General features: G+C 45.4%; 2 protein-coding genes across 2 annotated transcripts in view; both read right to left on the bottom strand.

Annotated features, from left to right (window-relative positions):
* Positions 1-10,658: 10,658 nt before the first annotated feature.
* LRIF1 (ligand dependent nuclear receptor interacting factor 1) lies at positions 10,659-37,423 on the bottom strand. Its single transcript, XM_026654357.1, has 4 exons — positions 37,309-37,423; positions 32,813-33,075; positions 17,128-17,406; positions 10,659-11,628 (listed from the first exon to the last, which is right to left on the bottom strand). The coding sequence occupies exons 1-4, from the start codon at positions 37,421-37,423 to the stop codon at positions 11,161-11,163; spliced, it is 1,125 nt and encodes a 374-aa protein (XP_026510142.1). The 3' UTR covers positions 10,659-11,160.
* A 15,262-nt stretch (positions 37,424-52,685) lies between these two features.
* LOC112119203 (cryptochrome-1-like) overlaps positions 52,686-72,089 on the bottom strand; it is a 36,406-nt gene continuing 17,002 nt past the window's right edge. The window contains exons 9-10 of the mRNA XM_024217787.1: positions 67,623-67,733; positions 52,686-52,783 (exon numbers count right to left, since the gene is read on the bottom strand). Coding sequence (XP_024073555.1) covers positions 52,686-52,783; positions 67,623-67,733 — 209 coding nt within the window. The remainder of the gene's footprint in view (positions 52,784-67,622; positions 67,734-72,089) is intronic.

Below are 72,089 nucleotides of genomic sequence, written 5' to 3' on the forward strand. Positions count from 1 at the left end.
CGGAAGGAAGAGCTCTGGATAGGGTACTCACCCGGGATGTGGGTTCAAGTCCAGGTGAACAGGGATCTGCCACCTCTCAGGTGAGTGCTCTAACCACTGGGTGATGCAGTGCTCCCTCACCCTCTCCTATCTTCCACTTTCATTAATTGAAGTAAATCAATAGTAATTGGACCATGGGGGGGCATGGATCAGCATCACCTCACACCCCCCATCAGTACCCGGCCCAGACCAGGGAAGCTTATGATCCAGCCAGCGAACCAAAATCGGGGATGAATCCTGGTCACATGCTGCCTGAGGCACATTGCGCATATGCTAAGAAGAATTGGACCAGAGAAAGTTAGCATGACTCCATACTAGTGCTCAGAGCACTCTCCTGAGATGTGGCAGATTCCTGTTCAAATCCCTTCTCCTCAGGCAGAGGAGGGACTTGAACCAGTGGTTTCCCACATCCCATTGAGTACCCTCCCCACTGGGCTCAAGTTATAAAGGGGGTTCCCCTTTGCCTGAGGCACCTGATCCAACTTTAAATACCATTTCGTTTCCCCTCATGCATGGGATTGTATAAATCCATTACGTGGGCACACAAAGCATCCCTGATTTCCATTGTGTGCATGGATCCAGCAGTCATGACAGGAGCACTGTCTGGTTTTGTTACCGGCTCAGCAGTCCAGTAGTATCTTGATTCTACTCCTCACCAAAAAATGTTCCCCCTTGTTCTCACAGACATTGTGCAGAATACAGCAGGCCACAATAATGCAGACTGCATTGACAACACGCCTCCAAATGGTTTTGCAGGCAGCGCTAACAGGATTTCAATCTGCCAAATGCACATTCTGCCACCATCCTACAGCTACTGAGTGTGCAGCTGAACTTTCTTTTGCCAGCTCCTCTGAAATCAGGATATGATTTCATAAGCCATGGCAACGGGGGGGGGGGGTAAGTGGGTTAGAATAACCATGGGGACAATGACTCCTTTTATTATAGTGTCATGTGGTCAAAATAATGTCCCAGTTTCTCAATGAAGGAGAAGTCCTGATCTCCAGAACATCCAGGCATCATGCACCCTGCCAATACATTCCACGTCAGTGTCCAGGAATCTGCCCTGTGGTTGACCAGGGCCTGCTCCTCCTATGATGGGGTAGCACTCTTTGCAGTTTATGTACTCATGTATTCCTCATGGTAGGCAAACTATAGGCACAAGTCCCATCCGGGGCTCTGGTCCAATTTGGAAAGTCCATTCTCTCAAAGCCAGCAATTATTTCACCAACATTTGTAATGCCCACCATCTTCAAGTTCACCACAGTCCTAATTGCCTCAAGTCTCTGCCACAACCCCCCACCCCCAGTTGTTTTACAGTTACAGTTCTCAGGTCCTCTCACTCCCAGATCCAGTAAATGCAGCCAGCTGAGTGCCTTTGGCAGAGCCCCTTCCTCACCCTTCTGGTCCCAGGCAGGAACTGACATGCTAAAGACCTGCAGCAACTTTTATCTGAGCCTGCTGGGCTCTGATTGGCTGCTTCCATGGGGCCTCACTAGGCCAGCCTGGAGGACCCACTTTCATTGCTCCTTCCTGGGGCAGGATGTAGGAGGACCACAGAGCGTCCAGCGGGGGGGGGGGGGGGGGGGGGGGGGGGCACAAAGGGTCAGGTACACACCATCACATAGGCATAAGCACAAAGTCCCCGTATGTTTAACCTGGGTTAGCTCTACAGGACATAGAAAGCTTGTTTATTATAGAAGCTTCTATTAGATTGTAACTCATTTGTGTATCTATGTTTACCAACTAATTCCTTTCTTTTTCCTACTTAATAAATCTTTAGATAGTTTATTGTAGGATTGGCTACAGGTGGTATCTTTGGTTTAAGATCTAAGGCAGTGTTTTTCAAAGGTCGGGTCATGACCCAGTACTGAGTCGCGGCATGTAAGGCACTGGGTCGCCTTGCTCAGCACTCAGGGACCCTAGCGGCTCTGGTCAGCACCGCCGATCGGAATGTTAAAAGTCCCATCGGTGGTGCTGACCAGCTAAGGCAGGCTAGTGCCTACCTGTTCCAACACCACACTGCGCCCCGGAAGCAGCCAGCAGCCCATCCGGCTCCTTGGCAGAGGGACCACGGGGCTCCACGTGCTGCCCCTGCCTCAAGCACCGGCTCCACATTCCCATTTGTCAGTTCCCGGCCAATGGGAGCTGGGGGGAAGGTGACTGCAGGTGAGAGCCACGCGGAGCCGCTTGCATACCTCTGCCTAGGAGCCGGACCTGCTGCTGGCTGCTTCCGGGGCACAGCACGGTCTGCAGTGCCAGGACAGGTGAGATGCCTGCCTCTGCACCCTGGCAGCACCACTGACTGGGAGCTGCTGGATCTAAGTCTGCGCTGCAACCCCGTGCCACAATCCCCTGTCCCAGCCCTGAGCCTCCCCAAACTCAGAACCTCTTCCTGCACCCCAACCCCCTCATCCCTGGCCCCACCCCAGAGCCTGCACCCACAGCCCAGAACCCTGACCTCCTCCTGCACCCTGAACCCCTCATTCCTGGCCCCACCCTGCAGGCCTCACCCCCGCACCCCAACCCTCTGCCACAGCCCTGAGCCCCTCCCACACCCCAAAGCCCTCATCCCCAGCTCCATTGGGTCACAGGCATCAACAATTTTCTTCAACTGGGTCCCCAGAAAAAAAGTTTGAAAACCACTGCTCTAAGGTGTAATTGACCTAGGGTAAGTGACTGGTGCTTGGGAGTGGGAGTAGCTTGAATATTGCTGTGATTCTTAGTGTAAGGGACCATCTCTCACACTTGTAGGCGCACCTGGGTGGCGAGATAGTCCAAGGGGACTGTCTGTGACTCTGTGGTCAGCCTGTTATAGTGCCTGAGGAGTTTATACTTGATAATTGGTTGGTGAAATCTAAGCATAGAACACAAAGCCAGAGTGGGGTTTGTGCCCGGCTTCCTAACAGTCTGCCTTGAGGTTGGTACAGACGGTCTTGAGTCACTGGAGGCAGCTTTCCAGGAATAATTACTGTGACACTGCACCCCATATTCTTCACAGTGATATTATGATGATAGGATTATGGCATAATTATGATGCATTTTGTACAAGATAAGTCATGTGAAGTGTCATTTAAAAAGTTATGATTTGTTGAATATGGTTATCCTATTTGTATGCCTGTATCATTTTTGTATCTGAAGTTATGAATATTGACTAGGGATCTATATTTCAAATGGGCTTACTCTGGAAAACACCCACAGCCAGCCTTTCAGGTACAACAATGAAAACACCATATGGGGCTGATGGCCCATCAGCAAAGACAATGGACTGTGGAATAGCTTAACCTTCCTGTGGACGTTTTGGCCAGCCGGTAAGCAAAGGCTGCTATACCACTGCAAGGGCATGTGACCAGACCACATGTTTCTAGACTCCATCTTGGGATGTCAGTACCATATGCTAAAGCTATATAAGGCAGGGGAGTGACATCTTCTGTTGTTCTTCACTCCCCACACAACAAGACTCCTGGAAACATCTGAGGAACAAAGACTGAACTGGGGGTGAGTGCTGGATCCAGGCTAAAGGGATTTCTAGTCTGTGTATGAAAAACCTGGGGATTCCAAGCTGTAAAGCAAGTGCAGCTTGTATCTTAAGAATCTACAAGTCTGCCCATATCACCAGTTCGGGTGAGAATCTGCTATTCATATCCAATCTATCTAGTATATTAAGCTTAGGTTGCATTTTTGTTTATTTGCTAGGTAATCTGCTTTGAGCTGTTTTCTGTCACTTGTAATCATTTAAAATCTATCTGTTATAGTTAATACGTTTATTTTATGTTTTAATCTAAACCAGTGAGTTTGAAGTGAAGTGTGTGGGAATCTTAGCTCGGAGGGGTTATTTCATTTCCTCTCCACATTGAGGGGGAGGCTAACTGGGTAATAAATTAATACTGGTTGGGTTTGGACCAGGGCAAGATGGTACATCTCTGGGGTCCTAGGCTGGGAAGCTGGTGGTTATTTTGGCTGTAGCCTCTCTATTGTTGGTTCACATGTGGTGGCTGGTCAGAGAGCCTGCACGTAACTGCAGCTGGGTGTGTCCCTACCTGTGTGGTGGAAGTGTAAGACCGGGAGTGGGTCTGCAGCGTGTCACATTAGCACAGTGTGAGAGGGAGCCCAGGCTGGTGGGTCAGAGGGCTCAGTGGTGCCCAAGTTCCAGGTGGCACCTCGGGGGGGAACCCGTCACAATTAAAAACAGTCCTTGGGCTTCCCCAGTTATGGTCCCCAAAAAGGATGGGATTTTAAGATTTTGTGTTGATTATAGAACGCTTAACACTGTCACAGTTCCTGACGCTTACCCTACATCTGCAACTGACGACATGTTAGACACTTTAGGCAGGGCAAAGATCCTAAGCATCCTGGATTAAACAAGTGGGTATTGCCAAATCCTCTTAGATAGGGGCATGAAGAAACTTAACCGATATGGGAGTTCAGAATGATAGTGGGTTGCCACCTTTCTAATTGCTAGTAAATGGATTTGAGGCCCCTCCCCCTGTACTACCTCTTCCCCCGAGGCCCCGCCCTCATCACTCACTCCCCTCCCCCCCATCACTCGCTGGATTGTCTCTCCCACCTCTTCCCCCCGCAGCTGGGGTCCCGCTCCCTCTATTTTTAGCAGTGTATTATTCTGCAGCCTCTCCACTGCAAGGAAAGGTTCCAGCAGCGTGAAAAGGCAGGGCAGGCAGTGGAGAAAGGCTCTGGCAGCTTCCTGCTGCCGGATCCTTTCCCCGCTGCTCCCCTGTGCCAGAGCCTTTCACTGATGCATGTAGCTACACACCACAGCGTGGCTGCCGCCTGCTTTTCACTGAGGCGTGTAGCTACAGTAGTATGCAGTGTAGGCGTCGCCATAGGTGAAAAAAAATCTATAGGACCCTAACACTTCCACAAAACAATGGGTAACGATTTGCGCCATAACTTTCCAATTGGGAATGCCCTATTTTTAACCTGGGAACCCGGCGGCGTGTTCCATTTGTAACCTCAGAGTATAGAGAAAACATGCAAAGGGAGACTCGGGAATCTAGTCCCAACCTCCTGAGCAGACCTTTTTGTTGCTGTTTTTAAAGGTTGTAGGGCCTCATTCATTTGACAAATAAGTTGTGCATTTGTTGCAACCCTACAATAACAAGTCAAGGGCACTGTTTTCCTGCATGACAGCACGCAGTGCCTCTCATGGTCAGTACACTGAAATTCACCAGTATATGGCTCTCAAGCCTTCCTGTGTCATGGATCCAAACTATAGCTGTTCCTACTGCCATAGGCCAGATAATCTCCTATCTGCCTCAGCAATGTCCCTTTAATGAGAGCACTCACAGCAGGAAAGTTGGCACCTCTCATCCAGAGTGCCCTGAGTGGAGAGAGGGGACAGAGATGAAGAAGGAAGAGGATTCTCTTCCAAAGACTCATGCTGACAAAGTAAGATCAGCAGCATTTCCCAGAAGCTGCTCCTGCTCTGTGGCTAAGTAGAGCATTGAAGTCACCTTTTTGAATGTTCACTGCCATTATCACCCTTGGGAATTCTCCCTCTGTCTCCAAACCAAATAGGGCAGTCAAATTCCTTCTTTCAAAACCTATGAGTCCAGGCCAATAAGCTCTTGCTCATTACACCTTCCTGTGGCCACCACTGGTTAGAAAAAGCCAGTCTTTTGTGTAGGATGGGGCCAGGTGGACATCAGCCATAAAGGAGCTTTACCTTTCCAACAGATCCGGGAGAAATTCCACACTTGCAAACCATTCTGTTTTCTGTTTGTAATGCTGCAAATCCCCTGCATTGACAAAATGCCTGGGAGAGGCATGGAGAAGCATTAACTTGAAGCCCAGACACAGTAAAATCCATGGGTCAAATTCTCTGCTTTCACGGTGTGCGGCAGGGAGCGGGTGGGGTCAAGGAGCCGGTTACAACTCCCTGATTTTCACACTGTCCACTCACTGGACTGCCACCTGGGCATGGCCAGAGCAAAGCATGCTCTGTCTCCTCCTCCTCCTCCACTCCCCACCATCTTCAGGGGGGCTGCAAGGTGTTGTAGGAGCCAGCTGGAGATTCCACCACCCGAGGACAATCCCCAGCAAGGGGGGAGGTGGCCAGTCTCTGTTCCCTTGTGTCACCTGAATGGAGCCCAAAAGAGAACCTGCCCCTGTGAGAAATCTGGCGCTCTCTGCTAAAGTCAGACGGCAAATGGAATGGAGATGGAGAAATGTATCTCTGCTGGCTGGAAACGAACCCAACATGACTTCCCTGGAAAAGAGAAACTCCCCAGCGTTTCCAATGTTCTAGGCACTGCAGCTAGACACAAACTGGGACTTGCCCCTCTCTCTTGATTATAACAATGGTTCTGTTTTTAAAAGACAGACACATTTCCCCTCCTATCCCACCACTCACTGGCCCAATGATCCCTAAACCACCCATCCTCCCGACAGACAGATCCAGCCCGCCCAGGCTTCCCACCAGACGATCCTCAAATGAACAATCCCTCCAGCCTGGGATTCCGGCAGCAATTTCCTGCTGTACAGACTGTCCTAGCCACCACCACCGCTCCGAGGCCTCAAGCAATCAGGAGAGAGCTGCACAAGCCCACACCCCTGGCTTCTATCCCAGAGGGAGGCGCTGAGGCTAGAGGGGAGCTTTTCCCACATTCATTCAGTGCATTGATGGGGTTTCCCCTCCGTCAGAAACTGATCCCTCTGCATTTCCCAGAACAACTTGCACTGTGAGTAGATCTGCCCCTCTCTTTTCCAGGTGGCTTTTCCAGTGCCTGTTTTCCACAGCTAGACCCCGGGGAAACCTTCTCTTTGGATCTTCCTGCTCAATCCAACACGATCTGATTCCCGCAGGCCCCCCGTGGCCAGGATTCTCTTCCTCGCTTTCACTCACCATCCCATCTTCCGCTGTAACAGGAAGAGACTTCAGCCGTAATGAATCCCCTTGCTGCAGGGAAAGGTAGTGTGGAAGGAGGAACAACAAAGGGCCTGTTCTTGGCTGTTTATAAGGCTTTCGACCCAGAGGATGCTGCTCTAGGTTTCAGAATCCCCAGCTGAATGTTCACAGAAGAGGTGAATCAGAGGAGAGTATCCGGCCAGAAATCAGTCAGTACTGGGGGAAGCCAGGAGTGACGTCTTCCATGAGCACATGGCGATTGCCAGTTGCAGCACCAGACAAGAGACCCAGTGGGCAGCAGCAGGAGGTAGCTGTTTCACTCTCCCCTTCCACCTCACGTGCCTATCCCATGCACAGGCCGCCATGAGAATCCTCCACCCCCATGCATGTTTCCCGTGGGAGAGGCTCACCAAGCACATTCCCCTCAGACGTTGTTCTCCCCCTTTTCCATGAACACCCTGTGGGAGACAGCCCCACCTGCTTTCCCCTTGTGAGAGAAGGGGACCCACATGCATGTTTTTCCCCTCCCAGAGAAATGATTCCCCCCCCAAAACATTCACTCTGCTGTGCCTTCCCCATGAAGCACCTACACCTCTTATACACTCCCCCAGACAAGATGCTGAGTCGCAAAGGCATTGCCCTTTATGATTCACCTGCTCCATCTGAGCATCTCATAAATCTATCCCCACACCACACAATCCGATGTGCCAGGGTGTCCCTGAGGCACCCACCTCTTTATGCATGCTCCCCCCATGCCATGCCTGGTCTGACATGCCTGTGTCAGTACACAAAGCCCTTCATATAATGCATAGCCCCTCCATTAAATGCATGCGCCAATGCCCTCTCTCCCATGAGATATCTGCTCCCATACACTCACTCCACCCATGGTGGCTTATGCAACGCTCATCCCCAAATGTAACCTTCCCCTATAATAAACTCACCCGCCTGTGCATACTCTTTTGTTGGACACCTGCTTCCCCTACCCAGGCTTCCCCTATGGGATGTCTGCCCTGTATACACACTCTCCCATTAGATATCTGCCCCCACGTGCACTCCTGTATGAATGTTACAGCATGGAACAACCACTGCTGTATGTGCTTTGCATTCTGGAAACTCTCTCTCCCTACACAGGCTTTCTTCCATGCTAACGAAGTCTGGAAACATACATATTCTAGATTGATGCTCTTTGGGGGCAGAGGGTGCTTGTACAGTACCTCGCACAATTGGGTCCTGCTCCATGACTGGGGCTCCCAGGAAGAAGCTTTAAGCAACACACCACCCCGGCCATAGTAGAGAGCCTGGCGCACTGGACCTGGTGCAAGATCTAAGGCCTGAACCAGACACTGTGAACCAAAATCAGGCCATATATTAAAGCAGATGCTCACAAGTTCACTGCCCAGTACAGGAACTTGGCAAAGCTGTTGCTAGTGTACTAGGCACTAGATATTTACGTACATCGATTTCAAGGCAAGCACAGATACACCCCCAATCTGGTACAAGATAAGATGGTTTGACAAAACAATGAATAGGGATGTTTTGCCCAAGATATCAGGAACAAGAGGTGGTAACAAACAGATGTCATGAAATACGTAAGGTGGTGTATGTTAGTTGTTTGCTTTAGCCTATAAATGTTGGGGTACTTCACCTTCTTAATTCTTTGTTCGGCCGAGGGGGCAGCAGAAAGTCCCACCGTGAACTGAACTGTTCCTTGCCCCAGGGCACTCATGTGTTAGCATATCTGTAACCACGGAGCCATGGCGGTAGAACTGTGTCTTGACGGCAATAAACCTTGCTGAGTGCCTTTGTCACTGAACCATGCCCGTGGGTCTTCTTTATGAGAAACAGCGAGGTCCGCTGAATGTGCGGGCCGCCTTATCTGCTCCAAGAACAGAAGCACTGGACTGCCTGAATGGCATTACTCAGGCAACGACAGTCCAGCCTCAGCACTTAACCACACAGGGTAGTACTACCGAGGTCTGCTGAACCAGCTGTCTGCATAGAGCTGGACAGTACGCTGAAAGAACACAGACCCGCAAGCCAACTGGCAACACCGGCTATTTGAAGGAGAAAGTGCTTGCTGAGGAGAGAGCACATCTAAAATCAATACAATCACCCACTATCTTTGCTTTGAGAGAGGTCATCATTAAATATATTATTTGTTGCTATTTTCTTCTCTATCTGCTTAACTGCAGCAGGATCATGCATAGCTTTCAAACAATGGCAATTTTTTAAATATTTGGAGGTTGGGTAAGAAGATGATCACAAATGGTCTCTTCGGGCTTTATAATTATGAATCTTATAGTCTATTAACATTTTAAGTAAAATTTTCATAAGAGCCTTAGTCCCACTGAAAATCAATGAGATGTAGATGCCTTTAGTCTAAGTCTTGATGACCTTCCTGTTTGAGGTTGATATAATCTTGCTTCCCAGAATCTCATCTTTTTTTTTCCAGTCTCCACTGTAATGGTTGCAAAGAAATCATTGACAACCTGACTAGAAAGAAGCTGATGTAGCGATGTCTGGCTGAGTTTGCAGAGAGACTGAAACAATTGCTCTGGGTAGGGCGCACCATTCTATTCATCCCTCAGCAAGGGATTGGGGTTTAACATTGAGGTCCAAATATGTTAATTTGTCAACATAGGTAACGGCTGATCAAAGTACGTAAAAAAGCAGCAGGATAAACACATGCACGGTCTATGGTGAGCAGCCTCTCATTTAGGTGCCCCAAACAGGTGATGCTTATGAAGTTACCAACACTTTCCCCACAGTCTAGCCTGTGGAGCCAAAAGGGAGGAGCAGGGAAAAAGAGAATAGCAGAACCCTTCCCCAGAGGGAGCTAATTTCAGAGCCCAGGATTGAATCTGAACCCCAAGAAGGGAAAGCCAATCCCAGCAGAGCACATATGAATATGAACATCTTTGGAACATCTGTACAGTCAACTACCTCACTTTGGTGTCTCAACTGGGCAGAGTTTGGCTTGCAGTTTGAGTTTGGAAGTACCACTGCTTTTTTTGCCCCAGTTCAAGCCCGGTCTTGCAGGTTCCCATTCTGAAGTCAGCCTTCTTTTGGCCCATGAGCCCTCACTTCACTTGTATGCTGGACAAGGTTCTTGCTGAAAGCTTGAGCTCACTGTCTCAAGGAGGAAGCTGGAGGTACAATCTTCTAAGAAGCAGGCCCAGGCCTCTGCCATTGATTTCTTATAGGCGTATAGACTAGGCAGGGACTGCGTTGCGTTTAGGATTATATTTTTAATTTAGACACGGCTCTGAGCAGAATATCACAAGACACTGCACCAGCCCAGAAGTAGCTTCAGGATACACTGTGAGTGAGGTTAACCTGAGTCACATTTCCTCCCCTCCTTCCACATGCCCCATTGGGGAAGGGGGTTAGGCAGCAGCAGCAAATTACAATAGTCCTTGTGCTAAATGATTTCCTGAATAATGGGCCAGATTGAAAACTGCAGGCAGTAAGAAAGCAAAGCGTATGCCCTCTCTCAATGTAATCCTGTAAAAGACACTCCAAGACCAAGGTGACAAATGCCCTATATTTCTTATAACAATAACACTAAAAGATCTGCATATGCATTAGTCCCAACAGTAGCCAATGGTATAGTTTGCTATGCCATCTATATCTTGCTCTTTCTTCAGATGTGTACAATGGTCTCTATAAATAAGATCACCCCCTTTTTTGTTGTACAATTTTTATTGTATAAAATCTAATGACCGGATCAAATAATCTTTATTTAAACACTGACCACTAAAGTATTGAAACAATTTAATGTTATAGTTTATTTCCTGTAATTTACAAGTGAGCATGCACTAATAATAATAATAATGATAATAAAAAAATCTACAGTTGAGGTTTGCAATTCACATTTCATTGCCAAAAAACAGGCCTTGAAATTCCAAAGCACAAGAATTTTCTAGCACTAGTACAGAAAGCTCTCACTCTAAAGCTAGAGAATACACCACACTGACAATTCAAATAGCATATCTTCTGCATACTAAATTCTTTGACACACATGGGCTCCCCAAAAGCAGATTACTGGACAATTCAGTTCTTCTGTTCCTTACTCCTGGGGTCTACTCTCCTCTATATACATGCATTTTAGCTCCCATTAATGTCCTGTGAATACCAGGTAATTAGATTATATGTTCATTTTAAACGTTCAGAGGCACTGAACCAAATTAATCTCTTGTTTGAGTCACCGATGTCAAGGGAATCAAAATGAATATGGTCCAGATTACTTGTTAGATTTTTCAGGTCTGCTGCATCTTTTTACGCATCTCTTCCAGTGCTGCTGCTCGTTCTGTTAATAGCCGTTTCAGTCGTTTTATTTTTTCATCCCTGATTGTTTCATCCAAGTCCGGTGGAGTCAAAGGGAAAGCATCGTCTCGAAAGGAACTTTCATTAGTCGAAACATCATCTTCGGAAGAAACTAAATCTGAACAGCATGTGTCTTGAACTTGGTTAGCTTGAACACATGGGTCTTGCTCAGAGTTCCTCCCTAGAGACGATCCGATAGAGCCTGTGGAATTTTTCTGCTGTGATAAGACTGGTGTGGATGAAATACGCTTGTTAAGTATTACAGAACTGGTGCTGTTGTTTTCCACGCTTGGATTTATGGCTGATTTGACCATCATTTTCCTTCTCTTTCCATTTTCTGGCATTGGTGAGAGTTTTGCTTTTCTTTTTTTAGTCAAATCCTGTTCCAGGTCCACAATTATCTGTATATCAAGAAAAACAAAAAAACATATTTACACTAAATTGCATAGCATTTCAATGTTTTATCATCAAGGTAAATTAAGCACATACTAGAACAACTATTTGTTGTAGTTATCTGAGGTTACTGTGCTGAAATAATTTATTAAACGGTTTGATGCAATATGCTCCAAGGTTAAGGTTACCCTTAAGTAAATAAATATTAAAAAGTATGTAAACCTGCAGAATCCTAATTCTGTCCCCACACCAACACCAACAGAACAAGAGGAAACCAAGAGCTGATCCTATCTTCCAACAATGCACACCAACAACTGTGAAAATTGACAAGCCATCTAACTGAACTACATCACTGTTGTTGACTGACTGATTGTTACTTGCAGCAGTTGAAAAGAACCAGGTTATTTTTGCATCCTTGCCATAAATTACTACTGTAAGAACACACATAGGGCTTGTTTACATTTAAAATGCTAAAGTGGCAGTGCTGCTGTAGCACTTCATGTAGACACTACCTGCGCTGACGGGAGAGATTCACCCATTGGTGTAGCAATCCACCTCCCTGAGAGATCATAGCTAGGCTGGCGGAAAAATTCTTTTGTGGATCTAGCGCTGTCTACGCGGGGACTTAGGTTGGCTTAATTATGCTGCTCAGGGGTGTGAATTCACACCCCTGATCAATGCAGCTAAAGCAACCTAATTTTCTAGTGTAGACCAGGCATAAGTCACCAGTTTTTACATTTCCTCAACTGAAGCGACCACAAACAGGACAAACTATGCAGGGTTTAAAATATTCAAGTGTTGTCTTACTGCGACACTTAGCATACACATGTAGCTACTGCATTTGAAACAATTCTTAGAACTACATTAAATTAGTTTAAACTATATAAAATATTGAAAGACAACTGTACAGTGTGCAGCTTTCCTCTCCACTTCTGTTCTAATGTTATTTAAAATTCACTGTTGCTCCTGTGTGTCATTCACTGCTCATCATCCAATATTCGTACCTGAATGGGGAAGGGGTCCTGTGAAATTAATGGTTTGTAATCACATCATTGAAGACTGTATTATAAGGAAGACTCACAAGGGGACAGAGTTCAGGTTTCATGGGTAAACTCGGCTTTGGTGTCTCCTGGATTTCAAGTGCTTCACTGTGATACCTTAATACATTTTTAATGGGATTTCCTATATTTTTTTGAAGAAAGAAAACCCTCCCCAAGCTTCTACTTCCACTGGAGTCAATGGCAAAACTTCCATGGTCCACGATTAAGGACCTCAATGCACATCTTAAGTTATCTATGGAGCTTCGTCAAATGGGTGTGAATAGGCCCACTTATGGACATTTTAACAATTGGGATAAAGCTTTCAGCATCAATGAAAGAAGCAACCAGAATAGTCCTCCCAAATCCAGGGAGAATATATTATTAAATCATCCTGTTGACCTATTCCCGGTAAACCATGATATAAACATACCGACCAAGGTTTCAGCAACTAGATCAGGGGGGAAGGGGGGACAAACCTTTTGGCCTGAGGGCCACATCAGGATTCCGAAACTGTATGGAGGGCTGGGTGTAGTGTATTAAATTGCTCCCCATAGGAATGTGCTACTTACGGTGTACTACTTACGTCTGCCAGTGCTGGTGCTCCGTAAGTAGCACATTCCTACGGGGACCAATTTAATACACTACACCCGGCGGCTCTCGCAGCCCCGCCGCCCAGAGCGCTGATGGCACAGCGAGCTGAGGCTGCGGGGGAGGGGCTGGGGGCGAGCCCCCCCAGCCGGGAGCTCAAGGGCTGGGCAGGACAGTCCCACGGGCCGGATGTGGCCTGCGGGCTGTAGTTTGCCCACCTGTGAACTAGATTAAATACATTATGACATTATATATATTACACACACACACGACAGGCTTCCTCCAAGACAAGACATCTAACAACGTTGGATGTGTGTTGGGAGCTACTTACTCTGCCTAATCAAAGGAAAATTCTTGGCTATCACAGAGATGCCAGCCTTGCTCTGAGACTTTTAAAGATGTTTATGAAAAAAATGAGGGAGGTTGCATGGACCTCTCTCTTCCCCCTCCCCTCCTTTATGGCCAACGAGGAGGCTCCCCCCATTGCACTCGTGTTCCCCATTCCCAAACAAAAAGAAGGGGAGGATCGACCCTAGGAAAGCTGCCCTCCTATCCTGCCTAGGGTCCTTAATTATCTTGGCCAGTCCTGGGCCCAGACCTCCCTGGGCAATGGAGAAGAATGCCCCCTGTGGCTGCAGCTCTAATTGCTGTGTTCAAACCTGAGTGGTGGTGACTAAGTCTCTATCTCTCTCTTTCACACACACACTTATATATGTAAAATGTGCAGGCTTGAAAAATCAGTAGATTGAAGCCTGAATTAGTAATTTAATAATTACATTAAAAAATCCACATGATTACTGAAAATTAGGGAGAGCTGGCATCTGATATTATTAGTATTATATCATGAGAAAGCTTTTGATTGGGTAGAGTGGAACTATTTGGTGTCAGACTTTGAACAATGTGGAGTTGGATACTGCCTTCTTAGATGGATAAAAGGACTCTTACTTCTATGAATCTTAATGTATTGTAGAATTATCAATCAAAATTACTGTACCACTGCAATTATTTCTCAGAAGAAATAAGAATGCCAGAACAACAGGGAAAAGCCAACAAAGCACTAGTTTTCAAAAGGCAAAGTAGTAGCAACTACTACTCCATAGATCTAATTCCTATCCTTAATAAAATAATGGAACAAATACTGACGGGGAAGTTGGTATTAATGAAAGGTGACAGAAGCAAGAGCAAAAAGCAGAACGAGTTTATAAAGAACAGATCTTTCCAGACAAATCTCATTGCTTTTTGTTCTTGTTTTTTAACTAGATGTACAAAATAAGTGACTGAAGGGACAAAGTAGATACATCACATCTGGATTTCAGTCAAGCAGTTTCTGAAGAATTTAAGCATTCATTTAAAATTAAGTTTCTAGCTCTTGTGGTTGCGAAGATATTGTCCTATATGTGAGGAACACAGCCTGATCTTCCCTAATCTGCAGATTGTGTGATGCTTTAGCAAAAGGGGCTAACATGATAATTGGGGGTACAGACAGAGGAACAGCAAGAAGGAGGAGGGAGATGTATATGGCATTGGTAAGGCAACTACTGGAATAGCGTGTCTAGTTCATGGACTCACACTTTAAAAAAAGGAAGTTGAAAACTGGAGAGGATTCACAGAAGAGCAGCAGAATAATGAGAGATGTGGAAAATATGCCTTACAATGACAGACTAAAATAAGCTCAATATATTTTTCTTATTGATGGAAAGGTTAAGAAGCAACTTGATCAGGGTCTACAGTTACCCACACAGGGAGAAAATATTTGATGTTAGAGGGCTCTTTAATCTAGCAAAGGCTTAAAATGATCCAGTTGATGGAAGCTGAAGTCAACAAAGTTCAGACTGGAAACAAGATGCAAATTTTGAACAGTGAGTGTAATTAAACACTGAAACAGATTACCAAGGAATATGGTAAATTCTCCATCACTTGAAATGTTTACATCAAGACCAGAGATAAAACAGTCAAAAGCGCCTACGTGACTTAGAAGCCTAAGTCCTGTTTAATTCAAGTGAAACTAAGGGGCAGATGTACAAAGGAAATGAAGTGCCTAGAGATACAGAAGGTGTCTAATGAGATTTGTAAAAGAGCCTATGGTTAGGTGCCTGACTCCTATCAAAATTAAGCCTTGTCAGCTTATTGGCTGAGCTGTCAGAAGACACGTGAGGCCTTGACTAACCTCGGTTCTACTCTGCCCAGTGGTAAAGCCTCTCAAGAGTCTGTGGCTCTTTATGCTCCTTTGTTTCAGAGCTGTAACACCACTCACGTGGCTTCAGACATGGTTTTTGTTTGAATGAGCAATCAACACATGCCTGCTTTCCTTATAGCCTTGGCAATAAGCAACAATCCTCCTGGTAAAGGCACATGTATTTGGATGTCAGACCAAAAGGCAAGGATTTGAACTGGAGTGAAGTGAGCTGCCCTGAGAACAAACTCCTGATGCATGTGGGCACTGGACACATTGGGCATCCTTGAGATCAGCTAAGGCAAAGAAATCCTCTTAGTCCCTAGCTGCCAGGACAGAGTGGAGAGAGAAACTCCATCTTGAACTTCTGGAAATGGCTGAATGTTCACAAAATGTATCCAAGAGCGGTCTGACTGCTCTGGATTTTGGGGAGAAAGGGAGACCATAATTTAAACTGAGTTGACTCTTTATAGCAACTGGCCTGATGGGAACAGAAAAGAGGCTCCAACACTGATTAGATGATGCAACCTGTTGATGATATGATTTCTTCGATGAGGGATCATGAATGTGAGAAGAGAAAACAGTTGTCAAAGGAAAAAGGGTGGGAAGAAGGAGGGCTGGAATTCTGAGATATTTCCGTCTCCACAAGACAAGAAACACTTATCTAACAGGATTGTGGGCTAACCCTCAAGGAGAGAGACAATTTTCTCACTTAGCCCAGCACCACTGACACCCTACCTACTAAGGAGAGGAGTCTCTTGATTCCAGCTGGATATTCCCCATCCCTGAAAGAACTAGACTTCACTACTGGTCTGCAAGACAAAATATGCTGGTATCTGGGTTTATTGTACTTAATGTGAGACTTCTGGATGTAAACATGTTGTTCTATTCTTTAAAAACAAGGACAATGAATGCATATGTCAAGAATCTGAATGAATGATTTCTTCTCTAAGACCTCACTCAGGGTCAAGTCCGTGAGGTCAAAGAACTTAAAAAAATAACACTAGATTCTTTGAAGATCAGGGCCAGGATACTCAGTCTTGACGAGAAGACTCTTCCTCAGAGGGAATACACGTTCTGACAGCTGTATGACATGGCCTGTTGTAGGCCACTGTTGAAGGTCATCCTGTTCCATGCCAACTTGAGGAGACAAGCAAATGTCTTGTCTGATTTAAGACTTCTGTTAGGTACTGAATGGCTACTCTGGATCATAGGAGACAGAGACCGCAGTAAGCACTCGAGTGGATGCTATGATGATGGCTATTTGAGGGAGAGTTTTACAAGCAAATAATTTCCTCCCACCTCCAGATTTTCACAGACTAAGTTAAAAAATGCCATAAAACTCGTCAAGATAACAGCTCTGCCTGAAGTTCTAGCTGCTTCTTTGACGAGGTTAGTAACAAAAGAGGAACCACCGATGGAGGCTGTGAGAGGTGGTTTGAAGGAATCTGGGAGAAAAGAAGCGTTTTTAGTGAACTGAGTGCCATCTGCATGACAGATGAGTGGCAACCAACTGCCTGTACTTGTGGTAGCTACAGTCTGGAACTAGTGCTGAATCGCTAAGTATGCTATTTCCTCTCCCCTTTCCTTCACATTAATTTCACTTGTGTTAAATTGTAATTTAATTAGCAGTGAAATTCTACTTCTAAAAGTGTAAGCATAGGCTATTGGAGGGTACACATCAAAATACATAAACACTGAGATACCTTTTCCTCTTCACCATGGTCCTGCTGCTTAGCTATTATCGCCGTTTCTTGTGGTAATGCACTCCAAGAATCATTATTCTTTTTAAAGTTATTCCTGGAGCACACACTTGCTTCTGATCCTGCAGGAGGAGTTCCAAAGGGAATTCTATTAAGGTATACTCTCTCCTCTTTAAAGAGACCGAATTTCTTTCTTAATTCCAGGTATTGTTTCCCATGGGGTTCTCTTTTGTGTTTGAGTTCAGTGGCCTTTTCTGATGAGCACACCTTTTCATTTTGAATCTGAAATAATAAGAATACAGTATATAAACAGTGATGCAGCCACTCATCAACACACCTGTGATCATTAAAACATTGACATTCTGGTAAAAAAGTGTTCATTAAACTTTAGATATTGGCTTACTTGGAGAAATTATAATATTATAATATGATCATTTGCCTTTTCATTGCCATGTTCATTTATTTATTTTAAAACAGCATATAAATTCAAGTTATCAAGTCCTGCTAGTATACTAACAAAGTGCTATGAGAGGCAAAGGTAGCCACTTATCCTAAGGTCCCAGAATTACCAAGGAACAGATGATTAATAGGAAATATTTATCACAACAAGATTCTCCTGGATCACAGTGTGTTTGCTGGTGCCTACATTTCAAAGATGACTGATAATTCTAGAAGTTTGGTATTAACAGTCCTCTGTGCATAATTTTGTTGTAACCTGATGCCACTCTTAACCATCAGGGCCTGTCACACAACAAACACCTGTTTGAGCATGCACATGTGGGAGGAGAGAGGAAGAGAGGAAGCAAAACATCTGACACTATCTGGTCTCCACAAAGGCCTCAGGAACTGAGAAAGCTCTGACATAAGGGTATCACAAAGCAGACGACAGAAATAAATTCAGTCCCATTTTGGGTGCAGAGGTACATAATGAACTAAAAAACCCAAAACCAAACCCATAATTTGTAGCAGTGATTTAAAATACGTATAAAATGATAAGAAGTGTGCCTGGCTCATGTGAATGGTTGGGCTGGCAGAGGGGAGGCACGGGCCAAAATGGGACTAGAAACAAAGAAATGAAATAATATTTTAAAATAATGAATTTCTCATCTAGAGATCCTCAGCTTTTCTTAGTCTGCAACCACAAAATGGCCAAATACTCTGACTTGCCACTCACTGTATCCTACAATCCTTTGTGGGTACAGAAGATTGTGGGATTTGGGTCATGGTATTATTTTTTTGTGGGTTAAGGCTAAAAAAAAGTGTCTAGTGGCTGGGAAGGGTTGTTGCCAGTAAAATTGCTACTCTGTCTCCCTCAAAGTTTCTTTCTGCCTCACCCCACCCCACCGCCCAAAGGGAGTGGATCTCTCCCCCTCAGAGCACAACATTTACATATCTGGATTGGATCCCTCCCCAGCTTGGCATAGCATGTGGGGACCAAGCACCTCCTTTTTCCCCACAATGCATTTGGCAAGAAGGAAACAACTCTTGCCTCTAGTTCTCCCTGCTGGCTGATCCTGGAACTGCTCCATGCTGCTAAGCAGAGTTCTTATCTCCACTCAACTAATCAAGAGCCCTGCAACAGAGGGAAATGCTGAGGGCTACAACACTCCCAGGCTGGGGAATAGCCTCATGTTCCCTCCTTTGCTTCTCCTGAAACCCCTTGCAACTTCCTGAGAGTCACAATCCACAAGCTAGAAAACCCTGCAATAAACAGTTAAGAACAAAACCCAGGGCTGTACTACCCAGTTGCCTGTCCCAAAGGGGACAGGTATGATTGGCGTCACATTGCATTGTTCTCTCCTCGTCCTCGGATGCTGTTCTTTTGAATGAGGGACTTAGTGGGACTGTGATGACATAAATAACTTAGCCAAGTATCATACAGCAAATATGACTTTAGTTTAGTATGGTAGCATGTCCCAGGATGACATGGTAATTGCTACTCGGCATCGTCCTGTTATCTTCTCTTCTGTCCTTGCTTCAAAACCCTTTCCTTCTCTCCCCATACCTGATCCATTCTCCTGTCAACGGCTTATTGCTATGTAGGAAGACTGTGACTTCCTCTACCAAAGCATATGGAGATAAGTATAATTTCACCACAGGGCTAGAGAATCAAAGGTTCCCCTACATTTTCATTTTCTATCCTCACGGATTGATTCCAGGAAAAACACTACCAACTCTCACCATATGCACCTGAAGGACATGCTCCACCTGGAGAAGCTTAAAACAGGTGAAGTTTGCTACTGCAAGCAGGGGCGGGAGGGGAGGGAGGTTTGCCCAGGAGCAGACGCTGCATCCTGGGTGCAATGAAAACATGTACAAACCTCACCCCAGCAACCTAAGCTACCCACATGAAGAGGGGATGACCTCAGCGAGGCATGGGGCCACGCTCAGATGAGGTATCACCTGAATAACCACCTGGTGAGGCAAAAAACTGGGCTGGAGCCCTTGACCTCAGACACAGGTCCCATAGTTTAAACCCACTCCCCACCAGAAAGGAACCGCAGGGAAGAGCTCGATAATCTGCTGCTCCCAGGGAAAACAGGGGAATATGAAAAAAGAACGCCCTTGGATGGAATGAGACTACACAGAGGGATGGACAAAAGAGGGGGCCTGTAGGAGGACTCCCCCCAGTTGATGGTCACAGGATGGGTCCAAGGGAAGGCGGTCTGTACCCCTATGTTCACCCCTTTTACAAGACTATGATACATTTTGTACAAAGCATACTGTGTAAGGTATCATTTGAAAACTCATGATTTGCTGATCATTATTGTCCTGGTAAAGTATGTGTGGCAACGCTATATGTAAAGATACAAGATTCCACCATATGATTTTGCCCAGGCCTTGTTCCAGCATGTTCTGGAAGGCAGTCACAAACAAGTTCCTGGCCACACAGACTTTCTGTCCCCTGAACATCAGTGGGAGATGATTCTTGAGCAAGAGAAAGGGCTACAAGAGGGCAGCGCCCCAAATCGTCTCTCCCTTGGTCGCTGCCCACGGCATCATCAACCCCCGAAGAACAAAGGAAGCCGCACTGGACTGGGGGAAGGAGGGAAGGGGAGATCCTGACTTAAAGAGGTTCAGCCAGTCCCTACATCCCTACAGGAAGCCTGCCCCACAGCTAACCCATCTAAGTGTAAGTTGGCTGTGACAGAAGTAACTTATTTTAGGGTATCAGATAAGAGGAGACATTGTGAAACCTGTATTAGACAAAGTCCATGAATAAACTCATGCCCCACGCTACAGACGAGTAGAGATACACGGCGCTTTCTGGGCCTGATGGGATACTATCACCTCAACTCTGCATCAATCACAGCTCCCCATACCCATCTGCTAAAAGGCAAAGACACTAATGCCTGGTGGGTTGAAACCTTGAATACTCTGAAGATGCGACCAAGCCAGGCGCTGGTCCTTGCCAACCCAGACTTCCCCCGGGAGTTTATTTTCTATACAGATGCTTCCGATGTTTGCCTGAGAACGGCACTCTCCCAGGACTCTCCCAGAAGCATACCCAATCTCATATTTAGGCAGGAAATTGTTCCCCAGGGAGAGACTGAATTATTGAGAAGGAAGCTGTGGCTATCAAATGGGCTGCGTACTTCCTCACGTATTACCTGTTGGGTAGTCCCTTTTCTCTAGTCACAGACCATGTCTAGTCACAGCCGTTGCAGTGGCTACCCTCCATGAAGGACTCAACCTCCCAGATTATGCATTGGTATCTAGCACTCCAGCCCTATAGCTTCAGAGTGCAGCACCAAGCAAGGAAAGAGCATGCAAATGCATTTTTTTTCCAGGGAGATGGGACTGGGGAGACTCTTAAGCAAGAAACCTTTCTGGACTTGAAGAGGGGTGGTATGTGATGGGTTACGCCCCCATCCCACTGATGGAAAGGCAGAGCATTCCTACACTCAGGCAGTGCCCATAAGGTATACCCACAGAACATGCTCCATCAGGAAAAGGGGAGCTTAAAAAAGTGACGCTCGTTACTGCGGGGGGAGGAGGGAGTTTGCCCAGGAGGAAAGGCTGCTGGGGACTGGCAGTGAGCTTCAGTAGCAAGGGGAGCCCAGGCCAGGGTAGTGGCTGCCCTTTCCTTTACCCCACACCCCTCTTCTTTGGGGGAAGATTGACACTGGAAGCCTGATATGGGCAAGAGGCCTTTGAAGGCTGCTCTCAGCCAATAACCGGTGGCAAGACCTGGGGAAAGTCAGCATGGACTAGAGATATTTGGACTCAAAAGAGATCCTGGGAGTGAACTGAACTCCTGCCAGAAGTGGTGAAATTGCCTGGGGGGGGGGGCTCCCATAGGGAACCCAGGGGCAAGAAACTATGGCAGAGCTCAGGCTGAGGGTCAGCCAACTACACCCTATGAAAAAGGATATCAGACTATTTTTGGGGTTTATTTTTTGTGTGCATGTTTTTTATATTAAAGTCCTCACTTCTGCTTATGCACTGTGACTTTTTAACCTTACTTTTTACTAAGCTCTTAGGGGAAGAAACTATCAAAGAAAGTCAACCACTGGCCTCTCTACTTGTGTCTTCCTCCCCTCCAGTTGGATATCGTCAGAGGTAAGTCTATGGTTGCCTGGCATCCACTTTTGCACCTGGTAGCCCAGTCCCCTTGGACTTCCAAGGCTTCAGCTGGTTTGCACAAATACCGTTATCTCACACTGCAGTGACTCTGCTGGTTCAGTCTCTGTCTCTTGCAAAGTGAGCACAAAGCAGTTTCAAATAAGCATTCCCCTCTTTGCCAAATGCCCAGAAGAGGCTGGGACTTGGCTGATAGGAAAACAGACTGATGGGACAGGACTCGCTCTTCCTTCCGGAAGGAGAGCGCCTCCTCGGTTCCATCGGAAAGGGAGCACAGCTTGGAATGAGGGGTATGGTTCAGTAGGAGTTTTTAGTTAGTTTGTTCCAGATTAAAAAAGGCAATCATTGGCTAACACGGAAGTAAGCTTCCCTTTCTTTCCTCTTCTCACATTTGTTCATTTGCATAATACAATCTTACTGATTAAAACCTTATTGCTTTTCTTTTTGGTTAATTAAGAAACATTTGGGGGGCGGGGCAGCATGCTTGTTTAGAGAAAAAAGTGATTTGAATGACACTGGCTTCAGTCACATAGAATCAGGATGTAGACGTAATTTGGTACAGATAAACGTGGGCACATTTTGCTGTTGACAGTTACCTTTTGTTCTTCTTCACTGAAAGCATAATGTTGTTTTGACTGAGGAGTAACAGCAGTTGCTGCTTTGGGGGAATGACTCTTCTCTTTGCTGTTACAATGCATGTTTTCATCCATCACCATTTTTTTAACTGGGTTCACTTCATTTGAAATCCCCCCTGTTGCGGACAAAGGCCTGAACTGGTTTGTAGTAATAATATGCTGATTCACACGTGGTGTTGCAAGCAGAGCGGGTGCAGGTTTTAAGTTCTTTCTTAAATCAGGCTGTGGAACAGGCTCTGTATTTACACTTGGCTTTGGATCCTTTTGGGTGAGTGTCATACCTTTATTTTTTGACAACACTAGATTTACCACCTTATTGGTTATCAGCTGAGAGGTGTCCTTTTTAAAAGGAGCATCAGTACCCGGAGAGGCTTGTTGGTCAATTTGGGCTGACAGAACATCAGACCCTCTTTTTGTCAGCAGATACACTTTCCCATTGTACATCACCAGAGCATTATCTTTAATAGGAGTGATTGTCTGGCTTCCACTAGGGCTGTTAGAACAGATTGGTAAAATATTTGCAGAACTTTTTTCTACATTCTTCATATCTGCCAAGGTTTTCAAGATCTTTGAAGCCATGTTATTTGATGACTTCACAGGAACAAGGTAAGGTATTGATGCCTGGGAATTTTCTTGCACAACCCATTTCATCGGAGTCTGCTGGCGCTGTTGGCCATCAGAAGTTCCCACCGGCGGAACAGAACTCTTTACCGTTGTTTGTGCAGTTGTCAGAATTAATGATTCTGATACTTCTGTGACAGGTTTTGGGCAAATGGTTTGCAAGCGCTTGGGAACTACTGTTTTCACTGTATTTACTGGTGACACATAAATAACAGTTGGTGTTTTTGTGGCTTCGGCTGCTCCAGAGGCATTTGTAGCGGCAGCTGCAAGTATTTTCTGCTGTACTGTAGGTGGTAAAGAAGAAGCTGGGACAGATTTCACTTCTGCATGAGCTGGTATCTGTAGGTGATGCCCAGAAGGCAGCACAGGAGATTTCACAGTCACTGGAAGATTTTTTGTGTTGACTAACACATATGCTGTATTACTCTGGTTAGATGAAGTTGACACAGCAACATTTTGCAAAGACAATCTATCAACTGAAACAGAATTACTCTGAACATTAGAAACTGGTTTTGTAGTCAAGCTCTCTTTTTCAGGGATCACGCTAACATTTTCCTGTTTATCCAACGTCCTTGTAAGAATGATCTTTCCAGGATTAGTGGACTTAAAAACAGGTATCTTGACAGATGAAGATGTGGTGCTATTGGCAATCTGTGTCTTAAAAGTAAAATGAACTGGACTTGATACATTCCCTTTAGCAGTATCAGGCACAACTGATGACTGAACCAGTGGCATAAAATTTCCAGAAGATTTAGAGATTGGGAGCAACTTCAGAAGGTTTTTTCCATCCGGCCCAGTCGTCTGAACTACTTGGTACATACAGCCTGCAATGCTTAAAAAACAAAAGAAGAGGAAGAAGAAAAGAGTAGTGTAAATGATCAGAACATAGATATTTTGATTAATTCGCACCAATTATTGTACACATACCATAGTCTTATCTTAGAAGCTGGCTAACTACAGAAAATAACAGATAGTCTTCAGTATTTTCAATGGTAAAACGTATACTTCTCTAGTGATACACATCACTGGGTCAGCTGTTACAGAACTCTGTCACTTAGTTTGTACTCACGCCTAATTATTATATACTAGAGTGGCAGGGAATGACATTCTTCTCAGCTAAAAATCAAAAACCCCAAAATATCTTCCTCCTCTGCCCACAAGGCCCCTCTTTCTGAAGTATAACTTTTCACTCTTCCTGGGAGAAGACATCACACCACCACTCTACTGCTCTTACATTTACCACTCCCCCTCCACATCCCCATCCACCAAAAAACTGGGGCACCGTAGGGGAAAGAGCATGACGCTGAATGTAAAAAGAGAAGATGAGATGTCTGCTCCTCTTTCTATGTTTCATACCTCCAGGACTCTGGAGAGAGGAGAAGCAGGTTGTTAACATTCAGGCAGGGAGGAAAGGTAACTGCTGGCTCCCTGCCTGCACACGTGTCCCTAAGTGGGGAAAGCTACAAAGAAAGACAGACTTGTCTATTTGATAAATTATTCTCTCATTCAGCCAGGTCCACCAGTTCTCACTAGAGGGTATTTACTGCTCCTGCAGCCAGGGGGCTCAGTTTCCCTAGAACACCTGCCTGATCGTAATAACCACCGCATATGTATAGGGGTCTACCAAATTCGCAGCCGTGAAAATTGTGTCACAGACCATGAAATCTGGTCTCCCCCATGAAATCTGGTCTCCGGCCTCCCAGCTGTGAAGGCAGAGCAGAGAGCAGCGGCTGCTGGAGGGGCACCCAGCTCTGAGGGCAGCACCACTGCCAGCAGCAGCACAGAAATAAGGGTGGCACAGTATGGTATTGCCATCCGTATTTCGCTGCTGCTGGCAGCGGCACTGCCTTCAGAGCTGGGCACCCAGCCAGCAGCCACTGCTCTCCAGCCACCCAACTCTTACTCCTGGGGGAATTCTGCGCCAAAAAATTAAAAATTCTGCACACAATATTTGAAAATTCTGAAAAATTCTGCATATTTTATTTGTCAAAATAACACAATATAATCATGCCAGTTAGAATCATTTTGGTAATTTATTTCAAAATATCTGTCAGCAAGTATGTCTGTAACAATACAGACCAAAAAAAAAAAAAAAAAGATTCTTGTGGTGGTGTTTTTTTTAACAAATAAATTCCTTACTAGGCATATTAACACACAACTTTGTGTAATTCATTTAAATTACAATACAGAACTGTATTTTCTGCACCTATCAGAAGCAGTGCAAAGACTTGGTGAAGTCAGGAGTAACGGAGGAGCTGAGGGAGAGGGAAGGAGCCTAGGAGAGAACCTGGAAGGCGTTGGGTGTGGATGGGAGGTTTTTCTTTGGGTGGGTGGGGGGATTGTTAGGGTGTTGGGAAGCCTCCCCCATGCAGACTCTGGCTAACCCCAAGCCTCTCCCATTCAGTCAAGCACGTCTGCCCCTGACCCCGCACCCTGATGGGTCTCCACAGCCCCCCTCCCCCATCCCCAGGCTCAACGCTGTCACCCCACAAGCTCCTGGGCCCATGCTCCTGTCTGTCCCCTCCACTAGCCATTCTGAACCCACCTATGACCCCCCAGCAGCCCTGTGTGCCCCACTCTGTCCTAACCTGATTCTGCAGGCAGGGTGCTGTGATAAACTTCTACTCCTAGGGGAATTCTGCAGCACTGGGCATAGAATTTTATATTTTCCAGCATAAAAACATTTTGCCTAAGAAGTGCTGCAGTTTTGCCTTTTGCTCACAAGAGGCCGCTGTGGCACCAGAGCTGTTCTAGCGCCACAGCGGCCCCTAATGGGCAAAAGGCGGAACTGCAGCCGTTCTTAGGCAAAATGTTTTTTATGCGGGGGAAAAACAAAATTATGCGAGACATGAATTCTGCATGTCCACAGATGCTCAAAATTCCCCCAGGAGTAACTTCTGAAGGCAGCACCACAACTCCCCCTACAAGAGGCTTGCAACCCCGTTTTGGGTTGGGACTCCCAGTATGAGAAACGCTGCAGACAAATCACACATTTTTTGTGGGTTGGTCATGGCATAAATAGCAAATTTTGTGGATGTCTAACACATCCACAAAATTTGCTATTTATGCCATGATCAATCCATGAAAAATATGTCATTTCTCCACAATTTAAGTAAACCCCTACATATACATAGTCTGATCCATTTGGCCTGAGACATTCTGACTCTGGGTCTCAACCCCTCAGACAGCACAAAAAGGCTGGGGGAACTTATAAATAAGTTTATGTAAATGTCAAGAGGGCCGTACGTTATTTAAAAGCTTGACCTCCTTGCATGTGAATGAGACTCGAGGAAACATAATGGCAGACTAATTGCCTGATGGAGATAGAATCAGAGCCATTTTAGACAGGTATTTGGAGTGAGTGTCCAGAAGCACCTTTAACTTATGGAACATGGTGTAGGGAGGATCAGTCCTCAGGCCCGCATCTCAACTAACTCTCGGGGTTCATGTTATGGCTCTGATTAATTCCACCTTCAGAGAGATGAGACAGAAAATAACCTGATAAAGGTGCAAACAGGGGCCCCATTATCATTGTGAGAACACTACTCAAATCCAATGGTAGAAGGGACTCATAAACCAGAGGGAACACATGGAGCAACTGTTTCTGTAACTTGGTTACTGCAGGGTGAATGCAGACTGTCAGCACACTGGAGGGCTGAAAGCCAAGATGGCTGCCATGTGGAACCTGATTGATCTCAATGAGTTTTGACTGTTTCAGTCATAGTTGATAGTCCAAGTCCACAACATGAGGGATTCACTGAACTGGGAAGCAGGTTTTATGGTTCTGATATCAGTTCTGGAAGTTTTGAGAACCAAAACTGTGAAGAAATCCAGCCTGGGGTAATCAACAGCATCTTGGTTCTGTTCCATTTGACTTTGTGCTTCAACAGCATCATGGGGCATGCACAGAAGAACTACTGACCCAGTTAAGATGAAGGGCCTCCATCAGCAATGCTGAGTCCAGCTTGCTCTCAAGAATGTCTGGAAGTATGTAGTATTCTGTTTCTGGTGAATGAGCAATCTAGCTGGGCCTTCCAGCCCTTGTGGAAAAGGATGAGTCTTTGAGGGATCATTCATGCTTCCAATTGTAGTATCTGCTCAAGAGGTCTGCCAATATATTTTCCTTTCCTAGCAAATATAGAGCCACTGGGGTGATCCAATAGTGGATGCTCCACTCCCAGAGTCGGACAACTTCCTGCCACAGCTACAGAGGTCAGGCTCCCCACTGGTGGTTGGTGCAATACATCATCACCATGGTATTGGCTGGATGGTTTTACACTGTAGAGCTTTCCTCACTCTGAAATCTAGAAAGTTAAGCTTTCAGCTCCAGCACTTTGATATGAAACCTCATTTCCAAGGATATTTTATGTTCACTTTGCCACAGTCTAAATGTTGCACTCCAGTACAGCAGGTAGAAATCTCTGCAGCAGCTCCATTTAAATAAATAAATAAAGATTTAACATTTCCCCCAATATATTTTTGTATTGACAACCCATATTTGCAGTGTGGAAGTTGTGAGTGGAAAATGAAGGTTTTATTAGCTGAGTAGGACACAGATGGGAGTTTTGGCACCAGAAGATATGGTAAGTACTTCATCTAAGTGTTTTTGCTTAAATGACCCCAGTGAAACAATTAAGGTGGACACTTAAATAGCTGTCGTCACGTTTCAGACTAAAACATCCTATTGAGATGAATGGGGTCACTTTACACCTCCCAAAGCTATTGTTCATGCAGACTCGGGAAGACAGCATCTGACTCCTGGGTCACACGCAGGTTTGTAACACATGGATCATATTTTGAAGGTTTCTTTCATGACCATGTGGTCTAGAAATTTTCCTCCTTTAAACGTAAAAGCTTAGATTCTGCAGCCAGGAGCAGAATTTGCAGAAAATTCCCTAGCCGTGGAACTGCTAAATACTTGAGGCTCTGCACATCTCCTGTGCAATCCACAGGCACCCCAACCCACTCTCAAAGTGACTATTAATGAAAACAGGAAAGGAGTAAGAATGAACTCCATGATAGGCATGCTCCTCCTTCCTCCACCCCAGCAAGGAGTTATGGCTTTGTTTTTTTGTTTTTAACCATCCAAATGATCACGAACAAAGGAAGAAGCAGATGATAGAGGCATTAATGATAGCAAGTATGCTCTGGACTCTGCATATCTGCTGGTCAGAAAGAAGTGAACAGGTGTTTGCACCATACCCCTAATTATACCCGTGGAACCCTGTGTAAGAGGAAGGCAAAAGGCAAGCTTCACCAACAGATACTGTTTTCTAGACAATACCAAGCTTGTACTGTAGAGGTACACTTGTCTTATGGACAAATCGCTAAGGAGGACTAACAAGATGTAGCATTACAAGACATTGAAAGCTGAACAATGGGGAAGGAAAGGAATTTTCAGTCAGACAGTTTAAAAGTTCTGTTTTGTTTACATCTGTTTAACTCAAACATACATTAAATAATTAGGAGAAAAAGTAGTTTTTGTTAAGATGTGACACTTCTTTTGCTTCAATTAAGGGTTGAAAAAGCTCACCATATACACTGGAGATCACTGATGAGTCTTCTATCAAAACTAGGAAAGACCTGGACTGACATTTCAAATGTTTTTAAAAAATTCAAATTATTTAATTTTTTTTTAAAAAGTCTCAACCTTTCTTTATACATCATAAAGTGGGGGGAGCAGAGAGAGTTAAAAGCCATTTTTCTCCATATTGCAGATCTCTTTTCCTTTAGAGAATATGATTATGAATTATTTTGTATATTTAAATGGAATGATGAGTCACCAGTCAGTCCACTCACATGTGAGTAAATGGGATCTATTTTTTTAAATGAAACTTAACTCTTTTAGTAAAGAATTATCCTCCTATAATTCAAGCAGAGCTTAGCAGCTCTGGCATTGCTAAAGGAACCGGGAAGAGGACCTACCTCCAGCTACTAATTTTAGTTTTATGCTTCTTGGTGACATTGTTGATAAAGAAATCCTTAAAATGAGTTCAACAGTTTCAGATTTTTGAGTTTTGCTACATTTCACTCCCCCCCACCTTTTTTTTTTTAAATAAAATGAAATTTTTATAGAAACTTTCCCTAGTTCTTCAATAAGCCATCCTAATCTCTTACTGCCATTTTACTGTAATTATAGGGTGTCTATTTTCCCCCTGGGGTCATGACTCTTGACAATGCACTACATCTTGAAAATAAGCCAAACCCCTGAATAGAACATGAAGGTGATGAACTTCCAGGAAGAGAAGCAGTGATAAGATGGTTGAAAACATCTCTAGAATGATCCATCCAACTTCTTCAGTATGAAATTTTGGAAGAGAGCCCAGGTGTAAGTGTCCTACCTTTTTTCACCATGTCACGGGTAAAGGAAACTGACATAGGGATGCTACCTTTACTGAACTTAAGAGCCAGGCTTTTTTTTGTTCAGGTGTGACAATACGCATGACAATTTTTCTAAACTTCCTGTTCAGAAATGGGAGTGGTGGGAAGGCAGCAGAAAATGCTTGAACGGTCAAAAGTGACCTGCAAAAGCAGAACAAAATCTGGGTTTGGGCCATTTTTTAATGCTTTTTGTTGTTGTTTTTGATATATAAAGGCAGTCTGAGGATCTCCATATCAAAATAAATAAATATATATATATTTAAAATCCTGATTCTTTCTTACCTTAGAATAAACAGGAATGTCAAATCTGGTGGTCCTAGAGTTCGCCTATTGTGAACTTTCTCAGCCATTAACTGAAGGGGAAGGGTGTTGAATCCTTAAGAACCTGTTCTCCCAAATGTTCATCCAAGCATGTATGTTAATAGGTGTTCTTTCAATAGTTATTTCCCTGTCCTACCCCTGTTTGAACAAAAGTAATGTTCCCCTCAATCAGGGTTAACTAGCATGGCATCTCAACTATAGTCTTACCAGCTCTCTATGCTATTACAAAAGGCAAGTCCTGAATTTCCAGTGTGAAAGACATAAAGAAAAAATATTACATGCATCTCTCTCTGAAGAGGAAAAAATTCAAAACAAGCAAAAGCCAATACCATTTCAGGCCTGCATGATACCTTAAAGAAACAAGAGGACAGAGTCAGTTTCCCTCCTTATCTTTTAGCTACCTATTAGCGTGCCTTTAATCCCAGTCATCAAATTGTTCATTTTGTGATCCTCAGTGTGAATAAATCCACTAGTGGACTGCTGACTCTCTACAAATTTGTGATGACACCATGATTCAGGCCCCATTCTCTTAACATGTTGACTCTGAAACCTAAAGATGACAATCTAATGCATATTGTAAATTGGAAGTGTGTGGACAGAATAAAATAAATTGAATATAAAAAACAAACTCCACAAGGAAATTAATTGCATATTTTTGACACTCAAACCTATAGCTAGAAAAAAAATCAGAAATTGCAGCGGAGGCTACAGGAGCCAGTGATCTTGCTCCAGAATTTAGGTCTGGCTTGTTCTTGAGAACCTCCAGCTTGCTCTAGAGTACACAGGGCTTTGGCTTTAACCAGATGGTTCTGGCAGAAGCATAACAAATCCTTTTCTTCTTCAGGATTGTGAGGGTGAGAATGTCTTCTAACTTTGGGTAAACAAGGCTTGTAGAATTGGTGACTTTTCAAGGAGTTGCTGACTGCCAGAACAAGAATGATTATGTTAACTTCTGAACCAAAGCTGCACCAATCACAGGAATTTCCAGTGATCTTCCTAATCAAACATTAAATGTTAGAGATACACAGAAATAAGAAAGCCTAAGAAGCCATTGCTGCAATTCCATGTCCATTTTAAATCTTGATACTATGCAGCAATCTAATTTCTAAATCTCAGAGGGTGTGAAGAACTTCAGATTTCACAGTCATGATTAAGAACAAGTAGAGTCCAGGTATCATTCAGACTGTAGGGCATTTTCTACAGACTCAAGATTCAATAAGTAAGCTCTGTTTTCACAGCTGGTTGCTTTTCTGGATATTTTGAGGTCTGGAACCAGACAAAGAATGTTCTTTGTGAATAGTTACAACTCTAAAGTGTATTCCAGCTTACCATTTTCCAAACTCATCTGTTTGATAGATTTTGCCTGTTCCATAAGAGTTCCACAGGAAACAACCTGTCCTGATTCACAGAACCTGATTCTGAGCAAGCGAGCTCCTCCTCACTGTTTTCAGTGAAATGGTTGATGCAAGAACAGGCCCTAATGTGTTTTCTCCATTTTTTAAAATGTATTTTAGACATCATGGAGTTTCCTCAGTTGCCTCTTGGGAGAGAGAAAGAAAGACAACAGTGTTGAAGGCTAGAACTGCAATTAGCGGAAAGTAGGTAAACTTTCCTTACTGGAGAGATCAGTGCATCCTAGATCTTTCTGTAACCTGTAGGGTAGGGATTCTGTGACTCAGAAGCTGCATGTCACTCAGTCACAACAGCATTGCAGCTCTCCTTTCATAGAGCTGAATCATTAGGCACTCCTCTAACAAGGAGCTACCTAGAAGACAAACTAGTCCTGGCTTAGTTATTGACAGTGATGAGCTATTTCTAATGACTGTTTAGATTACAATTATTACATTGCACTGATTAGATTCGGCTTGCTCCCTTAAAAAGGTTCCTAACCCATGCCTGCAAAGATACTGACTGACCAAAAAAGGCCCAAGTGGGAACGAATAACTGCCCTTCTCTATATTAGTATCTAGTATGGAGTACAAGACCACTCAATCTCAGAGGTGTGAAAAGGGGAAGTTTTGCTCTGATTCATGCTCCTGTAGGAAACCATCTTTGGCTAACTGAGAGAGATTTATTGCACCTGTAAAGCCACTACCCATTCCCTTCCCTGGGAGCAGCCCTGCAGCCAGTCCTGTCTGCATAAGAAGAGACCCTTCTATACCTTTTATTGGGAGAAACCTGAAAATGGCACAGACCTAATCTGTGTGATGTTCATGGAGGAAGGAGCGAAAGCAGTGCTTGCCCTTTTCCTCACTGATGGCTGCCCCCTTAAGACTTTTGGGGCAGTCTTTATCTAGTTACACTATTGGCTTAGATCCCACTCAGTCTTTCAAGAAAATCGTTGCCTATATACAGAGAAGGTCTTCTGAGACTGATGCACCATGCCAATGATGTCTTTAAGGGACTGACCTAGAGCAGGGAACCATAAACTGGCTCCCCAAATTAGGGAAGTTTTCCTTTGACAAAGCAACTCTGGTCACTAGAAAAAGCTGCCAAATCAAAAGCAAAATGCAATTTTACAGAGGAACAATGTGCTCTTTGTTTAACTATGGAGGCAAGACCAGGTCTTGTGCACACACTCTCTGTTGTTCCTCGGTAGCTGAACAGAGAGAAAACATACCACCTCCCAATCCAGCATTAGGGTAGAGCAGGGAAAGTAGGCTACACGCCCCGCCCCATCCTTCCCTACCCTAATCCGATTCCCATTCCTTTCAGGATCCAGTGCAAATGTCTCCCCCTGTCCTCGTAAGCCTCCATGAGCATAACGATGATTGTTACTTACCCGGCTTCACACTGCGCTTTGAGAGTGCCTGGGAACCCCAAACTCGGTTCACCCCAGTGACAAGCAACAGCCCCCCCCACCCAGTACCTCGGGGTCCTGGTCCCCCTCCGGTGCAGCCCTAGCTCAGTGACAGGCCAGAGCAGCTAGCTGGTGCCAGACCCTGCAGTGGCTGCCGTCCCCAGGCCCAGAGCTCTCTCCGAGCGGGGGCCAGGCTCCGAGGCTCCTCCCCAGCCCCAGCCCAGGGGCAGTGGTGGGGCCGCTCTGCCGAGAGGCTCCAGCCCGCAGCCCCTTCCCCGGGCACTGTCCCGCACTGCCTGCGAGCGGCCCCGCCGGGAACCTCTCGGGGGCGGGGGTCGATACTCACCACTGCGCGGCGCTGCCGGGCCCTTCCTCGGGGCTGTGCGGCGCCCCCAGCGGCGAGCCGGACATGGTGCGCGGAGCGGGCCCGGGAGGCGCCCGGCCGCCCGCGGCGCACGGGGGCGCTGTCCAGGGCACTCCCCAGGCGCGGCGGCTCCTCCGGAGCGGAGCGGCCCCGGCCCCCCGTGCCAGGCGGGTCCAGGGACTCCCCCTGCTGGGCGCGGGCGTCTCCCGTGGGCTCCCTACTGCGAGGCCAGGCGCTGCCCGCGGCTCACGTCACTTCCCCGCTCGGAGGGACAAACTCGGAATGAGGCCGTTAAAACGCACTTCCGGCTGCGGGAGCCTCCCGCACATCCTACTGGTCCCCTCGCAGCAGGGCCCTTTGTTTTCCAGCCAGTCGGAAGCAGCTTCCGTTCAATCTTCAGTCACTTCCGGGTCACGCGGAGGAAAAAATAGGAAAGAGCGGAATTTGCCGCCTGCGGCCTCTCTGCGCAGACGCGATTCAAGATCACTTCCGCTTGGGAAACACTTCCGGTAGGTAGGAACTACTTCCGGTTCCAAAAATGAGAATTAAACAATTGTATGAGCACAGTCCAACATGTGCAGATCAGATTGTGAATCCCCAGCTGCCTCCTGACTCCCCATCACCCCAACTGACACCCATTGCACCCACTAGCCCCCATTGGCACCCCCTCATCCCATCCCCCTCAACAAACCCCCTTCATTCTCCAACCCACATTGGCCCCTTCATTCGCCATGCACCCCCAGTTACCTCTCACTGACCCCCTACTAGGGTTGCCAACCCTTCCGGTTTCACCAGGAGTCTCCCAGAATCAGGCTGTATCTCCTGGGAGATTTTAGGCTGCTAAAAGTCTGGCAGTGCAGCGGGGCTAAGGCAGGCTCCCTACCTGCCCTGACCCTGCGCTGTTCCTGGAAGCGGCTGGGAGGGAGCAGGGGGTCTCCGTGTGCTGTCCCCGCCCCAAGCACTGACTCTGCAGTTCCCATGGGCCGGGAACCGTGGCCAATGGGAGCTGCGGGGGTGGTGCCTCCAGGCAGGGGCAGTGCACGGTGTCCCCTGGCCTCCCCCCGGGGCCACAGAGATATGCCAGCCGCTTCTGGGAGTGGCGCAGAGCCAGGGCAGGTAAGGAGCCTGCCTTAACCCCGCTGTACCACCTGAGATAAGCACCACCTGGCCGGAGCTCACACCCCTCATCCCCTCTCGCACCCCAACCCCCTGCCTCATCCCTGAGCCCGTTCCCAGAGCCAGCACACCAAACCCCCTCTCGCACCCAAACTCCCTTCCAGAGCCTGCACCCCGCACTCCCTCCTGCACCCCAACCCCCTGCCCCAGCCCTGAGACCCCTCCTGCACCCAAACTCCATCTCAGAGCCCGCACCCCCTCCTGCACCCAATCTCCCTCCCAGAGATTGCACCCCACACCCCCTGCCAGTGTTTGACTGTATGTTCTTGTGTGAACCACTGCTTCTGGACCAGGAGAACCAGCACATTGTCTTGGAAACTTGGGATATTGACCCGTTGCTGCAGAACTTCAGAAGGAAGAAGCAGACATTCCTGGAGCTCCATGAGGAGCTGGCCCCAACGCTACAGTGGCAGAACACTCAGTTCTGTAGACCCATATTGGAGCAAAAGAGGGTTGCTATTGCCCTCTGGAAGCTGGCAATGTTGGACAGCTATTGGTCAGTCACAAACCACTTCATTGTAGGGAATTTCACTTTCGGGCTCATGATGATACAGGTTTGCAAAGCTATCAACACTCTCATCTAACCATAGGTGGTTGCCATCACCAAAGTTCCAGAAAGTATAGCTGAGTTCCAGAGAATGGGGTTTACAAACTGCATGGGGGCCATCAATAGCACCTACATTCCCATACTTTGCCCACCGAAAGGAGTGAGTGAATATGTCAATCGAAAAGATTACTATTCACTCGTTCTTCGATCACAAAGGCAGGTTCATGAACGCTGGGGTTTGGATACACAGGAAAGGTTCATGATGCCAGGGCGCTGAGGACATTGAGACTACGGTATATTTAAAAGGGGAGGAAGGGACTTTATTCCCAAAAATGACATGGTTTTGTATGGTGTCTCTGTGCCCATGGTTATTCTGGGAGACCCCACATACCTGCTCCTGCTCTGGCTAATGAAAACCTACCCTGACATCAATGGTACTGAAAAACGTGAAATCAACTACAAACTACAGTTTCAGGATGGTAGTGGTGTGTGCCTTTGGATGGCTGAAGGCTCGTTGGTGATGCATGCATACTCAGTTGGATGCCAATGTGGCCAATTCCGTCCACATTATTGTGGCGTGCTGTGCACTTCATAATATTTGTGAGACTAAAGGCAGCTACTTAAGGACAGAGTGGTCACAGGACAGGACTGGCTTGCAAAGCCTTTACCGACAGCCTGATCCAGTATACTTTCATACTGGTGCTGGATCACAGCAGGCCAAAGAAATCCTGGATGTAATTTGTGCCTACATCTTGGAACAGCGAGCAGGCAGGGGGTGACCTCAGCCTGGTCTCAAACAAAGCACCACACCCCTTCCATTATCATCATCATCATCACTCCCATAACCACATTGGTCATTGGGGCACCATCATTGACAAGCAATCAACCAATTGTCTCCACCCCTGACGATTGTGTGTCAGTGCTTGAGTCTCTGCAAAGTCCATTCCTGTCCACTCTTTTATGTTGTCAATCCATCTCTTCGTCTGTCTAGCTCTTCTTCTCTTCCCCTGTACTATCCCTTGGAGGATGATCTTGGATAGGCCAGATGATCTTGTTACATGGCCGTACCACTTCAGCTTGCGCTTCTTCACGGTCGTCAGGAGGTTTTCATATGACCCAGCGCATTGGGTGATGATGTTACGGACCTCTTCATTAGTGACATGGTCAAAGTAGGAGATGCCCAGGATTTTATGGAAGTATCTCATCTCCGCTACCTGTATTTTCCGTTCAAGTTCTGCTGAAAGGGTCCATGTCTCACACACATACAGAAAAATGGAGATGACCAATGCGTGCAGCAGTTTCAGTTTGGATTCCAGGGAGATGTTCTTGTTCCTCCAAATTGGCTTTAGCTTTGCCACTGTTGCTGTTGTTTGTGCAGTTCTTGCCATAATTTCTGCCTTTGATCCTTCATCTGTGATGATTGCCCCCAAATACTTGAACTGTTTCACTGTCTCCAACTCTTGTCCACTGACAGTGATATGTGAGCTGATCCTGTCATGTTTGTTTGTCATCAGCTTGGTTTTCTCTGCACTGATTTCCATACCATATTTTGTGGAGGTTTCATCCAATCGTTTCACAAGGTTGAAAAGTTTATCTTCGCTACCTGCCAGGCTGTCAATGTCATCAGCGAACCAAAGATTTGAGATTGTTCGCCCCCCCAGTGCTGACTGTGCATATGTGATCTTCTAGGGCATGTGCTCCAAATAGATGTTGAACAGTGTGGGTGAAATAAGGCAGCCTTGTCGGACTCCAACAGTGGTGAACAACCATTCTCCTATTATGCCATTGACAAGAACTGCACTGCTGGCCTTGGCATACAGTTGTTTAATGGTAAAAATAAGCTTATGACCAACATTGTACTTCTTCATGGTTGCCCAGAAAGCTTTGTGCCATACTCTGTCAAACGCCTTCTTGAAGTCAACAACGACTGGTGGTGTAGGTACTTCTCAGATAGAACACGAAGATTGAAAATCTGTTCTGTGGTACTTCTTCCAGCACAAAAGCCAGCCTGTTCTTCAGCGACGATTTTCTCTGCTTGTGGTTTCAATCTGTTCAATATGACTTTCAACATCACTTTGCTGGGATGGCTAATTAAGCTTATGGTCCGGTAATTTTGACACAATTGCAGGTTGCCTTTCTTTGGCAGAGTGATCATTAGTGACTGTGTCCATGTGGAGGGACACTCATCGGTCTGCCAGATATTGTTGCAGATCTTGGTGAGTACATCTATTACTATTTCTCCGAATTTCATTAGTTCGGCTGGGATGTTATCAATACCTGTAGCCTTTCTATTCTTGAGTGACTTCACAGCTGACTCCACTTCTTCCCGCAGTGTTGGAAAGTCATCCTCCTCTGTTGAATCTGGGCTGTCTACGACTCTAGGATCTCCATTTGTCTGGTAATTGTATAGATCAAAGCAGTAATTTGTCCTCCTATTGATGATGTCCTTTTCTTCTGTAAGACTGTTCCCTTCTTTGACTAGAATTGCATTAGCTTTGGTCCATCTTTCCTTCGTCAGATCTTTTACAATCTGGAAGGCTCGTTTGCTATTTTTATTATTGATAACACTCTTCAATTTTAGAGCATTGTTTTTCAACCCATATCTCCTTGGCCACCTTCATTCCTTTCTTGATCTTTCTGTCAATCGCTTTGTATTTATCAGCTCCCTCAGTGCTGTTCTTGTCTCTCTTGAGTTCTCTTCTGATGTCACAGATTTGTAGTATTTCATTTGTGACCCAAGGTTTTGTCTTCTTACGACATTTCCCAAGAATGTCCATTGCTGCCTCATTCATTACAACATTCAAATTGTTGGTCATTGTTTCTATGTCTTCCTCTAGAGCAAGCAGCGGAGCAAATTTTCCGATGATCATTGCTTGGAATGACTCTGCAATGCTTTGGTCTCTAAGTCTTTCAAAGTCAAACTTGATTCTGGTGAACTTTGGCCTAACGATTTTCCTTAGCCGCAGTTTAGCATCACAAAAGTTTAGCATCACAAGGTCCTGATCACTTCCAGTATCAGCACCGGGGAAGCTCCTTGTTTTAGCTCTGTTGATCCCAGAACAAAATCAGTTTTGCACCATGATGTAGTCCAGTGGCTCTCAAACTTTTTTACTGGTGACCCCTTTCACATAGCAAGCCTCTGAGTGCGACCCCCCCCCCTTATAAATTAAGAACACTTTTTTATGTATTTAACACCATTATAAACGCTGGAGGCAAAGTGGGGTGTGGGGTGGAGGTTGACAGCTCACTACCCCTATGTAATAACCTCGTGACCCCCTGAGGGGTCCCGACCCCCAGTTTGAGAACCCCTGATGTAGTCGATCTGACTGTGATGTAAACCATCAGGTGCATGCCATGTTGATCGTCTGGATGCTTTATGTGCTCCTAATGTGTTTGCAAGAACCAGATTGTTATAGCTGGCAAACTCCAAAATTCTCAGTACTCTCTCATTGGTTACCGCATAACAGAAAGGGCCACAATAATCTCGCCAATCTGCCTGTGCGTTAGTACCCACTTTAGCATTCCAATCTCCCTGTACAATCAGGATATCTTTCTTGTGTACCTTATCAATGATGTCTTGGAGCTGATTGTAAAAATTTTCAATTTGCTCATCGTCATAGTCTGTTCTAGGCGCGTAGACTTGTACCAATGGAACAATACACCTGGCACCTCCTAGGAATCTCTGAGGTCGGATGGAAGAAATTTGGAGAGGCATTAACAGAAGAAGGCCATGTACTCTATTACAGTGGAGAGGACAAACGTTAACAGCGTAGGATTTCTTGTGCATAAAGATATCAAGTATTCAGTATTAGGATGCCACCCAATATCCAGGAGACTTATTTCCATCCATCTAAAGGCAGTACCATTCAATATCACACTCCTTCCGGCTGCTGTAATAACACAAGAGGGAACATTCCCGTTCACATGAATTTCAACACACAGTTTAGTTCCCCTCCCACTATCTTTCATTAGCTGGTTATTTAGGTAATGACTCATTACAGGTAATTGGGGCAGGGCCCTGTGACATTGCACTCCATATGATGTTATGAAAATATGCTAATGAATGTGAATATAATGTAACTGGAATATGCTTCATGCAAAAGGCCTCTTGTAAGGTATCATTACAAAGCTTATAATCTACTGTGTTCACCCTGTTTGTATGAATGTATCATTCTTGTATCTGAAACTAGGAATATAAAATATATCTGTGAGGTCCCATTGTAGTTATGCAAAGTGTGGGCATTAATGGTGGTTTAGAATTCTGATGGCTCCCATCAACTAAGACAACTGACTGTAGATGGCTCTGTTTACTTGCAAGCCTTTCTGTGAGTCAAGCCAGGAAGAATGAAGGCTTCGAGTCTCACAGGACATGTGACCATGTCACCTGGTACTGGAATCCATCTTAAACCTGGTGCTTTTCCATTTAGAAGGAGGGATGGGGACCCAAAGAGACAAAAGATTCCCACCTTGTGCCAAAGGTATATAAGAGGGTGCAACAGAACAAAGGAGACTGCAGTCATGAGAAATCCCCTAGCTACCACCTGAGCTGGAACAAGGACTGTACCAGGGGAAAGGATTGGGCCCAGACTAGAAAGGAGTCTAGTCTCTGAAAGAAACTTATTGGAACATCTCTGAGGGTGAGATTTTATCTGTAATCAGTTTCTTAATGTATTAGGCTTAGACTTGCATGTTTTATTTTATTTTGCTTGGTAACTTACTTCGTTCTGTCTGTTATTACTTGGAAGCACTTAAATCCTACTTGTTATACTTAATAAAATCACTTTTTGCTTATTAATTAACCCAGAGCAAATAATTAATATCTGGGGGAGCAAACAGCTGTGCATATCTCTCTATCAGTGTTATAGAGGGTGAACAATTTATGAGTTTACCCTGCATAAGCTTTATACAGGGTAAAATGGATTTATCTGGGTGCTGGAAACAGGAGCACTTCTTAAACTGTTTTCAGTTAAGCCTGCAGCTTTTGGGGGACGTGGTTCACACCTGGGTCTGTGTTTGCAGCAGGCTAGTGCGTCTGGCTCAACAAGACAGGGTACTGAAGTCCCAAGCTGACAGGGAAAACAGGCTCAGAGAGAGTCTCAGCACATTAGGTGGCAATCCCAAGGGGGTTTCTGTGACCCAACCCGTTACAATGGCGTAGTTGAGCAGGATCTGTGCACAGCTCATTGCTTTGAGATACTGGTAGTGATTTTAAGTAAGTTTTAAGTGTGGTGGCTGGAGAACAGACAAAGTGGTTACCGGTTTGTTATTTTCTGTTTGCTTATTTTGGGTAAGGGAAATAGGGACAGAAAAGGAAGCAAAATAAGTAAGAGTGACGATCAAAAGAAGCTAGAACTGCACAAGTTGCAAATTGCCCAGAAAGGCTGAACACTGGGTGCTGGGAAAGTCTCTGTTAACTAAGAAGGCCCTGAGATGAGTGCATCTCAGTTTCAGTGAACTGCAGAGGGGTGTGGCCCAACCTCTGGGTCTGTGCTGAAGCTGACTGGAGTGTCTAACTCAGCAAGACTGGAGTGGAGGGGCACCTGTTCTGGCAGGAGGGGGTTCTCAGTGGTATCCCAGCCGATTGAGTGACAGTCTCAAGGGGAGACAAATGGAAATTGATGCGCAATTTGCCTGGGAAAAGGCTGCCATGGAGGTAGAAGCAGCCAGACAAGGGGCTGCACACCAGCAAACCCTGGACTTAAAAGACAAAGAAATTGAGGCCCAGAGACAAGGACAAATTGAGACCCAGAAGCATGAACTGGCTGTAATGGAGTGGAAGAGGTGCACAGAGACATGAATCCTGGGGGTGAAAGTTGGGGTCCTGGTGACTGCTGCGGTGGGAACAGACCCCAAGGACTCTGTAGCTGGAAGCAAGCCCAACCTGAGTGAAAGGGAGGGGATTTTGCTGGCTAGTGAAGGGTCTGTCATAGTTGGTAGCTGTGAGTCCACATCTGGATCAGGGTCATCTTCCCTTTTGGGGGACACAGGAATGTCTGCCCCAGAGGGGAGTCAAAGAGGAATTTTAGGTATACGGCGTCCGCCATGGACAGTGTCCAAGTCTCTGGCAGTAAGTTCAGTAGGAGGGTGTGACTTTGCACTCCATATGATGTTATGAAAATATGCTAATGAGTGTGAATATAATGCTACTGGAATATGCTTCGTGCAAAAGGTCTCTTGTAAGGTATCATTACAAAGCTTATAATCTACTGAGTGTGTTCATCCTATTTGTATGCATGTATCATTCTTGTATCTGAAACTAGGAATATAAAATATAACTCTGAGGTCCTATTGTAGTTATGCAAAGTGTGGGCCATTAATGGTGGTTTAGAATCTTGATGGCTCCCATCAATTAGGACAATTGACTGTAGATGGCTCTGTTTACTTGCAAGCCTTCCTGTGAATCAGGCTGGGAAGAATGAAGGCTTGGGGTCTCACAGGACATGTGACAATGTCACCTGGTACTGGAATCCATCTTAAACCTGGTGCTTTTCCATTTAGAAGGCGGGATGGGGACCCAAAGAGACAAAATATTCCTGCCTTGTGCCAAAGGTATATAAGAGGGTGCAACAGAACAAAGGAGACTGCAGTCATGAGAAATCCCCTAGCTACCACCTGAGCTGGAACAAGGACTGTACCAGGGGAAAGGATTGGGCTCAGACTAGAAAGGAGTCTAGTCTCTGAAAGAAGCTTACTGGAACATCTCTGAGGATGAGATTTTATCTGTAATCAGTTTCTTAATGTATTAGGCTTAGACTTGTGTGTTTTATTTTATTTTGCTAGGTAACTTACTTCGTTCTGTCTGTTATTACTTGGAAGCACTTAAATCCTACTTGTTATACTTAATAAAATCACTTTTTGCTTATTAATTAACCCAGAGCAAGTAATTAATATTTGGGGGAGCAAACAGCTGTGCATATCTCTCTATCAGTGTTATAGAGGGCGGACAATTTATGAGTTTACCCTGTATAAGCTTTATATGGAGTAAAACGGATTTATTTGGGGTTTGGACCCCATTGGGAGCTGGGTATCTGGATGTTGGAGACAGGAGCACTTCTTAAGCTGTTTTCAGTTAAGCCTGCAGCTTTTGGGGGATGTGGTTCACACCTGGGTCTGTGTTTGCAGCAAGTTAGTGCGTCTGGCTCAACAAGACAGGGTACTGAAGTCCTAAGCTGCCAGGGAAAATGGGCTCAGAGGTAGTCTCAGCACATCAAGTGGCAGTCCCAAGAGGGTTTCTGAGACCCAGCCCGTCACAGGCCCCTCAGCAGGTATGACAACTTTTGGTTTGTGATTGTTCTGCCAAGGATATCTGCCCAGTTAAATTGCATTTATTATTTTTTCATTTTCTGTTAATGTTCACAATTGTTAGGCAGACCAAGTCTAGGGGGAATTATTCAGTGCTAATAGGATCTTGACAACAGTTGAAGGGGTTGGGAGGGACTTTCACAACTGGATTCTGGCAACTGTAGGGTTTGGGGATAAGGGCACTTACTTGCTGTTAACTGTGAGTAACCCCGTGGTTCAAAGCAGTCATGGTTTGCAGGGGTGGTTGGGGGAGGGGGTTGAGGAGAGGTCATTTTAGTGCTGTTCGGTTACTTCAATTTATTTTTCCTGTTTTAAGTGTTGTCAAACTCACAGGGAACTTTATCTACCCTTTTCTTTTTCTTCCCCAATTAATAAATTTATCTGTCATTTCCATGCACGTTGCACTTTCCACATGTCTCCAGTTTACTATGTTCTATTCACATATACCTGGACAGGAGGGAGTTGGGGTGGGTTGGGGGGACAGAAAGGACCTTCAGTTTTCTACCCAGGGGAGTTATGTGACTCACGGTACCGACTGGTGGGGTCTAAAGCAGGGGGCGAGGGGGGGATGACAAAACAATTTACCCTTTCATCACAGCCAGAATGAAGGGTCCACACATAAGTAAACAAAAATAACATTTACTGAAACTAGTGAATGTAGCATAACTCTGAACATATTTTAAAAGCAACCGTGAAAGAAAGCAAAACAGATCAGACTCCCTCAGAACATTCAAACTATAATGTCTATGACCTTGTGTTCTTGGCCTTGAACTCCCGTTCCCTCAGACAAGGCGGGAATGGCTGCAGAAAACAGTCCGGGCAGTGGCATAGCCAGGTTCTACTAGCAGGGGGAACGAACCCATAAAAAAAGGCACCGAAGCAGTGAAGAAAAAAAAAAAGAAAAACCCAAGTCTTGCCACCAAAGACTGGAGGACTTGCCGTTGAAGACCCGGAGCGGCTGAAGGACCCACCGCCGAATTGCCGCCGAAGACCCGGACTGCTGGGGTGAGTGTAAAAATTAAAAAGGCGCCACTTTTGGGGAATGTGCTCAGTGGGGAGCAGCCACTCCCCCACTAGCTACGCTACTGAGTCCAGGGGGACAAACAAGGGCATCTCTTGCATGTGGTTTGGGGGCGGGACACACGATAGCCTTCAGGCACAGTCTCAGTCAGGCTCATTGTTCCCCTCCTACATGGTCACAGGGTTTCTCCTAGTAGGGGCTTTGGATGCCAGTGCAGGGTGCTGTGCCTGGAGTCCTGCAGCCCCTGTCTTGTCACTGGGGGTGGGGTTTGAATCCTCCATCTCAGCAGCACCCTGTGCTGCAGATGCTGGAGGAGGAGTAGATGGCAGATGAGGAGGAGGTGCCAGTTCCCAGACATCGGCAGTGGCTATTGTGGCAGGCCGGACTGAATCCTTTCCACCACTACTTGTACCTGGGACTGCAACAGAGCATGCTTCCAGTCCCTCTGGGCAAGCTCCTGCTCCCTTTACCGAGTGTCCTGCTCCATTATTGACTCCTGCCTCTGGCGAAAATGTTCCTCCCACTGAGCAGCCCATTCCTCCCTTCCTCCCATAAAGTCAAAATGCTTCTGGCTCCTTCTGTTGAGGCCAATGAGCAGGTCCTCAAGTGTCCTCCCTCTGCTCCTACTGTCCCTGGGCTGCTGCTCCTGGCTCCCAGGCAGAATGAGCTCATCCTTCTCAGCCAAAAGGTCCTGCCAAGTCAATCACAAGAGCAGCATTATATTTTTTCTTTCCCTTCAAAGTGGGTAAAAAATCCTCCGACATAACATAACTTTGCTGTTGAAGGCCACAATACAGACACTTTTTGGCATTTCAGGAATGCAGTTGTTTCATTACCCTTATTTCTCAGATAACGTTTGCAGTCCCTCAGAAACGAGCACATGCTTAAAATTTTAGGTAGCATGAAATAATAGTTTTTAAAAAAATGTAATGTCTTTACGTGTGTGATTGGGTCGGTGGGTTGGGGGGTGCATTTATTTTAGGGGCAATGTTAATGGTTCCCACTCTCTTTTTTTAAGTCTGGCCATCAACTAGACAGAAAAAATAGCAGTTCTGAAAGTACCAGACTGGAAAAGGGAGGTGGCTTCCCAGTCCTGTGGTGGGGATCCAACAATCTATGCCAGAGAGATGTTGGTGTTGCTGCTCACCCCTCTAGCTATTGCTGAATGGAGGGGTTTTGGTGAGCTATGAACATGGACCCAGAACATTTGTACTACCATTGGACCTTAAGAACCAGCTAGAATTTCTGCTGCACCCAAAATTTGTGGACATATACCTACAGGACTGGAAGGCAATCCAAACAGAAATACATTATATACTAAGATAGAAGATAGTGCCTGCATGGAGAGGGAGAAGCAAACCACTGCAAATGCTTACCCTTCCCAAGCCAGCCCACACAGTGTCAGGAAATCCAGCCCCTTCGTCTAGTGAAGAGCAGAGAAAGGAACAGGGAAAGAAAGAATCACAAAGCAATTGTACTTTTTCCCCCATGAACTTTCCAATCAAGACTGCAAGCCACACACTTTCCCTGTGCAACCACTGGAGCAGATCCACCCCCTGCACATGTCTTTCTCCTGCCTTGTGAGGCATGGCTCCAAGGAGGGAGACCCCAAACACTGGGGAGCAGAAATGCTTGAAAACATTTGTACTGTGACAGCAGGCCACTGTCACATTCTTTGGAGAAGCACAGATTCCACTTTTCCTTCTTGTATGTAAACAGATAGATTAACAATAGTTTCCCTGGTTGCAAATGCAGGGGGTAGGCTATCTGTTGAAGGCTGAAAGTCAGGAGAGGGTGTGGGAGCTGGCTCTGAGAGAAGCAGAGAGACAGGACTTCTTAGGCACAGAGCTCACTGGAAGAGCAGACTTGGGATTTCTAGGCAAGGAAACTGCCTGCTTCTGTTTGTTTCTATAGCATTCAAACAGGCCTATGTGTGCATTTTTGGTAAATAAACAAGATTGCACCAAGAACAGACCTGACTTATATCACCAATTATTTTCCTACCAGAAACAATCCCACAATACCCCAGACTTTGGCTACCCACTCAGGCCAAAGGGGCTGTGACACTGACAGACCAGGTGCCAGCTCATGTTGAAGCCCCACATCAATTCACTTGTGTATTAGTATAGATCAAAGTAACTGTTAAATGTATAAGTGTGTATTCGGTGTTTAAACTTCATGAAAATGAATGGGTTATTACTAGGGCTGTCGATTAATCGCAGTTAACTCATGTGATTAACTAAAAAAAATTAATAGCAATTAATTGCCGATTTAATCGCACTGTTAAACAATAGAATACCAATTGAAATGTATTAAACATTTTTGGATGTTTTTCTACATTTTCAATTATATTGATTTCAATTACAACACAATACAAAGTGTACAGCGCTCACTTTATATTATTTTTTATTACAAATATTTGCACTGTAAAAATGATAAACAAAAGGAATAGTATTTTTCAATTCACCTCATAAAAGTACTGTAGTGTAATCTCTTTAACCTGAAAGTGCAACTCACAAATGTAGATTTTGTTGTTGTTACATAGCTAAACTCAAAAATAAAACAATATAAAACTTTAGAGTCTACAAGTCAATTCAGTCCTACTTCTTGTTCAGCCAATCGCTAAGACAAACAAGTTTGTTTAGATTTACAGGAGATAATGCTGCCCGCTTCTTATTTACGATGTCACCTGAAAGTGAGAACAGGCGTTCACATGGCACTTTTGTAGCTGGCATTGCAAGGTATTTACGTGCCAGATATGCTAAACATTCGTATGCCCCTTCATGCTTCAACCACCATTCTAGAGGACATGCTTCCATGCTGATGACACTCATTAAAAAAAGAATGTGTTTAGTTGTAAATTTGTAAATTTGTGACTGAACTCCTTGGGGGAGAATTGTATGTCTCCTGCTCTGTTTTACCCACATTCTGCCATATATTTCATGTTATAGCAGTCTCAGATGGTGACCCAGCACATGTTGTTCATTTAAGAACACTTTCACTGCAGATTTGACAAAATGCAAAGAAGGTACCAATGTGAGATTTCTAAAGATAGCTACAGCACTTGACCCAAGGTTTAAGAATCTGAAGTGTCTTCCAACATCTGAGAGGGACGAGGTGTGGAGCATGCTTTCAGAAGTCTTAAAAGAGCAACACTCCGATGTGCTAACTACAGACCTGAACTACCAAAAAAGAAAATCAACCTTTTGCTGGTGGCATCTGACTCGAATAATGAAAATGAACGTGCGTCAGTCCACACTGCTTTGGATCATTATCGAGCAGAACCCCAGTGTCATCAGCATGGACTCATGTCCTCTGGAATGGTGGTTGAAGCATGAAGGGACATATGAATTTTTAGCGCACCTGGCACATAAATATCTTGCAATGCCGGCTACAATAGTGCCATGCGAATGCCTATTCTCACTTTCTGGTGACATCTTAAATGAGAAGCGGGCAGTATTATCTCCTGCAAATATAAACAATCTCGTTTTCAAGCGATTAGCTGAACAAGAAGTAGGACTGAGTGGACTTGTAGGTTCTTAAGTTTTACATTATTTTATTTTTGAATAGTTATTTTTTGTACATAATTCTACATTTGTAAGTTCAACTTTCATGATAAAGAGATTGCTCTACAGTATTTGTATTAGGCGAATTGAAAAATACTATTTCTTTTGTTTTTTACCGTGCAAATATTTGTAATAAAAATAATATAAAGTGAGCACTGTACACTTTGCATTGTGTTGTAATTGAAATCAATATATTTGAAAATGTAGAAAACATCCAAAAATATTTAAATAAATGGTAATCTATTGTTTAAAAGGGCAATTAATTGTGCAATTAATCGCGATTTTTTTAATCACGTGATTAATTGCAATTAATTTTTTTAATTGCTTGACAGCCCTAGAATTTATTACACCTCTACCCCGATATAACGCTGTCCTCAGGAGCCAAAAAATCTTACCGCGTTATAGGTGAAACTGCGTTATATCGAACTTGCTTTGATCCGCCGGAGTGCACAGCTCCGCCCCCCCGGAGCACTGCTTTACCGCATTATATCCTAATTCGTGTTACATCGGGTCACGTTATATCGGGGTAGAGGTATATGTGCACTGTTTTAACTTATATGTATCCTATTATAATGTAATAGCAAACATATACATTGCGTATACCTCTGCAACTAAATAACCCATCAAATGAAAAAGAAGCCTTGTGGAATGGAAATGAAAATCTTTAACAGAAAAGTGTTAATTTCAAAGCAAGTGGCCACTGTGTGTGATGACCGGTGGTCAAAGACTCTAAGTGCATTCCTCACTCATCATCATCAAAGGAAAAGTCCATCTGGGTAGTGACCCTGTCAGCTTGTCTTCTGTGAGAATAAGCTGTAAGAATGGATTCAAGGAAAGATCTTTTATCTCTGGACTCTTACAGGGAAGTGTTCCAGATGCAAAGTGGAGATCCCCAGTGACAATCTGGGTACCCTGAAAAGAATTTTGGGAAACTGGCAGTTTATTACATCATTGCCACCATTTGGAATTACAAATGGTGACTTACCTGTGCATATATTTTACCTGCTTTAACCTCTCAATAACTCATTTCCTTTTCTTAGCTAATAAACCTTTAGTTAGTTTAGTATAGAATTGGCTGCCAGCATTGTCTTTGGTGTAAAAGTTGAATACCAATTGATCTGGGGTAAATGACTGGTCCCTTGGGACTGGTGTGGTGTGATTTTTGGTTTAAGTGACCTTTTATCACAAAGTCCAGTTTGTCTGGGTGGCAAGATAGACTAGAGAGTCTAAAAGGGGACTGTCTGTGACTCTATAGTAAGACTGGTATAGTGATCCAGGAGTTTAAATTTGTCACTGGCTAGGTGAAATCTAATTATAGAACACACCACCAGTTTGGGGTATCTGCCTGTTTTCTGACAGTCTGCCCTGAGGTAGGCACTCGCATTTGTGAGCCACTCCAGACGGCTTGAAGGGGCAACTTTCCCAAGCCTGACTCCCTTTGTTCTTTAATGGATATATTCTAATCCAGTATGCATAGGAATTCAAGGAAAGAATCATAGAATATCAGGGTTGAAAGGGACCTCAGGAGGTCATCTAGTCCAACCTCCTGCTCAAAGCAGGACCGATCCCCAACTAAATCATCCCAGCCAGGGCTTTGTCAAGCCTGACCTTAAAAACCTCTAAGGAAGGAGATTCCACCACCTCACTAGGTAACCCATCCCAGTGCTTCACCGCCCTCCTAGTGAAATTTTTTTCCTAATATCCAATCTAAACCTCCCCCACTGCAACTTGAGACCATTACTCCTTGTTCTGTCATCTGCTACCACTGAGAACAGTCTAGAGCCATCCTCTTTGGAACCCCCTTTCAGGTAGTTGAAAGAAGCTGTCAAATCCCCCCTCATTCTTCTCTTTTGCAGACTAAATAATCCCAGTTCCCTCAGCCTCTCCGCATAAGTCATGTGCTCCAGCCCCCTAATCATTTTTGTTGCCCTCCGCTGGACTCTTTCCAATTTTTCCACATCCTTCTTGTAGTGTGGGGCCCAAAACTGGATACAGTACTCCAGATGAGGCCTCACCAATGTCGAATAGAGGGGAATGATCATGAAAGGCCAAAGTGAGGAGAGGAAGATGGACATTTCTGCCCCTCTGTGCAATCTAAACGAGGGGCAGGTGGGTGGTTAGCCTCATTAATAACGAAAGCTGCTTGATGTGATTTATACATGACAGAAGGGTTTTTGAAAATCTATTTTTTAAAATGAGCCAAAACAAATATTGCCAATCTACCCGGTCAAAGGCCTTCTTTGCATCCAGAGATAACACTAATTAAGGTTTGGACTCTAATTGGGCTGAAAGTACTAGATTTAGTACACACTGGACATTATCTACTCCATGATGTCCAACTATAAGTTCCACTCAACTCTGTGGATAAGTCTTCTCCATGTCAATATAGATTGCAGACAGTCTACTGGAGTGCTGAAATTGTGTCTAACTAAATTCTTTAGTAGTGCTACAGCTGATTATGCAACTTGTAACAGTGACACTTTGTATTATACATGCCAGAACCCTATTTTCAATGTCTTAGAACTATTCCCCCCCCCCCCCCCAAATTCTGCATTTTGAACTCTAGCGGCAAACAATATGAAGGTTGAAGTTTTAAAGTGTAGTCAAATTTGAGTTAACTCCTTGCAAACAAACCCACGAAAGACCAAACTCAGGCCTCATCTAACAGATTGCAATGTCAATGGAAAGATTTATGGCCTGCTTCAATGGTGATGAAACAGTGGTTATCTGCTTGGTTTACTAACAGATGAATGGATTTTCATGTAACTTAAAAAAAATCTTTGTGCTGACACCAAGTATAGAAATTTCCAGGCTCAAAGAAAAAAATTGGAGTGAGTGAGAAGAGCTGTTTGTAACTGGACAAAAGCTGCAACTTCATCTGTAAGACTCACAACCACAAAATCTATTACACAGTGAAAAAACTAAAAGAGAGTGGTGGATCTGTAATCCAAATTAGAATTTGCAGTCCTTTGTCTCCTTCTAGTGGCTGGTTCACATCAGACATTTATAAGTCTGCTAACGTGTCCAGCTAATGGATTACAGATAAAAATTTTCAAAATGGCTAAGTGACTAGGTTCCTAAGTCCTATTTTCAAAAGTGACTTAGGCACTTAGGAGGGTAAGTTTTATTGAAAGTCCCTGGGGCTTAGACTCCTAACTTACTCAGTGATTTTTGAAAATTTTACGCATCATCCTTTAGCTCAAGCTGTGAAGTTTCTACCATTGAAAATCTTGGGTTTAAACCTTATTATCAATCCAAGCAGGGTTAGTTACAAAATGTTGCCCTCTGCAGGGCTTCAACTCCAGTAGACCCCACATGCTCAGGATGAGTGTCACCAGATGGAGGAAGCATGTAACTCACCCTAGGAAAGAAACTGCCTTTGTCTCCCTTCATGGGCTGGTCTAAAAAATACAGGTTTATGAAACTGCTACTGTTTAACAGCTAGTGAATTTATTCCTTTAGCTCAAGCCGTAATGCTTGTGCTTTTAGCAGTGAAGGGCCCAAGTTCAAACCTGTTGTCAGCCTAAGTGGAGTCAGTACAATCTCTTATTAACATTCCTGGGTCATCCTTTATTACATGACGACGTCATTTAGAATTTAAGGGTGAGATCTTCACTCTTGCTCTGGCCCATTTACACCAGGTAAAAGGAGCAGAGCAGAGTAAAAGGGCCCTAAAAGCTTGGATGCAGTTGGGGAAGGAAAAGCAGAAGACAATAAGTAAGATGGCAAGTGTCCAATATAGGCAACTTTGGCCACAATGTAAACACAGACCTCCCCAAAGATAAGCTGCATAGAAAAAAAATAGCAGGAGCTATAATAAATGTTATTCAGCCTGAAAACACAAAGTTGGCTTTTTTGTGTATAAAACAAACAGAACATCACACAATATGGTGAATTATTTTGTATTTAAGGCACTCATCACTTTGGTAGCTGAGTGCGCTTTGCGTGGCTTAAATCCAGTCACTACCATTGCCAAATATGAACAGTCAAACATCACACTCAAGGGAACAGAGAAAGACTGATCAGTTGGCTATGTGCTCAGGGTATCATAACTCTCAATAAGTGGGAAGCCTACACAGCGGGATGTGTAGCCAAGTTTACATTTAATTATTGTTGGCCTTTTGCCGAGCAGTAGCAGATTTCAGGGTCAGGTTCCCCCTGGAGAAGAAATTGGTGATATGGATTTTGTTTATTTACAAAATGTACCCAAGTCCTGTTCCCTTGAACAAGTGGTCACAAACTCTACAAGGGTAACTGCCTCCTGCAGAAACTTCAGCTAAAGCACCACTGCTTTGTGACCAGGAAGCAGATGTCTCGGGTCTCCATTTCTTTTGGAATCTTTGTGCTCAACACATTGTTCCTTGCGCCTGCTTCAGCTTCTGGGCTTTACCTGGGAACCCCCATGTCTAAACCCGCTCACCTAGCACTACATAGCCTCAAAAGGTGAGTGTGGGCATCAACCCTCCTTCTGTGCAACTGCTTTGCAATACAAAGGAACTTCAGAAAGTGTTAAACTGCCCACAAGAGAGTGTTTTAACCCACACAATCCCCTTACTAGCTGATCGGGTGCTTAATATGGTTAATTTAAACTCTTTCTGTGGAGAGTTTCAAGCCTATACATCAATGATTTAATGTATATGAGATCAGCACCTATTGGCACAACAATACATTTCTGGTGGTAATGAATTTAAGAGGTACTGAACTGCTACTAAAGGTCCTATCTTTGGCTATCCCAAGTGTCACCTTTAAGATAGTTAGTTACAGTGCTCTTCATAAGAATAGATCAGAGATGGAAAGGTGCTCTTTTAGGTAGTTAGATTTTAGGCCTAGGCCATATGGGGCTTGTGAGTAATGACTGACACCTTGACTATGACAAGGCAAGATCCACATCCAAGCCCCCGTTTCCACCTGTAGTTGGCAAAGATGTTCTGGACACTAATGCAGTTTGTATGGCTAGGAGCAGTGAGGTGTCTAGTTAAACCCCAAGACTGTGGGGGTTGACCACATCTGAGCAGATGGAGCAGTAACGAATTGCACCAGTGCTTCCTCTCAAAAATACTTTCCCTTGCTAATGAGCAGCACCTCCATCTTCTCCCACATAAGTTTTAGAGACCTGGCTTTCATCCAGGTCCCCTGGCAACTACTGTGTCTGATGAAGAACCGTAGAGCTGAATATCATCCGCATGCCATCTCTTCCCGCAGCAGCTTCATGTAGACTTTGTACAGCAGAGGTGACAGGACTGATCCCCTTCTGGCCTGGGTAGCTATGTGATTTTATTAATTCCTGCCAGGTCCTGCAGATGTACTAGCAACGCCTTGCCATGAGCATTGTCAAAGGCCACTGGATGATCCAGCATTATCACCAGAAATGTCTGACCTCTGTCCATGGCCTGTTGATTGTCATGATTCGTGCCATTTCCGTACTAGGTTCATGGGCTCTTTGGGATGAAGGAACTTGGAGATGCCAGATTGCTGTTGGAGTTGCCCTTCCCACCAGTCCCTCAAGGAGTTGTCCCAGAGACACAGGAGGACACCATGCATGATGGTGGATTGTTCTGTGGACTCTACTTTGCATAAGTCAGAAACTTCAACCATAACAACAACAAAAATCTATTTAAAACAAAACCACCAACCCCCTCCCCAAATAAAACCCCCAACCAGACAATGGGCTACTCTACTTCTCTTTGAAATTTCACAAACATTTCAATTTAAAGTGACTTTTTGCTTGCATTCAATTAAAAAAAAAATCCCATATTTTTGCAGGAACTTACTGTGATGGCCTATAGTGCTGCTATCGAAAACTGGGTTGCAGCCCCAGTTTCACAAGGTATTTAGCACATGTCTAACTTTAAGTACACGGGTAGTCATATGGAAACCAATGGGACTGCATGCGTGCTTAACATTTCCACATGCACATTAATACACGTTGCTGAATCGAGCACTGTGAGCTCACAGGTAGGGTTGGCACACACAACCAAGTGCAGTTTTAGGGCTGGTCTACACAAAGCAGTAATATGAATGCTTGGGGGCGGGGGGAGGAGGGTGATTTTTAAAGTGCACTGCATTGTGCATTAGTTGATCCATGTATTACCTGCCGGTGCACACTAAATGTTCCCAAATGCACTTAAATATAGTACAAGCCATTCATCCAGTACAATCACTAACTGTTCACATGATTCCCCCAACAAGAGTCTGGAACTTCTCTTTGCCATTCTGCAGATCTTGGTTAAGTCCTTACAGAATCTATGTCTGTTCTCTGTTCCTGGCACGTTTTCCTTTCTTTGAATTTTCTTCAGAGCGTTCACGCTTTAGCCCCATTTCCATTGGATCATCCATGTCATCTAGGGAGGGGGAGAAAAAGGAAAAGCATAAAACTACTGCACAAAAGCAGCTTTGTGGGTAGAGCACTGGACAGGGACTCAAGAGACCTGAGTTTTATTTTCAGCTCTGCCACTGACTTGCAGGGGGACCTTGGGCAAGTCACTTCCCCACACCTCCGCAAATTTCAAGTGGCTAAAGCAGGACACAGCACCACTCAGGTTTGGCCTGTCTGCCCCTCCGTAGATGGAGACAGAGGGACAGCTGGACCAAACCTGAGTGGCGCTGCAACCCTATGTGCCAGGTCACAATGCCACATAATTTGGGTCCTAAGGCAAACTGTAATTCCCCCCGGCAGCCTTGAATGCGGTAAATGTTCACTTCAGCTGGTACAGGGAGAATTTGGGGGGTCAAAGCAGGAAAGACCTGGGACTGTTGGGAGGTCTGCTTCCCCCTCTCGGTGCCTTAGTTTCCCCATCTGTAAAATGGGGATAATGATACTGATCTCCTTTGCAAAGTGCTTTGAAATTTACTTAAAGTGCTATATAAGAGCTAGGTATTATTATTATTTCTATGGCTCTATCAGATGTGATGTTCAGTGATGATTGCTGGCAGGTAAAATTACAGAGCACACGTACAAACATCTTAAATTGGCAGGCAATATGAACGATCTGGGAGCCAGGAACTCTATAGTTTCACTGCTGGCTCTGACACTGACAAGCCACTTCTATCTGTAATAGGAATAATAGTACTTGGCTACATCACAGGGTTGATGGGGGGATTAACTGATGAATGTATAGTTCTGACTGTGAGGCGCTAACGGCTAATATGCATTCATCTTGGCATGGTAATGTGCAGGAATGGGAATGATTTGTTCCGTCTGAACATACAAATTAATAAGGAGATGCTTAGAACTATCAATCACTGTATATTTGATTTATGGACTATCTACATTGATCACTGGAGGACACTCAGATCTAATGATACAGTTGTAGCTGTATTTCTGGGTGGGAGTCCCCTTGTGCAGCATAAGACCTGGTCCCATCACTTAAATTCTATTTCAAGGGCTTACGTGGGCCTTGAGTGGTGTTTTGGGTGGCACCGTGGATAATAAAACTTTCTGTGAGTTCAGGCTAATCCAAACTAGTTGGGTTTTCATCTATATTCTACAGAGAAGCAGCACAACCAATGAAGCTGTAATTTCAGGTGGTCATTCAAAGCCCTTTCTCTCCCTACTTTGTCAGCAATGGAATCAAAGATACACCTCCTTTCATTGTATTCACTTTGAAATGCACTCTGACACCCTTAGTTGGAATGAATACTATTCACTCCCACTGAGCTTAATGGGACACGTCTTCTGAGTAAGTACTACTTAACATGACCAAAGAATGTGGAATTTGGCCTAGGGGAAATAATATGAAAGAAGCCACCTATTTCACACCACTGTATTTAGCCAATGACTTCTAGAGAGGGTTTTTGTTTGTGTGTATGGGAGGAGAGATAGGGGGGAGAGAGGGCTTTTTGAAAGATCTTGTTTCACAGCCTATAAACCAGTTCTCTGTGAAATTTCTCAAATACATTCAGGTACCGACAGCACCTTTCAGATTTCTATTACTATGGGATACATACAATTACCCAAGAAAAAAGAATATGGAGAAATTTCTGTGTGGAATCATCTTTAGAAAAGATGACCAAGGAGAGATACCTTTGATCAAAAACTTTTATTTCCCTGTTCCAATTGTTCATTCACTAGCTATTTATACTTTATCAGCTGTCTTACAGCTTTACACATCTCCATACTATGTGCAGTCTCGGGTTTATTGTGTAAGATCTCCAATAACATTTGATTCCCTTTGATACACATTTGTTTCTAGAGTCACAATTTTTTATCAGACCTCAAAAGAAATTGAGGAAATGTTATGCTTTAAAGGCCCTGATCCTGCACTTGGATCTGCGCAAGCAGACCCCCGTGCCCATATACAGCTCAACTGAAAGGAGTACCCAGAGAAGTTTCCCAGATACTTTTTGTGGTTCAGATTTCTTTATCCAATATCAGATTTGGAGCATAAGCACCACATTTACTTACATCAAGTGCATTTCTCAAAATATTTTAGGTCAGATCCTCAGCAAATGTCAATCAAGGGAGCTCCATTTCAAAGGAGCTATGCAGATTTACATCAACTTAACATCTTTCACTAAATCTCACTAGTTAAGTGTGGTATATTCTGATCTATGAACGTAAATCCCATAGTTATAGTATTAAGAAAAAAATTATTAGGAAGAAAAAATTGAGGCTTGAGTTGCAGGAAGGAATTAGAATAATTTGATTTAAAATGTTCACCTTCTATTTCTTGAATCTGAATGGTGTGGGGCACAAGGGGTTTCAGAAGATCTCTCAGGCCTGGTCTACACTATGACTTTAATTCGGATTTAGCAGTGTTAAATCGAATTAACCCTGCACCCGTCCACACAACGGAGCCATTTATTTCGAAATAAAGGGCTCTTAAAATCGATTTCTGTACTCCACCCCGACGAGCGGAGTAGCGCCAAAATTGATTTTGTCATTTCGAATTAGGGTTAGTGTGGCCGCAATTCGATGGTATTGGCCTCCGGGAGCTGTCCCAGAGTGCACCATTGTGACCGCTCTGGACAGCAATCTGAACTCGCATGCACTGGCCAGGTAGACAGGAAAAGCCCCAGGAAAATTTGAATTTCATTTCCTGTTTGCCCAGCGTGGAGAGCACAGGTGACCACAGATAGCTCAGCTCATCAGCACAGGTAACCATGCAGGCTGATAATCGAAAAAGAGCACCAGCATGGACCGTACGGGAGGTACTGGATCTGATCGCTATATGGGGAGAGGATTCAGTGCTAGCAGAACTTCGTTCGAAAAGACGAAATGCCAAAACTTTTGAAAAAATCTCCAAGGGCATGATGGAGAGAGGCCACAATAGGGACTCAGATCAGTGCTGCGTGAAAGTCAAGGAGCTCAGACAAGCCTATCAAAAAACAAAGGAGGCAAACGGTCGCTCCGGGTCAGAGCCGCGGACATGCCGCTTCTACGCCGAGCTGCATGCAATTCTAGGGGGGGCCGCCACCACTACCCCACCTGTGACCGTGGATTCCGGGTCGGGGATAGTCTCATCAGCTACACCTGAGGATTCTGCAGATGGGGAAGAGGAGGAGGAGGAGGAGGACGAGCTTGCAGAGAGCACCCAGCACTCCGTTCTCCCCAACAGCCAGGATCTTTTTCTCAGCCTGTCTGAAGTACCCTCCCAACCCTCCCAAGCCAGGATCCAAGACCATGACCCCATGGAAGGGACCTCAGGTTAGTTTACCTTTTAAAATATAAAACTTGTTTTAAAAGCAAGCGTTTTTTAATGATTACTTTGCCCTGAGGACTTGGGATGCATTCGCGGCCAGTACAGCTACTGGAAAAGTCTGTTAACGTGTCTGGGGATGGAGCGGAAATCCTCCAGGGCATCTCCATGAAGCTCTCCTGGAGGTACTCCAAAAGCCTTGCCACAAGGTTTCTGGGCAGTGCAGCCTTATTCCGTCCTCCATGGTAGGACACTTGACCACGCCATGCTTGCAGCAAGTAATCTGGTATCATTGCCTGACAAAGCCTGGCAGTGTATGGTCCCGGTGTTTGCTGGCATTCAAGCAACATCCGTTCTTTATCTTGCTGTGTAATCCTCAGGAGAGTGATATCGCTCATGGTAACCTGGTTGAAATACGGGAACTTAATTAAGGGGACAGAGGTGGCCGTTCCTACTGGGCTGTTTGCCTGTAGCTGAAAAGAAATCCTTCCCTCCAGTTAGCCAAGCACAGGGGGGGGGAATTGGCCCTGAGCTTTTCGCGTTTGGCTAGCAGGGATCTTCCCTGTTACCAGCCACGTGGTCGGGGGAGGGGTACATTGATCATCCCAGAGAATTCATGGCGGGAGGGGGGGACGGGGGAGTTAGTTTGGTTTCTGCAGGGATCTTCCCTGATACCTGCCACGCGGTGGGGGGAGGGATAAAGCGATCATCCCAGAGAATTGGATGGGGGGGGGGTTAGTTTATTTTCTGCTGCTGAAGGTTAACAGGAAAACCGCAGCAGTCAACAGGCTTTGCTTGGTATGTGGGAAAGGAGGGCGCAGAAGCCGAAAGACAATGGCTTACCATGGCTGCCTGCAAGCTGAATTCTGTTGCCCGGACCTGCATCTGTGATCTCTAACACCAAAGCCACAGGCACTCAATATTAAGATGGAAAATGCGACCTTGTACTGAAATCACATGTGCTATGTAATGTGAATAGTGTTTTTCACCATGAAAGAGTATAAGCATTGTTCTGTAAAATATATCATTTTAAAAACTTCTCTCCTTTTTTTCAACCCTCCCTCCAGCAGCTGCAAATTTTTCAAGCCTCCCTCCTCCGTCCCGAAGGCTATCTCAGATAAGGCGGCGTAGAAAGAAGACGCGAGACGACATGTTCACAGAAATAATGGAATCCACCCGCAATGATAGAGCTCATTTGAATGAGTGGAAGGACACTGTATCTAAATTTAGGAAAGATGCCAGTGAACATGAGGTCATGAGGGACGCTCGAGATGAGAGGTGGCAGGCTGCAACGCTGGGGCTGCTGCGTGAGCAAACGGACATGCTCCGGCGTCTGGTGGAGCTTCAGGAACGACAGCAGGATGACAGAGTGCCGCTGCAGCCGCTGTATAACCTCCCTCCCCCCTCACCATGTTCCATATCCTCCTCACCCAGACGTGTAAGAACGCGGGGGGGGGGAGGCTCCGTGCACCCTCCCACTCCACCCCAGTGGACAGCCCAACCAAAAGGCTGTCATTATATTGAATTTGTTCAGTGGCCTTTTACTTCCCTCCTATCCTCCTCCCAAACCTCACCCAGATTACCTTCTTGGTTCTCTCCCTATGTTTATAATCACATAATAAGGAATACATGATTTTTAAACGATAGTGACTTTATTTCCTTTGAAAGAAAGCTGGGGGAACGGGGAGGGTGGGTTCCTTACAGAGAATGAATGAGTCAATAAAGGGGGCGGGTTTTCATGAAGGGAGAAACAAACAGAAATTTCACACTGTAGCCTGGCCAGTCATGAAACTGGTTTTCAAAGCTTATCTGATGCACAGCGCTTCCTGGTGTGCTCTTCTAATCGCCCTGGTGTCTGGCTGCGCGTAATCAGCAGCCAGGCGATTTGCCTCAGCCTCCCACCCTGCCATAAAGGTTTCCCCCTTACTTTCACAGAGATTGTGGAGCACACAGCAAGCAGAAATAACAATGGGGAGATTTCTTTGGCTGAGGTCAGAGCGAGTCAGTAGCGATCGCCAGCGCGCTTTTAAACGGCCAAATGCACATTCTACCACCATTCTGCACTTGCTCAGCCTGTAGTTAAACAGCTCCTGACTCCTGTCCAGGCTGCCTGTGTATGGCTTCATGAGCCATGGCATTAAAGGGTAGGCTGGGTCTCCAAGAATAACTATTGGCATTTCAACATCCCCAACGGTTATTTTCTGGTCCGGGAAGTAAGTCCCTTGCTGCAGCCCTTTAAACAGAGTAGTGTTCCTGAAGACGCGAGCATCATGAACCCTTCCCGGCCAGCCCGCGTTGATGTTGGTGAAACGTCCCTTGTGATCCACAAGTGCTTGCAGCACCATTGAAAAGTACCCCTTGCGGTTTATGTACTGGGTACCCTGGTGCTCCGGTGCCAAGATAGGGATGTGGGTTCCATCTATCGCCCCACCACAGTTAGGGAATCCCATTGCAGCAAAGCCATCCACTATGACCTGCACATCTCCCAGAGTCACTAGCTTTTGTAGCAGCACCTCAGTGATTGCTTTGGCTACTTGCATCACAGCAGCCCCCACAGTAGATTTGCCCACTCCAAATTGATTCCCGACTGACCGGTAGCTGTCTGGCGTTGCAAGCTTCCACAGGGCTATTGCCACTCGCTTCTCAACTGTGAGGGCTGCTCTCATCTTGGTATTCTGGCGCTTCAGGGCAGGGGAAAGCAAGTCACAAAGTTCCAAGAAAGTGCCCTTACGCATGCGAAAGTTTCGCAGCCACTGGGAATCGTCCCACACCTGCAACACTATGCGGTCCCACCAGTCTGTGCTTGTTTCCCGGGCCCAGAATCGGCGTTCCACGGCTATAACCTGCCCCATTAACAGCATGATCTCCAAAGCACCGGGTCCCGCGGTTCGATAGAATTCCATGTCCATATCCTCATCACTCTCGTCGCCGCGCTGCTGTAGCCTGCTCCTCGCCGCCTGGTTTTCCAGGTTCTTGTTCAGCATAAACTGCACGATAAGGCGCGAGGTATTTACAATGTTCATGACTGCTGTCTTGAGCTGAGTGGGCTCCATGCTTGCCGTGGTATGGTGTCTGCACTGTTCACCCAGGAAAAAGGCACGAAACGGTTGTCTGCCGTTGCTTCCTGGAGAGGGGGGAGGATATACCCAGAACCACCCGCGACAATGTTTTTGGCCCCATCAGACATTGGGATCTCAACCCAGAATTCCAATGGGCGGAGGAGACTGCGGGAACTATGGGATAGCTATGGGATAGCTACCCACAGTGCAACGCTCCAGAAATCGACGCTAGCCCCGGTACATGGATGCACACCGCCGAATTAATGTGCTTAGTGTGGTTGCATACATTCGACTTTATACAATCTGTTTTACAAATTCAAATTATATAAAGTCGGATTAATCCCATAGTGTAGACATACCCTCAGACATGCCTACACAATGTCTGCTCTGACTCCTTGATTCATTATATATGGAGTTAATCCATTTTAGCAAAGAAAAGAAAAGATTAATATAGTTAGTGTTGTAAGACAGCAACTCCACTCGACTCTGTCAAAGGCTTTTCTGTAACCATCTCTTTTCATAACTTTCTCAAAAGAGTTTCCTCTAGGCTAAAATCTTCACATGTGGTTAGCTCAAAGGTGATTTACCACACTTGATCAGATCAATGCTATATATAGTCCTGTATCCCACCTGCTGTCACACTGGACCAATTCAATGGAACATCTAATCTAGTACAATGTCTGACAGGTTTTTGGGGGATGCCCAGTATTTGTGGGGCACAGAGCTCAGCTCTGAGGGGGCACACCAGAAGGCAAATGGCAGATCTTCTGTCCTCCTCACTTGTTGAGGTTGCATAAATGGTTGCCGAGCCCCCTGTAGCCATTAGCTTAGAATAACCTACTCAGAGGCATTGATATCACAAGGAGCTGATCAGCTGAGTAAGAGGAGGCCATTTTTGCAGTCAATTTTCAGACCAGAGCCACAATTTAAGATACCTAAGATAAAATTGTCCCATCTTGCTGAATGGTAAATTACGAAGTCTGAATTTGTCTATTTGCAGCCAAGAGGTAAAAGAATTTCTCTTAGCTCAGAGATATTCCAGCTGAGCCATCAGAAAGCCAAATTTCTACTTTGGTAAAATCTCACTTTGTATTAAGGGCAGAGTAGGCCTATGGCACAAATTATATGCCAAACATAAATATAAACAAGGAAGTTTATGGATTTCCACAGCAATAGGAAATTAATTCCCTAGTAAACCTGGCATGGGAGGGCAAAGTTTTATCTAACGGCAGGAGTTCATACCTAGAATAAATATGATATTTTTAATGATCTGAAACAAAAATGCTGAACAGAGTTTTATAACTGTACAGTCAATGAAAAAGCTTCATGTTCAGCATCTTTCACTAAAGGCTCCTTAGGCCTGGTCTACACTAGGCTTTTATGTCGACTTTAGCGCCGTTATATCGAATTAACCCTGCACCCGTCTACACCAGGAAGCCATTTAGTTCGACATAAAGCTCTCTTTAAATCGATTTCTGTAATCCTCCCCAACGAGAGGATTAGCGCTAAATTCGACATGGCCATATCGAATTAGGCTAGGTGTGGATGGAAATCGACGGTAATAGCTCCGGGAGCTATCCCACAGTGCACCACTCTGTTGACGCTCTGGACTGCAGTCAGAGCTCGGATGCTCTGACCAGCCACACCCCCGGGAAAATTTGAATTCATTTTCATTTTCCTGTCTGGGCAGTTTGAATCTCAGTTCCTCTTTGGACATCGAGGGGAGCTCAGCAGCAGTGGCAACTATGCAGAGCTCTCCAGCAGAGATGGCCGTGCAATCTAATAGAAAGAGGGCCCCAGCATGGACTGATCGGGAAGTCTTGGATCTCATCGCAGTGTGGGGCGATGAGTCCGTGCTTTCAGAGCTGCGCTCCAAAAGAAGGAATGCTAAGATCTACGAGAAGATCTCCAAAGCCATGGCAGAGAGAGGCTACAGCCGGGATGCAACGCAGTGCCGCGTGAAAATCAAGGAGCTGAGACAAGGCTACCAAAAAACCAAAGAGGCTAACGGACGCTCCGGATCCCAGCCCCACACATCCCGTTTCTACGAGGCACTGCATTCCATCCTGGGAGCGGCCGCCACCACTACCCCACCCCTGACCGTGGACTCCGAGGATGGGATCATGTCCGCAGCCGGTTCCTCGTCGGACATGACAGCGGACGGGGAAGATGAAGAAGGAGATGAGGAGGACGAGGCAGTCGACAGCGCTGGCACCGCTGATTTCCCCGACAGCCAGGAGCTCTTCATCACCCTTACCGAGATCCCGTACCAACCGTCCCCATCCCTTACCCCGGACACAGAATCAGGGGAAGGATCAAGCAGTAAGTGCTGTAAACATGTAAACATTTATTTAAAACAGAACGGTAATATTTATACTATTAACAATGTACATTTATAAAAGTTCTGTAAACTAGTAAAAAAAAAATCAGGTACAAAACAGGAATATTTACAAAGGTAACAAATGGGTTTTCATGATTTCTCTGTCTTAGGCTCTTCTCAATTTAGTCCCAAGTGTTTTAAAAAATTTTCACAATGTCCGTTACTCCATGATTCCCAGGCCCAAGACGCTCCACTCCATAGTCCCAGTGCACCTACGCGAAAATCCGGTCAATGTGGCCGGGGATCGACGAGAAATCCTCGTAGGAGAACTCCTCGTAGGTCTCGTGGAGGTAGAGCTCAAGCCTGTTGATCAGGTTCCGGGGTAGGGCGATCTTAGTGGGCCCTCCGTGGTAGCAGACATGCCCCCTCCACGCCACAATCAAGTACTCCGGGATCATGGCCCGACATAGCATGGCGGCATACGGCCCCGGTTTCTGCATGCTTTCCCGCAGCATGCGTTCTCTCTGGGTGTCCGGGATCCTCAGAAGGGTGATGTCGCTCATGACGCCCTGCTTTGAATTAGGGAGGGGAATGTTAGTATTGGGACTGCTTTACAGCCACGCGGTGGAGGGAGAGGGGCAGCATACAGGGATCTTTCCCTGGGACAGCCGCGAGGGGGTGGGACAGGGGCAGAGTTGATGCTGTCCTGATTGCTGGCAGCAGAGACTGGCATTGCTTTCAATGTGAAAGGAGGCCAGTGCTACTGCTGGAGTTTTAAGCAGCCACAAGTCTGCGGCTTACCATTATTGCCCGCTCCAGAAGTTCAGGTCTCCAGCCACGCTTCTCAGATCACTCCAAGACCTCCGCAAGTCCACAGGCACTGAAGGCGACGGCCGAAAATTCGACCTTGTCCTGAGTGCGCATGTGAGAGGTGCAGTGCATGGTCTTGTTCACAGAGAAAGACTAGGTTCTTTGTATACAATTTCATTTATCTGTCTCAGGAATTCACTCCCTTTTCACAATTCACACAGACACATCTGCGACTGTCTCCCAACCCAGCCTGTCAGCACACTCCCAGAGGCTAGCGCAGATTAGGCGGAGGAAGAAGAAGACGCGTGAAGACATGTTCTCAGAACTAATGGGATGCTCCCGAGCCCAGGCAGCCCAGCAGACACAGTGGAGGGAGAACTTGTCACAAATGCACCGAGCAGTCATGGAACGGGAGGAGAGGTGGCGTCAGGAGGACCAACAGGCTACTGAAAAGCTGCTTGGACTAATGAGGGAGCAAACGGACACGCTCCGGCGCCTTGTGGATGTTCTGCAAGACCGGAGGCAGGAGGACAGAGCCCCGCTGCAGTCTATCTGTAACCGCCCTCACCCGCCACCAAGTCCCACACCACCCTCACCCAAACTCCAAAGAAGGAGGGGCGGCAAGGGCCGTTAAAACTTTCAGTCAACCCCTGCAGACTGCTCTAGCACTAGAAGGCTGACATTCCCCAAAATTTCATAAGTCCTTTCCTACCCACCTCACACAAGCCCCCGTCCAAGTTTCACCCCCCACGTTTCATGTCTGGTTCGCAATAAAATGTTTGTTTCTCTCCATTACTGTTTCAGTCAGGTTCTTTTGAGGGAGAGTCTGTCTGGAGGGGGGGAAGGGGCTTGGTAATTGGGCAGGACAGTGACCTTTAGCAGGGTACAGAGGCGGTGTCAGGTCCAGCATCAGGACACATACACAGTGCAGTCACTGGTTACCCTGGTCAGTCTGGGAGGTGTTTTTCATGTTCTCCATTGAAATAACCAGTCCACCAGTGCGGAGCCTGGCATTCCGGGAGTTTAGAAGCATCATTTGCATCAGAACACTGAACCCGCCCCCCGCCACAGTCTGCGTCCCCGGTTTAAAATATTCCCGCGAAAACAGCAACACAGACAACGGTGTTCATTAACAAAATCGAAATGATTTTATTTTTTGGGAAGGGGAAGGGGGTGAAGGGGGTATGTAACTGGAGAGGATAGTCAAAATGAACTGGGTAAAGAAACGGGGGCAGGTTCAGCTTTTCTGTCCACAAACTGAAAAGTCACTGGTTGCCCTGCTCACTCAGGAACCTAGCTTTCAAAGCCTCCCGGATGCACAGGGCGTGCCGCTGGGATCTTCTAATGGCCCGGCTGTCTGGCTGGACGTAATCAGCAGCCAGGCTATTTGCCTCAACCTCCCACCCCGCCATAAAGGTCTCCCCCTTGCTCTCACACAGATTGTGGAGCACACAGCAAGCTGCAATAACGATGGGGATATTGGTTTCACTGAGATCACAGCGAGTCAGTAAGCTTCTCCATCTCCCTTTGAGACGGCCAAAAGCACACTCCACTACCATTCTGCACTTGCTCAGCCGGTAGTTGAACAGTTCTTTTTCTGTGTCCAGGGCGCCAGTATAGGGCTTCATGAGCCAGGGCATTAGCGGGTAGGCTGGGTCCCCGAGGATGACTGTAGGCATCTCCACATCCCCAAGAGTTATTTTGTGGTCTGGGAAGTAAATACCTTCCTGCAGCCGTCTAAACAGACCAGAGTTCCTGAACACGCGAGCGTCATGAACCTTGCCCGGCCATCCGACGTAGATGTTTGTAAACCGTCCCCGATGGTCCACCAGTGCTTGCAGCACCATTGAAAAGTAGCCCTTTCTATTGATGTACTGGCTGGCCTGGTGGTCCGGTCCCAGGATAGGGATGTGAGTCCCATCGATAGCCCCACCGCAGTTTGGGAATCCCATCGCGGCAAAGCCATCTATGATGACCTGCGCGTTTCCCAGGGTCACTACCTTTGGGAGCAGTACCTTCACGATTGCCTTGGCTACTTGCATGACAACAACCCCCACGGTAGATTTGCCCACACCAAAGTGGTTCGCGACTGACCGGTAGCTGTCCGGCGTTGCAAGCTTCCAGAGGGCTATGGCCACTCGCTTCTGGACAGTGAGGGCTGCTCGCATGCGGGTGTCCTTGCGCTTCAGGGCAGGGGACAGCAACTCACAAAGTTCGAGGAAAGTCCCCTTCCGCATGCGAAAGTTTCGCAGCCACTGGGATTCATCCCAGACCTGAAGCACTATACGGTCCCACCAGTCCGTGCTTGTTTCCCGGGCCCAGAATCGCCGTTCAACAAAATCCACATGCCCCATTGCCACCGTGATGTCCTGGGCGCTGGGGCTCGTGGTTTCTGACAGCTCTGTGCCACTCTCCGACTTCAGGCTCTCACGGCGGTGCCGTAGCCTCCTCGCCCGATTTCTCTGCATCTGCCTCAGGGAAAGGTGTATGATAAGCTGCGAGGTGTTGAGAACGGCCACAAGTGCAGCGATGGTCGCAGCGTGATCCATGATCGCAGTGCTGTGGCGTCCGCGCTGTCACTGACCAGAAAAGTGCGCGAACTGATTTCCCGCCGGCGCTTTCATGGAGGGAGGGAGGGCGTTAGTGACAGACGGATGACGACAAATTTTTTTTACCCAGAAGGCATTGGCGGCTCGACCCAGAATTCCGATGGGCAGCGGGGACTGCGGGAACTGTGGGATAGCTGCCCACAGTGCACCGCTTCCAATATCGACGCTCGCCCCGTTAGTGTGGACTCACAAAGTCGAATTACTGTCCTTAGTGTGTCCTTAGTGTGGACACACACGTTCGACTTTGCAATATCGATTCCACATATTCGATTTAAGTAAAATCGAATTACCCTCGTAGTGTAGACATACCCTTAGTTTCACTGCAGCCCCTTGAAACACGTCTTTAAAAGCAGATGTACTCAGCAATTCTATTAGGTTTAACACTAACAACTAACAATAAGACCTTGACATCAATATGACACACACTCAGGAACAGGCATGGGTTCTAGAAGGAGTCCAGTAAGTTATGATTTCAAACAAACTCAGGCTGATATTTGAGAGAAGCATTTCATTCTGACATCATATAGCATTTTTCACAAGATTACAATAAATTTATGCAAGAAATGTAAAATTTGAGCCCTGTATCTTTTTCATTCTATATCATCCAAAATCCATGACCTTTGGGAAGGAATCTGCTCAGTCATACTCCAGATGTTTCAGTCCACAATCCCTTATGAACTTGAGGTCTCTTTAGGGTGTAATAAGCCAAGGAGTCTAACTAAATCACATATTAAAAGTACATCATGCTCCTTTGTTTTTCCCAAAGCAAAATGGATACTTAATATACCACGTCTGGAAATCTGGATGGTTCTGAATAACCCTAGTGAACACTCAGTTTATGCCAACTAACCATTTCGTTTTTACATTCCTCAGCAAATGTAACTCTTTCAGTGCCAGTGCACGTACAGCACTTTCTTCTGTTTCCATTCACTCCCACAAAGTTGTAATCCTTTCAATCACAGCATAAATGAACCCATTCTCCCTTTCCCCCACCCCATTTCTTTGGGCATAATTTTTTGTGCATTTGTATGAGTGTGTATGTGTGCAACGTATAGAGAAGAAATGAGAACTCCGCATTCCTCATTGTTACCAGACATTTTATACAGAGGTGATTATTTGGTCCACTGGTGACCAGATTTGTAGATCAGTATTTACAGCATGTAATTGGTGGTATGTAATCTATATTGGCTGTACAGATGAAGTATACTGGCTGGTGAGATTGTAGTTCGGTGTAATACTGGATTCAAACTGGATTCTCTAGAGACCAGCAGACAAAGAAAGGACTTTTGGGTAAATAGCCTGAGTTTAAACTGACTCAAGGCCTGTTTTCTGAACCAGCAAATGGACAGGACCATCTTTTCCAAAGGAGGCCCCAGTTCTTCTGGGGAAGGGTTGGAAGGACTTGACCTACTCATGAAGGTTCTTGTTCTGAGCCAAGATGGTTATTAACTTTGACCGCAGAAAACCCCTTGGTGGAGTCTGAAGGACTGATCATCTGCCAGAGCCCTGGTTGGAGTGGTCTCTGGTAAGCTTGTTAGCATGGATGTGGGTTCTTTTACTGTTTTTAACGTGATTTCTCTATAACGCTTTAGCAGAAAGAGCTGTGCTTTAAGTTAACTGTGGATAATTACACTGTTTATAGCCTCTGAGGAGAGAAGTAAAGCAGGCCTGCTTAGGCAGTCTGACTTTGTTGGGGAATTCGCACTGAAGGCTGAGAGCTGTGCAGCCTGGAAATACCCGCGTCAGAAGGGAGAGTGGCACATGTCTCCGCCCAAGAGAGGTATTGGCTGGGGATCCAGGAGCCTAAGAGTGGGTGACCTGGCTGGACCACAGACTGGGAATACAGGTGCATTTGCCCTGAACTGTGACAATCTATAATTCGTTGTGTCCTTCTGAGGAAGTGTGGAGGAGCATTAAGTGCACCTTGCTGAATCGAGCACTGTAAGCACAAAGATAGGTTTAGAGTACACGGCCAGGTGCAGATTTAGAAACCCATTTGCAAATCTCTCTTAAATGTCTTACATATCGAGAGATGAAGTAAAATCTGTAGTATTACTATATGCATATTACAATGTTCACGTTATTAAAAACAACTGGTACACATCTGGCATTTCAAAGAAAGAGTATCTGATTATAATAATAATTATTAAAACTCTTTCTAAAGATTAGTTAACACCAGCTGGAATTGAACAATACCACTGTGGCTAAGAGAGCCCTGCAAATCAGTGGAGCCCTGCAAATCTGTTTTATATCTGCAGATATCTGCATCTGCGGATGTGGTTGTATTGTTTACCATCTTTGCGGCTCGTGCATCGGATGCAGATCCAAATTTTTGTATCCGCGCAGGGCTCTAACAGTGAGATATCAGGGCCACCCAGAGGATTCAGGGGGCCTGGGGCAAAGCAATTTCGGGGGCCCCTTCCATAAAAAAAGTTGCAATACTATAGAATACTATATTCTCGTGGGGGCCCCTATGGGGCCCGGGGCCTGGGGCAAATTGCCCCACTTGTCCGTCCCCCCCCCGGGCAGCCCTGATGGATATATATAAAATGTGGAGTGCGGATCATGGTCTGATACAAGTTAATGATCGCAGATGCAGATCTGCATTTTTGTATCTGCGCGGGGCTCTAATGATCAGTTATCAGCACAATTCCAATCACAGTGAAAGAGCACACTAATTCACAACCATGGCTAGTGCTTGTATTGCAATCACACTGAATGTGCAGTCTCTTAGCTTATCTTACCTCTTGTGAGCTGTGCTGTTCCATACTGTTCTTCTCTGACCTGTTTCATGAGCTGCAGATTACGGTCACTGGCTTCCTTGTGGTTTATCATAGGGAGTGGATAATCTTGACCTGACAGAAAATATGGGCAGCCATTTCTACAAATGTGATTTATTTAAACACTATCTTTTCAAAAGGATTCGCACCAGAAATTAAAGTATTCATGCCTTTTTATTTTTTTACTCTTCAACTGAATACAAAATGGTAAGCCTGGAAAGCTGGGAATTAAATTCACCCCTGTACCAAGGGTGTATGCACCACTTCAGTCTGCGTTTTCTGCTAGTCTCTGCATGAGGGCGAGATAATAAGACAACCAGAAATAAGAAAATCTTAGTGTGACCCAAGAGCTTCTTGATGCCAAGTGGCAAGGGGATTACAGAAATATCCTGATTCTCGGTATGTACATTCTGGTTCACCAATAAATGTTGTGTGAGATCTTAAATGAAAGCCGGGGTAAGGATAAGGATATTATATAAGGAGTTATATATATATATATCCTGAAAATATGTTTTAACGTCTGTATCAAGGCAGAGTTGACAAACAGATTTTCTGTCAGACAAGGGATGTTTCTCTGTTGAAATGTACTTTAGGTATTGTCTCACTTACAATGGGTCTCCCATCACCTGTCTAAGCTGAACACAGATGAAGGATTGTAAGAATTTCAGAAAGGAACTAACAGGCAGAGAAACACAGTAGAGGAATATCTTGAGATGCATATCAAGGATTCACTGGACTTTATCTGGGAAACAAAAAAGACAGCTCATTATCCTACACCAAGGAAGTAAATGGGCAGTATGTTTACATTAATGAAAATGGGATCACAACTAACCTCCATTGAAATGCTGCCCCCGTGACTTTAACTTTTCAGGGGGGAGGTAAACATTTTTAGACAGGAGGTTAGCCTGGTAAGTTTAGTCTCTAGAAAGTACATGATGATTTTGTTTTATACATAATTTTTTGTTTCCATTATCCTTACTCACTATCTCTTGAATCTTGAGTCTTTGGTAATACACGTATCCTTGTTTGCACTATCAGTGTATCTCAGTGCTGTGATATTGAGCCAGGTGCTGATCCAGTGTTGAATCACACAAGCTGGCGTGTACACTGTTCCCTTGGGGACAGCAGACCTGGTGATTTGGTGAGTGCTCAGGGGATAAGGGGCAGGACGCTACAGGGGAATGTGTCAAATGGGCCTGGAGACTGGGGGCACCTGTTGTTAACCTGCAAGGCAAAGTCAGGGCTGGCATTGCCCAGAAGAGGGTGGTTAGCTGGTGAACAGGCTGGTGATGTCAGGGAGCTGACACCCAGTTAAGTTCCAGCAAGTCTCCTTTATGCTGGAGGCAGAGGTGTAACAAGGTGACTCATAGTCTTGTGTACCACAAGAACCGTCACACTTAGATCTTAGTTCCTCCTGTGTCTCTGACACATCAGGAAGTCCAGTTCCTCCACTAACTATGGTTGCTTGCGAGTTGTGGTACTTCCTCCCAGGTGATGCCTGCACATTCAATATCCTCCGTCACTGTTCTTTCTTGGCTTTCCTTGCTTTTTCCTCCCATGGATACCTAATTCAATGCTTGCTTAGTGTACCTCCCATCTTCCATATGGTATACATGTCCCAACCACCTGAACCTTTTTTCTTTGATGGTATTTTCTAATATGTCCTGTCCTGTTGGCACATTTGCTCTTACATTTGTTATTTTGTCTTTCTATGAAATGTGTAATATCATGCTCAGCCATCTGTGATGGGCAGCCTTCAATCTCCTTTTGTTAGCCACTGTCATTGTCCAATTCTCTGCTCCATACAGCAGCATGCTTAGTACAACTGCATGGTATAATATAATCTTTACTTTGGCATAGAAACCTCTGTTTCACCAGACGTTCATTCTTCCAGAAGTGGTGTTTGCTTTTCCTAGGCTCATATAAATATCTGTATCACAGCCACCTTCAAATGTCATCACACTCCCCAAATAGCAGAACTCTTCTACCTGTTCAATTTATTTTCCATCCACCTACAGCCTTGCATCTGTTGTCCAGCTTCCTTTCTTCATAATCTTGGTTTTCTTTGCATCTACTTTCAATCCACCTTTTGCTGCTTCCTGTTCTAACTCTGATGTAAGGGCAAGCATTCCGGTCCACGTCATGCTTAGTAAAGCAATGTCGTCGGCAAAGTCAAGGTTGTGTAACTCATCTCCGCTAACCATCTTACACCATCCATAATGCCTTTTGTTGCCTGTTTCATCACCCAGTCTATTGCTAATGGATTAGGGATAACACACTTTTGTTTAACTCCTGTCACAATACTGAACCACTCACCCAGGGCTGTATCCAATCTTACCAAACATCTACTTCATATAAACTCCTTATTATGTTGATCAGCGTTGTCTGGTATCCCATAGCTTCTAGCAATATTCCACAGGGTCCATCTGTGGTCACTATTGAATGCTCTCTTAAAGTCAGTAGAGTTGATTAAGATGGGCTTTTGCCAAGCAGTAGCTTTTTTTGATTATCTGTCAAAGACTGAGTATCACTTCACAGAATGATCTCCCTGGATGGAAATGAGCCAAGAAGTTATTGAGTTAATTAGAATAGTTATTTTAAAATATATTTTGAATTTTTAGCCTGGCAAAACCTGCTTAACGAAAAGAGGGTTGGTATTTGGGCACCTTTTGGGCAGAGACCATCTTTTTCTTCTGTTTTTGTACAGCACCTAGCACACCGGCACAGTTGCGGCCGCTACTTGAATATTGTGTCCAGTTCTGGTGCCCACGCTGCAAGAAGGATGTTGATAAATTGGAGAGGAGTCATTGAAGAGCCATGAGAGAGACTAAAGGATTAGAAAACATGCATTTTAGTGATTGAGCTTCTGGAGTCTACGTATTTAGCTTAACAAAGAGAAGAGTATGGGGTGACTTGATTTTAGTCTATAGCTACTTACACAGGGAACAAATATTTAATAATGGGCTCCTCAGTCTAGCGGAGAAAGGTACAACACAATCCGATGGCTGGAAGTTGAAGCTAGACAAATTCAGACTGGAAATAAGGTGTACGTTTTAACAGGGAGAGTAATTAACCATTGGAACAATTTACCAAGGGTTGTGGTGGATTCTACGTCACTGACAATTTTAAAATTAAGATGGGATGTTTCTTTGAAAGATCGGCTCTAGGGATTATTTGGGGGGCAGGTCTCTGACCTGTGCTATGTAGGGGGTCAGACTAGATGATCCCAATGGTCCCTTCTGGCCTTGGAATCTATGAATTGGGGTCTGATCAATAATTGGGTCTCTAGGTGCTACCTCAGTGCAATTATTACTAATTCCCTTACACCTTTGAAATCCCAGCCAAGATATCGTGCTGCTATTAGATACATATATAGAGAGTGCCAAATTACCGCTGCTCCAGTGCATGTCTGCTCGGGGTGAGAGAGAAGTTGCAGATAAACCCTTCCCTCTTGCAGCAAGTCCATGTCCGAGGTACTGGTATTTTAGGCTGCAGACACCTGGGCCACTAGTGCCGCTGGTTATGCTAGTGGCCCTGGAAGAACTATGTCTGGGCAGGACGTTACTTGGATTAAGATAGCAGCCGTGATCTCTCCATAGGTCTCATGCTGTATTGAATGGCCCCTCTGCTGGAGGAGCAACCAAGAAAGGCCCTTGAGGCAGAAATGAGATTTGGAAGCTTGATCCTCTGAGTTTCTTTGTTCTCAGCATCATTGTTTTAGCATTCTTTGGCCCAGTGGCTTGCTTAGGAAAGTTCAGAGTGTTGTGTCTGGCATTATAGCTGCGTCTATTGATAGGAGAGGGGACCCTTAAAATCTGAGAGAGAGAGTGGACATGTAACAGCTGTTCCTTGTTGAAATTTGACATAGCTGAACTGTTCAGTGATAGAAATCAGTTATGCTTTTGTCTGTGGCTTCCTTACTCAAGCATTCAGAGAGGATGCTGCTGGCATAACCACAGCAGGCTTGCTTGTCACGTATCTATCTTAGGTACTTATATGGCCCCTGTTTCTATAGTATCTCAGTGCTTCACACTCTGCAACATATGAATCTGCACAACACCCCTGTGAAGTAGGGAATTCTGTTTTCCCCATTGTTCAGATACAGAATACACAGAAAAGCTAAATGAGTTCCCTAAGGTCACAGAGGAAACCTGTAGAGGAGCAGGGACTTAAACCCACGTCTCCCAGTCATAGGCACCTGCCCTAATCACTGGGCTACCCTTCCTCTCCCCGGTTCATGCCTCAAATACAGACACACAGCAAAATCCTGGCTCCATTGAAGTCAATAGGAGTTTTGCCATTGATTTTCCGGTTTTCAGCCACAATCTCAGCATGTTTTCACTGTGCAAAAACCATTACGAATCCCCACAACCCTCCAGCCCTATCCCTCTTTATCCCAGTGTGAAGACACCACAGCGTGATGTATAGCAA

This window comes from Terrapene carolina, unplaced genomic scaffold (genome assembly GCF_002925995.2).
Source record: "Terrapene carolina triunguis isolate 2854851 unplaced genomic scaffold, T_m_triunguis-2.0 Scaffold191, whole genome shotgun sequence".
In the NCBI taxonomy this organism is placed as follows: domain Eukaryota; kingdom Metazoa; phylum Chordata; order Testudines; family Emydidae; genus Terrapene; species Terrapene triunguis.

Excerpts from the sequence above, each read along its gene's own strand:
- LRIF1 (XM_026654357.1), bottom strand. The coding sequence starts at position 37,423 with ATGATCATCGGAAAATTTGCTCCGCTGCTTGCTCTAGAGGAAGACATA. Across the intron at positions 17,407-32,812 it reads CCCGGCAGCGCCGCGCAGTG|ATTCAAAATGAAAAGGTGTG; the intron begins GTGAGTATCGAC and ends TTATTATTTCAG. Across the intron at positions 11,629-17,127 it reads ACCATGGTGAAGAGGAAAAG|ATAATTGTGGACCTGGAACA; the intron begins GTATCTCAGTGT and ends CTTGATATACAG.